The sequence below is a fragment of the Pseudochaenichthys georgianus genome, chromosome 19 (genome assembly GCF_902827115.2).
Source record: "Pseudochaenichthys georgianus chromosome 19, fPseGeo1.2, whole genome shotgun sequence".
NCBI lineage: Eukaryota > Metazoa > Chordata > Actinopteri > Perciformes > Channichthyidae > Pseudochaenichthys > Pseudochaenichthys georgianus.
In genome coordinates this window covers 532,794-604,882 of record NC_047521.1, presented here as the reverse complement: position 1 = coordinate 604,882, position 72,089 = coordinate 532,794, and the positions used below count along the sequence as shown (strand labels likewise).

Below are 72,089 nucleotides of genomic sequence, written 5' to 3'. Positions count from 1 at the left end.
CAGATTAGACTTCACTCGCGTTTATGTCCATATCGATCAGATCCAGCTAGTTCTAGCTAATGATATGACTACCTGCTTATTAAAAGACAACGACACAATAAGTGTCGCTATGCAACTGGATGAGGCCACAAAGTATAGCGCAGCATTATGCATTTGTTTACATGCCCACCGGAACCCCGAGGCATTACCAACAGATCAACGCACAATCAACCCATACAGGACATCTCTTTCTCCACATTAAGTGTTAGACATTAGAGTTGACTATTCTTGTCGGTCACATACTCTTCGTGTCTGTCACATAAGTGGCGCAACTGAAGCGGATGAGGAGGCCAACTTACAGTAGTTAACATTACAAACATTTTTAACAGGGGCCATAATAGTGTAAATAATGTTTGTTTTGGCAGTTATAACTGAATGTAATGTTTTCTACTTTTTTCTAAGTGTTTTGACCAACAACTTAAGTATTTCTTATAGCTATGCAGGGTATGCAAGCGAGCAAACACAAACAAGAACAAACAAACAAGTGAAAGGAAGAATAAAATTGAAATTGTACAATATAATATTGTGGTGGTTCATATTATAATTCAGTCTAGAGAATGCACCAGACAGCATCTAAGACCTGCAAAAATCAAAAATGTCTACGGGGACGGAGGCCCCCCAAACCCTTCGTGCGTCATTTCGTCCGCGTGCATTTTTCAGGGCAATCTCTATTGGGCTCAGGGCCATCTGTAAATTATCTTAGATGGCCCACAGGGCTAATCCTTAATGTCATGCACTTGGACTGTAGACCACTTGGAGTAAAATCCATGTGAAAATTGCTTCTCACTGTTCTCAGGTCAAATATGTATATTTGATTAAAAATGCGATTAATTTAGATTAATTAATTACAAAGCCTCTAATTAATTAGATTAATTTTTTTAATCGAGTCCCGGCTCTAATATATTTATATAAATATTAGGGCTGTCAGTCGATTAAAATATTTAATCGCGATTAATCACATGATTGTCCATAGTTAATCGCGATTAATCGCAAATTAATCGCACATTTTTGATCTGTTCTAAATGTACCTTAGAGGAATATTTTTCAAGTTTTTAATACTCTTATCAACATATGAGTGGACAACTATGCTTTATGCTAATGTTTATTATCATTTGAACAATGACAAATATGCTCATGAATATTAAACACAACAACCTCTGAACATTACAAATATTCGCCTCAATTCAACCTGGAACCTCTCTCATACAATACAAATGGTGTGTGTGTGTGTGTGTGTGTGTGTGTGTGTGTGTGTGTGTGTGTGTGTGTGTGTGTGTGTGTGTGTGTGTGTGTGTGTGTGTGTGTGTGTGTGTGTGTGTGTGTGTGTGTGTGTGTGTGTGCGCGCACGCGTGTGTGTGCGTGTTGGATCGTTGAAGCTATGTGCAACTCGAGTGAAGCTCGAACGGGAGCTGCCTGGACGCTGCAATCATGTTGCTGCAATCATGAGTGTGCTGACTTTTCGTACAATGTCCCGCTGTCTGGCTGCCTGCATCAAGTCAAGTTTTTTTTGCGTTAACGCGTTATTAACGCGTTAACTTGACAGCCCTAATAAATATATACAATTTCAGAATCAAACAGAGCATTCTCATAATAACGTAACACTATTGGGTATACCCAAATAAATGTTGCCAATCTTCAGTCAGATGTGAATGTGTAATTTAACATTTTCAGTAAGAATAACGGACAAAAGGAGTGCACATACAATTTATTGAAATGTGAACTAAAAGTTATCAAGCATGAACCATCACAATTTTTTTTAAATAAAAACGAAATAATATACGTAAGTTACACTAAATGTTAATCTGTTAATTGATTAAGTAAACACATTTTGTCAAATAAAGTGATAGGCTAGGCCTGTGCAGGTGGTAACAGTTATGCCCAGCATGGGCTAAGTTCAGGTGGGTGTAGGTGCAGCTGGTGCAGGTCCTCCTCCCTCAGGCCTGGTCCTCCTCCCTCAGGCCTGGTCCTCCTCCCTCAGGCCTGGTCCTCCTCGCAGGGAAAGACCCTCGGTCCTCTCTGGCCAAAGCAACAGACAGGACGTTCATAAAGCTGAGGTCTCCCCCAAAGTCTCTAATCATCCATCCTGTGAATATGAGAGGGGAAACAATAGTGTAATAGATGCTTTGGACAATAAGAAATATAAAGTTAACTGTTGAGTTGCTCAGTTTTTAATAATACAAACAAAAGGAGAGGCACCGTAAAATAAAGATTGGGCTTTCAATAAATTGTTTTGATTTTGTCTTTTGAATTGTTTGTCTAAAGTCAAGTAGCTAGAACTGTTACTTATAGTTTGAATGATAGTCTGGTTATAATGTTTGGAGGAGGCATCACAGGTAAGAACACCATTTGTTGTGTTCCATCCACAACAAATGCACACAGATCGATGTGTGTGTATTTATTGATCTACTATTTCTGGAATCATTACTGTCAGTCCAAAACAAGAGATTTTGTTTTAGTAACATTTTTTTTAAAACATTATCTCTTTTCCACTACACTAGCTTGAATATTTTAGTTTTTACATCACTACATTTATCTAACAGCTTTAACATTGTAAAGGTGTCACTTCGGACTCTAGGTAATTATGACAGCATGTCCTACTATTTTGAGAGTTTGAACAAACCAGACCTTCATCTATTAATGTAGAAAATAATCAGCACATTAAACCATTATGAAAGTAATCATTAGTTAGCTCATTGTTCAAAATGAGCTCCAACTACAACAGTTAAGTCAACTCTTGCATTGGTAATAACAGTAAAACAAATGATATAATATAATAGTATAACTTGTGTCTACTTTAAATACTTTAACAACACTTTCCTAATTATACTAGCATACTTTTACTAAAGTAACATTAACATGTTTAAATGCAGGGCTTTTGGAAGAGAGTATTTTGTATAGTGTAGCCAGTGGCGTTTTTATATGTACAAAAGTGGTGGGGCACAAACAACTTAGATGTCTATACGCTTCTGCAGTGAGGTTCATGGCTGGTGAGGCACTGGCACTGACTCTTCAGGTTTACAAATATTATATTTGACCTAAATCAAAATATAATATTATTTTCAAAAGCTTTTTTTGTCTGATGCTTCAATTAATTTTAAACAGACAGTTCAACAAAAGGATACCCAAAAAATGTAATTTTATCATTTAAATATTGAATTTTTCTCTCTTAGTAAGATCCCATTTTCAATAAAATTGCAGTCTTACCTTGACTTGAAGATAAAGTCCATTTGCCTATCCCTCTGGACAAAAATCTCTATTAGTTTTTTGTAAAAGTCCTCCTTATCTTCTTGTAGTTTCAAAAGTCTATCATAAATCTAATCTAATCAATAGATTTATGATTCGAAAATTATAAAAGTAGGGTAGACATGTGGATATTATCCGGCTGAACAAAACGTGCATTTATCTAACAGGTTTGTTTCCCACAGATCTTATTTGGACCTATTTTCTAAAATCATATGGAGAAATCTCATTGCTTTTTTGTCGAGGGAAGCCATGCGCAGCTTACTTCTGGGTTTTAGGACGCGTCACTGCAGCTCTCTCGTCTCCTCTTCACACACCACACTTTTCGCGCCACACGTACTTACAGCCAATCAGCTCTGACTTATGTGAGATGACGTATGGTGGGGATGGCAGCTCTATGCCCCTATGGTCATTATTTTTTGCCACACATTAAATAGGAAAATATTCTGAGCATGCGTAGTGTAGTTTTTACAGTCACCATTGACTTAGACACTGAGAGTGCAAGGCCGGACTTATCTCAGCCAATGACAGCTCTGCATGCATCCCCTGGATATTATTTTAGAAACTGCTTTCATCATGTCGTGATATTTCCAGAGAGAACAGCTGTGAGGTCTGTGCAGAAAGCAGAGCAGTGTGTAGAATGTATATCACTCAGTATAACAGGCCTACTCTCTTTATTTGCTTTAGTTTAGTAGATATCTACACACAAAGAGTCAATATTTTTCTAAAACCATTTAGTGCTTCAAATAATAAAATACACAACGGCTGTAGCCTGATTATATGCTTTAGGAGCTGTAGGTGGGTGTGGTACAGTGTGTAGGTGTGTGTGTGGTACAGTGTGTAAGTAGATGTGGCGGATAGACGGGTCTCAGTTGGTTTGGTGTCCTTACTTTTAATACTTGTAAATACAACTTTTGGCCCGTAATTTCAATTCCCCATTTTAGCGACCAGAGAGAGGGGGGGATATATCCAGTCTCTGATTGTGTTACGTTATTATGAGAGTGCTCTCATACTTTAAATTGCATATATTTATATTAGTGCTGTCAAAATTATCGCGTTAACGGCGGAAATTAATTTTTTGAATTAATTGCGTTCAAATATTTAACGCATTTAACGCATGTGCAGAATGGCCCGCCCCATACGTGCCACCAGTGGCAGCGCAAGGGTAGGCTACACCCATACCAAGAAATGGCTTAGCCCCACCATGAAAAATGATGTTAAAGTAAGCAAAATAAAGTCTGCCAACTCACGCGGAGTAAATTGCACAGACAGCAGTTAGTAAAATTGATTTCAGTAGCCACGGTTTTGAAAACTTTTGTCACGTAGTGATCGTCGTGGTGTTGTTGCAGGAAGTCCCGACGCAGAATACTTTTGCTGTAGTACAGGGCAGAGCTATATAATAGTAATAATATGCAGGGTTCGTACGGGTGCTTGAAATCCTTGAAAATGCTTGAAATTTGACGTGCTGTTTTCAAGGTTGGGAAAGTGCTTGAATTTTGGGAATGGTGCTTGAAATTGAGATAAAGTGCTTGAAAATGTAAATGCTTTACTTTTACAAAAAATTGCTGTCTGACTGAATAGTTCGCTTTTTAGATTAAAAGAAAAGAATTGCTTCGCTTCTACATAAAACAGCTCCGCTGCGGCCTTCCCGCGCTATGCGCGTGACCTGCAAGTGTTTGTGTTACTGTGACCTGGGCATTCTGATGAGAGTGATAGATGACTGTGTGCCAGGAGGTTGCCGTTTCAACGAGCGTTGGCTAGCAGAAGACAAATACAAGCCATGGCTAAGACGAGGGTCAAGCCCACGAGTAGCCTCCTGCAAAGTTTGCAACAAATAACGATGCGAGAGTCTGCGCTGACGAGCCACATGAAAGGTACGACGTAGTAGAGCATTTTAGATTAGGCTAACGTTGCATGTTACATTTGTTTAAGCTAACGTTAGCTAGCTGAATAGCGAACTCGATTGAGGGATAATAATAATTGCAATCATTTCAGAGGAGCGTACCTATGTTAATATGTGCGTTACAGTCGCCATCGTGTGGTGTTCAGAGGATGAAGCACTCACGGCATTTCGTGTTATAGTCATGAAATATAATCTATTGATTCGACACAGAGCGATTTTGAAAGCAATGTATTTCTGCTGGTAGTATGTTTCGTGCCTAAACCAAATGTGACTTGCTCTATCGAAATCAGTCACATTGACCCGAAGACACATTTTCGTTTGTATTACTGGTCTTGGGGAAGCTCGCGAGTGTGTTTGTGTATGTTTGCGTTTGTGTAACGGGGAAACACTCACGAGAAACACCGGCTGTTGTTATGCTTGCTGTGACGTTACATTAGTCCGTTCTTTGCTTGTAATTATGCCGAAGCTTCAAAGTTGTATTTATCATCTGAATTTGCCGAAACAAGTTTAATATTTTGAAAGCCAAGACTTTGTTTATTTGAAAACAGATGAAAATAAACTGTCTTTTATATAAAATGTAAGTATTATACAAGTAAAACTACATTTTGTTTTAATCCCATGTAATTGTAGAATGAACACAGTCTTCCTTTGGAGATGTATAGGTCAGGAGTCTTGAGTAGTCAGAATTACCTACAAATCATTGGACACATTTGTAAATATTATTTTCCACTTGTTACCATTGTGAGTCTATTTTTATGCAGCTCTGCGTGATTTTGTGGCTACAATTCAGGCTAATACACTACCAGAGGTGGAGAAGTACTCAGATATTGTACTTGAGTAAAAGTACAAGTACTCAGATATTGTACTTGAGTAAAAGTAGAAGTACTCAGATATTGTTTGATTAAAAGTAGAAGTACTCAGATCTTGTAGTGAAATTATAAGTACTCAGATCTTGTATTTAGTAAAAGTAGAAGTACTCAGATCTTGTACTTGAGTAAAAGTAGAAGTAATCAGATCGTGTACTTGAGTAAAAGTAGAAGTACTCAGGTTTTGTACTTGTGTAAAAGTAGAAGTACTCAGATCTTGTTCTTGAGTAAAAGTAGAAGTACTCAGATCTTGTACTTGAGTAAAAGTAGAAGTACTCAGATCTTGTACTTGAGTAAAAGTAGAAGTACTCAGATCTTGTACTTAGTAAAAGTAGAAGTACTCAGATCTTGTACTTGAGTAAAAGTAGAAGTACTCAGATCTTGTACTTAGTAAAAGTAGAAGTACCAGAGTGTATGAATACTCTGTCACAGTAAAAGTCCTGCATTCAAAATGTTCCTCAAGTGAAAATAGAAAAGTATTCTCATCAAAATATAGTGAAAGTAGCGACACTAAAAGTAGTCGTTGTGCAGATTGGTCCATTTCAGAATAATATCTATGATATGTTTTATAATGATTGATCATGAAAGTGTTCTCAAAGCTGGTGAAGGTGCAGCTAGTCTGAAGTACTTTGTAGACTGCAGGGTAGCTGGTGGAGGTGCAGCTAGTCTGAAGTACTTTGTAGACTGCAGGGTAGCTGGTGGAGGTGCAGCTAGTCTGAAGTACTTTGTAGACTGCAGGGTAGCTGGTGGAGGTGCAGCTAGTCTGAAGTACTTTGTAGACTGCAGGGTAGCTGGTGGATTCACTCCAGGTGGAACTAAAGTCTGATTTAACACTTGATTATATTTCACATCATTCATCCACATCTGTGAAGTAACTAAAGGTGTTAAATACATGTAGTGCAGTAGAAGTACACCATATGTACCTCTGAACTGTAGAGGAGGAAAAGTACACCATGTACCTCTGAACTGTAGAGGAGTAGAAGTACACCATGAACCTCTGAACTGTAGAGGAGTAGAAGTACACCATGTACCTCTGAACTGTAGTGGAGTAGAAGTACACCATGTACCTCTGAACTGTAGAGGAGTAGAAGTACACCATGTGCCTCTGAACTGTAGAGGAGTAGAAGTACACCATGTGCCTCTGAACTGTAGAGGAGTAGAAGTACACCATGTACCTCTGAACTGTAGAGAAGTAGAAGTACACCATGTACCTCTGACTTGCGTTCACTACCAACCTAAAAGTACCTCAACAATTAATCAATAATGTATTGAAAAGTTATTTGGCTGATTGTTGTATATTGGCTCAGACAGGTTATATGGGAGGCCCAGTCTACGTACAGGTCACTCATTTTGAAATATTAAACTTAGTTTTCTTTTCTTTAATTTTTCATCCTCGTGTAGAATGCTATCACGAAACACACATTTGGTTGTTTATAGCATAAAGAACATCTGATTTAATGTGAGGTAGGGAAATAATCATTTGAGTATGTGTATATAAATATGTAATTTACAACAGCTGTAAGATGCTTGAAAAGCTGGAAAATGCACCTTGAAAATGCTTGAAAAGTGCTTGAATTTGACTTTGGAAAAGGTGTAAGAACCCTGAATATGGCTCTGGTACAGGGGTGCACAAAACTGGTACGCAGGTTATGTGCGTAATCTGAAATGCGTACCGTCACTTGTGTCACAAAGCGCATTTGCGTACCGACGTACTTGTGAAGCTTTCCAGAAGGCGGTTCGATCACCGGACGACAGAGTCGGTCTCCGTGTGCACAGACAGGGCTGCTGTTAACGTCGGTCTGTACAACGGAACTGTGCCAAAACTACGCCAACCGGCTGCGGAGGGAGACTCCCCCCTTCACTGGAGAACTGCGCTAAAACAGCTGATCACAACGTTCACTCTCTGTGGTCACGAAGTACTCCACTAGCCCCCCCCCTCTGTCGACTTTCCTGAAGTACTCCCCCGTTGATAGTAATCAACCCGTTTAAGACCCCACGGTTTGATCATTGATAGGTGTGTGGGTTGTCTGCAGAAAAATGTTATAATAAACATAGATACTGTGTTAAATGGATATATCCGCCTTCTTTCATTTATCTTTCCATTCCCACAACAATATACATAAATAAATGGCATATTTTGGACATAGTTCGAATGGTGATTAATCATGATTAATTAATTTTTAAGCTGTGATTAATCTGATTAAAAATGTTAATCGTTTGACAGCCCTAATTTATATACATATACAGGGCTCTCAAGTCTCACGCATTTGGCGTGAGACACACGCATTCCACTCCATTCACACGCTCACACGCCACACCTTGTATTTCTCACGCAGAGATTTCTTTCCAGGGTACCGCCCACCAAGTTGCGCCGCAATTTTGTAAACAAACTAGTACAGAATCACTGTAGCCAGGGCCGGACTGGGACAATAAGTCAGGCCGGGAATTATACACCCAGCCAGGCCACTACCAGTTTTTTGTGCCATTTTGCTGGATTTATTTGTCAATTTTTACAGCGTTGCTGCCCAAAAATAAACATATGGACATGGGTTACTATTTAAAAAAACGTGCAAATCTATTTAGGAACCTATGTGAACATATTTTAAGTGGGGGTGGACCTCAAATCCTATAGGGGGGTCCGGGGGCATGCTCCTCCGGTAAGATTTTTTTTAAATGTTGGACTTAAATGCATCAATCTGGTGCATTTTGAGGGGGAAATAACGAGACTACACCCATATGAAACATAACTGTATACATTTAAATAATCATAAAATCATAATAACATGGCCATAACCAATAACATCCCATATCCTATATGAAAAAACATTGAAACTTGTTTATTTATTTGTTTTTGGTTCATTTATAGTTGTGAGTTTGTCTGTGCTCCTGAACCAGCCTCACCCGTCTCCCCCTGCTCCTCTTTGAGGCAGCAGCAAAGACTAGTTTTAGCTCTCAACAAGTTTTAATAGTTTATCTTTCCTTTTTTCACCTAGTTAACGTTTTTATTTTTTTATTATTCATGCATATTTTACTAATCACTCCCCCTTCAAATGGGAATATGTGTTTACATAAATGGTGACCAAACCGTTTGAGACCCACAGAGAACTTAGACTAAGTTAACTATCTAAACACTCAGAGAGTCCTTTACCTCACCTGAGCTATAGTTATCAGTCTCTCAGTCTGACAGGAGAGGACTCTCCCCCCACCTTGTTGTTGAAACAGTTCCTTATATCCGTTAGCGCAGCTAGCTAGCACCAGATGCTAACAACAACAATAAAACACGTAACCGGTGCGCCAATCGAGTATGATCTGTATGAAAGTGGCCATGTCGGCAGGCCACATCATGTAGACAGCCAGTCACCCTCTGTGAGGCAGAGTCAGACCCACATTTGCGCAGCGTTGCGTTCACAATACATACGTATAAAAAAAAAAAATCCTCAGGCCAGCAGGCCACTTAACAGGCCAGGCCATCGGGAAACCTCCCGGTCCTCCCGATGGCCAGTCCGGGCCTGACTGTAGCCACGCATCAACCAATCAAAAGAATGTAAGCTGTCGAACAGTGTAGTAACTCACAGGAGGCTTCTGGTGAGCATAGTGGAGTTTATTTATGTCTGGTAGCGCCGAGCTGCAACTCCGGTTCATCACATACTTAGCATAACAACATAGCTCCCAGTTCCTCTTTTATGCTTATGGAACGGCAACAACTTCATGGTCACAGTGCCACCTAGTGGACTGGTGAACTAACATGCAATGATATGACCTTACAACATCCCCTTCCCCTCAAGCAGGTTATATACATCTAACAGGAACATTGTAACAAATTATTTTTAAACCTAACTGGTGACTCACAACAGTAGTATCTATTCCCTTCTTAGCCCAGCTGGAAGTCTTTAAGGTAACTGGGTAACTTAGTCACTCTTTTTGACCGTCTCTTCCCTGGACTTGTATTTTCCACAGTTCCATGGACCTTCTCTGCTGCTGCAGCTTCTGTAGCTGCTGGCTCTCTGTTTGACTGTCTCTTCCCTGGACTTGTATTTTCCACAGTTCCATGGACCTTCTCTGCTGCTGCAGCTTCTGTAGATGCTGGCTCTTCCAACTCGTCCCCACTGAGCACCACATTCTCAACGTCCTGCCATGTCTCTCCTTTTTCGGCTGCCTGACTTAGCTGAGTCGAGTCAGTCTGTTGTCTTTCATGGTCTTTTTCTGGTCTTTGGTGGTGAGCATGAATCTGGTCCACATGTCTCCTGACTACTCTCCCATCACCCAGCATCACTGTATATGACACTGGCCCTGTCACTGACTCTATGATTCCTGGAATCCACTTGGGTCCAAGACTGAAGTTTCTCGTCAGCACTGAGTCTCCTGTTTTGAACCAGCGCCCCTTTGCCTTTTTGTCATGATCTCTTATTTGTCTTTCCTGTTTTTCTTTCACCTTCATGCACAGATCTGGATGAATGGAATCCAAACAGCAACGTAGCTTCCTCCCGAGAAGCAGCTCTGCTGGTGACAGACCTGTTGTAGTCTGAGGAGTCACACGATAACTAAATAACACTCTGGCTACCTTGGCTGTCAGTGTGCCTTCTGGACATTTTTTCATCATCCTTTTAAATGTCTGTACCCCTCTCTCTGCTAACCCGTTACTGGAGGCGTGATAGGGTGCCGAGGTCACATGACGGATACCATTTCTTTTCAGGAAATCTTCGAACTCTGTGCTGATGAAACAGGTGCCATTATCAGACACCAACAATTCGGAATTAGAAAATAACATGGCTGTATCCGGGTAGGATTTAGACATTCTGCCCTATACTTTATAGACAGGTAAGGGTTTCAACATTTTCCAGGATTTCAATACTTTGATTGAATACATTAATCAGTTCTTTACACATGGTGCTCTTTTTAGATTTCAGGAACTACTACCTTTCCATGGGCCGGAGGAACAGGACAAGGAGTTCCTGGAATATCAGCTGATGGATATCCCCATGCCCCAAGATCCCACCACCTTTAATGTTGAGGAGTTTTGGGGGAGTATGTCCTCAATCAAGTGCAAGGTAAGAAATATTTGGCACCACATGACATACACATCATCAATTGAAATCAAAAGCAAAGCATTTGAGTAATAGAGTCTCTTGGTTCCTTTTTTTAAAGGTGACCGGTTTGAGCCAGTTTGGGAGGCTCACTAAAATAGCTCAACTTGTTCTAGTGCTCCCTCACTCTAATGCCGACGCGGAGAGGGTTGCCACCAACACCTACAACAAAACACACACACACACACACACACACACACACACACACACACACACACACACACACACACACACACACACACACACACACACACACACACACACACACACACACACACATCCCTTCACTAAGAATGAAATAAATATGTTTTTATTTGTATGAATTTATGTGTCATTTATCAGATAAGACCACCGTCCCCACCCAAAGCCCCGCCGCTGCCAACATCTCACTCTGAACTCTGTTCAAAACTTGAGAGCCCTGCATATATTTACGTGTGTGTGTGTGTGTGTGTGTGTGTGTGTGTGTGTGTGTGTGTGTGTGTGTGTGTGTGTGTGTGTGTGTGTGTGTGTGTGTGTGTGTGTGTGTGTGTGTGTGTGTGTGTCCGCATCTGTAGCCTGGTATTGTCTCATTATACCGCACTCTCAATGAATTCAAAGTAAATGTGGGGGAACAATGTTCAGCTGATCTAACAGAGATTATAAAATATGACAAAACACTCGACAGCTGATGCAGCTGTTGCCACGTAATAATGAACGGACGTCGCTTTAATATGACCGCTCAGAGGAGAGGAGTTCTCATTTCTTTAAACGTCTGCTGCTTCCCCTCCTCTCTCCTCGGTTCCCCTCCTCGGTCCTCCGCTCACATCTCCTGTGGGCGGGACTAAGTCTCGAGGAGGGGAGTCGAGGAGGGTAAATTTAAGAATTGAGAAGCCTCTAGTGTGTTTGTTTTCCTGCCAATCTACTGTGTGCAGTCCAGTCCAGGAGGGGGAGCTAATGCACCCACTCGGTAGTTGCCAACAGCTACCTCCGAATAAACAGCAGCAGAAGAAGAAGAAGTGTCCGGACATGATTTGCGTAGAGTTTGCCTGATAGCCCAGCCGGTCAGGTAACAACAACACTGTTCCGCCAAAAGAAAATAACCCCATACATAACAGAGACACACATCCTCGTGTACTTCTGATACAGGCTGAGCCGCTGGATAACACTGTCTGGGCATGGAAAGTGGCGGCAAGTGAGGTAAGACAAGTTAAAGAGCTAACTGCTAACTAACCTAACGTTTACCTGTTACCGAATAACATCTTATCTGGATAAGTGTGGCAAAGTGCAGAATACCGTTTTGATAAGGGATACATGTGTGTAGTCTTTAATATTAAACATGATCGCTGGTTGATAGCCACAGAAGTCGTATCACAGTTTAATCTGAGCGGATCACTGTTCACCACAGCTCTCCACGCTGCGTGTAAACAACTCAGACAGACTGTATGTTTCACTAACAGACGGTATGAAAGTATAAACGGGTCTCAAATAAACTCGACATCATATTAATAATGATACATGATACAAATATAAGACTGACAACAAGAACAAGCCACAGAAGTCGTATCACAGTTTATCCTGGGCGGGTCACTCACAGCTCCTCAGCTGAAGACTTCTACATGCTGCTTTCAAACTGTGAGTAAACAACGTGTGCTTCACTTGGAGGCTGTCTGAAGGTGTACACAGGTCTCAGGTGGACTTGGTATCACATTAAGAATGATATTCAGTAATAAGTCTGGCAAAAATAAATGGTTTAAATGATTTATTCAAGCTTGCAATGTTTTGAACACACATCCCCAGTCACCTCGTGTGTCTTTTTGTAGTCCTCGCTGTACGCGTCCGCATATCGGCATCGCAACCACAACCTCACAGACTGGTACTGAATGTGCATCAAAGTGTTCCTATGGAGCCAAATATACCAAAAGATCTATGTAAACGATAGAATAAGCGATCGAAATGTGTATTTCCTGGTTATTCGACAGGCCACCCCCCTGATACATCTGCCTATACCGTTATAGAATATCACCAGTTGTTCGGCCCACATCTTATAAGGTAACAACGTCACACCTGCACAACTTGGTTAGCTAGAGGTAAGTTGTCTAGCTTAGCAAACTCCCTTGTGTTTTACTACATGTTTTTTATTACATTGATGTACAGAACCTGTATATTAGAGTGTATGGTAGCCTACATGTTACAAAAGTAACCTGTTAAATATGCAATACTTAATGTTGAGTGTTGCATGCTACTTACCGTCTCGTTAGATCAAAGTGTGTGTCATGTAACGTCAGTTGATGATTCCACTCTAACTGTGATATAATTACATTTCTGTCTGTGTGTGTGTGTGTGTGTGTGTGTGTGTGTGTGTGTGTGTGTGTGTGTGTGTGTGTGTGTGTGTGTGTGTGTGTGTGTGTGTGTGTGTGTGTGTGTGTGTGTGTGTGTGTGTGTGTGTGTGTGTGTGTGTGTGTGTGTGTGTGTGTGTGTGTGTGTGTGTGTGTGTGTGTGTGTGTGTGTGTGTGTGTGTGTGTGTGTGTGTGTGTGTGTGTGTGTGTGTGTGTGTGTGTGTGTGTGTGTGTGTGTGTGTGTGTGTGTGTGTGTGTGCTCTCAGCCCCAGTGCACTTGTCCCTGAAGCTGGATTAAACAAGTCCCAGTGTCATGCCAGTCCTGGCTATGGCACAGCCTGTGGTTGATCACCAGAAGCGCTTTCAGGCTGCTGTGGATGTCATCCATAACCTCCCTAAGAATGGTACACAGCCATCCCATTATCTCATGTGTGTCAGAAGGTTTGCTGCTGAGCACACAGTCAGTGTCCAACAGAACATCACTCAGAAACTGTTGGTCTAGAGAAGCCAAGTGTAGCAGCCAGCATGTAGTAAGACCTTAATAACTATGTATGGTTTTCTGGATATTTTGAGTTTTATCAAGCAGATCTTTGAATGAAAAGTAGTATCATCAGCATCATTCAATCTCATAATTGAAAACATCAAGTGGAATTCCAGTGTAGCTCTTTGTTAAACATTGCCCCAACATTTGTAATAGAGTTTGGGTTAATGCTGTTTTTACAAAGAAGAGTGACCAGCACATTTTATTGATACATTAACTTGTGACATGTCTGCCATACATCCTCTCCAAACTCCACTTGTGACAAAGTCATATTAACTGAATTGATTCATTTGGCCAGTTAAATCGCTTTAATGTTAAAACATGAACTCTTAGATTTCTGAACACAGCTTAAAGCTCTTTGACCTGAAAGTACATTGAAAATGAGCTTCCTATGATCCTAATAGTCCCTATGTGGGTTCCCTGTAGTCGAGGTAGAAGTCAGCAGACAGTTGAACATTCCTGATAAGGATCTTTGTTTTCTGCAGGCTCCTACCAGCCGTCCTATGAGGTGATGCTGCGTTTCTACAGTCTGTACAAGCAGGCAGTGTGTGGACCCTGTACTGTCCCCCGGCCCGGCTTCTGGGACCCAGTTGGTCGCTACAAATGGTGTGTATGTGTGTGAGTGCTTGAATGTCATTGTGATGAATCAGGTCAGTTTCAGTACCACATACAGGAGCTACTCCGCTTTTACAAGTGCTTGTATTTCCTCTAGCAAAATAAAGGCTAGCTGTTTATACTCTACTTCAGATTTCCATTAGAAAGGTTTCCAGTAAACACTAAAACACACATTTAATAAGTGTCTCTTCATGGAGTTTCTTGTGATCAGTGTACCGTACTTTTCGGACTATAAAGCGCACCTGCATATAAGCCCAGTGTGATACAAATACATTTTTCACTCGTCCAGAATGGACAAAAATTGGGGCCACTTGAATCTTCTTCTTCATCATCGTATTTTACATTTTCCCACGGTTTTTACAACACCGCTAACGTAAGTCAGTTTGTAAACTACGCCCCAAAACTGTGGAACATGTTACCCAACAATATTAGGGAAGCCAATACATTAGGCATTTTTAAAAGGCAGCTTAAAACTTCTCTTTACCAAAGCATTTTACACTATTATACTGCACTATTCTCTGTGATTGACATTGCACTATTTCTCTATGTTTTATTCCCCATGTTTTTATTTTTAATTATTTTATCCCACTTTATGCTTTGCTCTTGCTGCTTGTTTTACACTGATTTGATGTCTTATTTTTTACTGAGGTAAAGCACTTTGAACTGCAATCCCCTGGATGAAAGGTGCTATACAAATAAAGTTATTATTATTATATTTATAGCCTATAGGCCTAGCGCTTTTCTACAACTCAAAGACGCTTGCACGCTTACACATGTCCTGCAACACACATGCTGCAGCTGCTCACTGTTTGTAAAAGTAAATAAATAATGTAGCTACTTTCTATACCCTGCTTCATAAACAATACTGACATCCCTGTGCTCCTCCGAGTCTGGGGGTTGATAGAGATTTTGTTGGACAACTGGTCCGCTTTCCAAATCTCCGCGCATCCCTAACAAGCTGGTTATCATACAGGAAGGAATCCAGTTAAAAACAATAATCTATTTTAATGGTAATATAACAATGCAATACAATGAATACATTACCATACAAAGCCGAGAGAGAGAGAGAGAGAGCATTACCCATCCAAAACGGTGACATCTGGAGAGAACATTTTGAAAGTTTGTACAAAGACATACCAATAAATCTAATAAATTCAAATCAGTGTATTACAAAAGAGAAACTCCAAACATTAGAAGAAACTATTAAAGACAACCAAAACCCTCTTGATTTCCCAATGACTTGGGAAGAATTGACCACACAGACACAATCTCTCCGGCCAAGGAAAGCTTGTGGCCCAGACAACATTAAAAATGAAATGCTCCGATGCAGCACCCCAGAGATGCAGGGTACAGTGTTAAAGCTGTTCAATATCGTATTGCAGTCAGGATGTTTTCCTGACATCTGGTGCAAAGGGCTCATTTCCCCCATTCATAAGAGTGGAGACAAATCAGACCCTAATAACTACCGTGGCATCTGTGTCAGCAGCTGTCTGGGGACATTATTCTGTAGCATTCTAAATAAAAGAATACAAGATTTCCTTAACCAACAATCCATCTTGAGTCAAAATCAAATTGGCTTCCTTCCAAAACACCGCACCACCGACCATGTGTGTACCCTTCACACTTTAGTTAACAAACATGTACACCAAACACAACATGGTAAAATATTCACTTGTTTCATTGATTTCAAAAAAGCTTTGGACTCTATTTGGCACGAAGGGCTCTATTATAGACTTCTACATTGTGGTATAGGGGGCAAAATGTACGATCTGGTTAAATCAATGTATTTAGAGAATAAATGTGCTGTTAAAATTGGAGACAAACAAACTGAATTCTTCACCCAGAGAAGAGGCGTTCGTCAGGGTTGCAATTTAAGTCCCACTTTATTTAATATATATATAAATGAACTTGCTGTTCAGTTGGATCACTGTGCTGCTCCTGGCCTCTCCCTCCGAGAGAGAGAGAGAGAGAGAGAGAGATATGCTGCTCCTGGCCTCTCCCTCCTAGATAGAGAGGTGAAGTGTCTGCTTTATGCTGATGACCTTGTTCTGCTGTCTCCTACTGAACAAGGACTCCAGCAGCAGCTGGACATAGTAGACCAGTACTGTAAGGACTGGGCCCTGGCAGTCAATATGAAGAAAACTAATGTCATGGTTTTCCAAAAACGCCCCAGATGTCAGGAGAACAAATACCAGTTTACCATAAACAATCATATCATCGAACATAGTATGAGTTACACCTACCTCGGTTTAACCATAACAGCATCGGGAAGTTTCAACATGGCAGAATGCACTCAAAGAAAAAGCCAGAAGAGCTCTAAATGCAATTAAGAGAACATTTTATAATGTCCAAATTCCAGTTAAAATCTGGAGCATCTCTTTGGAACAAAACAAGTGGTCGCCATGGAAACTGTCCAGCAGGCAAAAAATAACTTCTCAGCTCTCAGAGCAGAGGGAAGAGAGATTGTATATCCTGCTAAATGCAAGAGTGTAAATGCAAAGGACAAACACAAGGAGAAGACACTGTGTGGAAACCCAGAGGTCCTCTTCACTGACTATGCCCAACAAAGAGAAGGAAGGAAGAAGAACAACCTCATATTCTTCACTGACTCCATCTACATCTGGAAAGATACTCTGTGCAGCAAGTATGCACACGTCTCCAGAGAGGGCATCGGCTCAGGAGGCAGATTAAAAATCTGTAAAGATGAACACCTTGACAAAGATGACCCTCTGCTCACCATCACATACTACACCAAAGGAAAGGTCATGGTCCAAGGGAATGAAGCCAACCTGGAGTCATTCCAAGAGGCATTCCCCCTGTTGAAAGCTGAGGTGGACACAAAGAGGATCAATGTCCCCTCTGATGTCCCCTCTGGTGTCCCCTCTGACAGCGAAGGTGATGAGAGCCCAATAGAGAATCCCAACACCTTGTCCATCTCTGCCCCTCCCACACCGGCCAGCTCCAACAATCGGCTGAAGGAGAGTGTGGCCCTGCTGGAGCTGGACTTTGCAGAATTCAAAGAGCGGACCCAGGCCAGGCAGTCTGGTCCCCCAGACAACACTCTGCAGCAGCTTAAAGAGGACCTCCAGCAGCTCAAGAGCCACAACGAGGCCTTGGCATCTGACCTCAGAGGAAGTGTAGAGGCACTCAAACAGGAGAACAGTGTGCTCCGTGTTCAGTTAGCCAAGGTGAGGGAGGATGCTGAGTGTAGAGAGAAGAGCTTCACCAGGCAGGTCCAGCACGTGAGGGAGGATGCTGAGTGTAGAGAGAAGAGCTTCACCAGGCAGGTCCAGCACCTGAGGGAGGATGCTGAGTGTAGAGAGAAGAGCTTCACCAGGCAGGTCCAGCACCTGACAGAGAAACTCTCATCAGTCCTCACAATGACGAGCAGAGAGACACAGACTCTCCCTGCCAGTGTCCTTGGCCCACCCTCTCTGCTCAGCACCCAGCCCAACAACACCCTGGCCCCTCCTGATACACCCACACAGCCAGCTGCCCACAGCCAGCTCTGCCCACCCCAGCCTCCCTCTACTCAGCCTGAAGAACAAGACCCACAAGTGGTCCTGCTGACTGACTCAAACGGGAAGTTCCTGGACCCAAGAAAGCTTTTTCCTGATAAAAAGGTGCTGTCTAAACACTGCAGCACCACAGGCCAGGCCATGAAGCTGTTGAAGAAGGAGACCCTCAGGAGCCCTCAGTACCTGGTGATCCACACGGGAACAAATGACCTGCACACCCTCCGTAGGGACACTGCTGAGGCAGTGAGGAAAATGGCGGAGCAGGCCAGTAAGGAATTCCCCGACACCCGCATTGTGGTCTCCACCCTGCTGCCTAGGACAGACACCCCTCCTCATGTCATCCATGACATTAATATGGAGATCAGAAAAGGATGTGCCACCTTACCAAATGTCCACCTGGCCCTCCACTCAACCATTGGCCCCTGGGACCTCTATGATGGACTCCACCTACACAGAGAGAGGGTGGGGATATTTGCAAAGACCCTCAAAGATGCAGCCCTGGGACGCACCCCTCCCACCCCCTCCTCTAGAGGCCCAATAGACCCTCCCAGACCGCTTCCTCCCCATCACCACCCCAGGATCACCACCCCTGCTGTGAGGAGACACAACAGCTCAGCCTGGACCTCCCACTCCCCACGCCCCCAACACACCCAGAGGAGGCTACTTTCACCCAGCTCAACACCTGCACAACATCAGCAGCAGAGATATGCAGCAACAGCTGCTCCTCGTCTCCCTCCCCGCCTACAGCAGCGGAGCTATGCTGCAGTTGTAGCCCAGCCTGCTGCCACCCTCCCTCCCCCTGCTACCTCTGAACTGGGAGACATCAGGATAATGCTGCACACCCTGTGCACCCGACTTCTGAAAATTGGAGACAAACAAACTGAATTCTTCACCCAGAGAAGAGGCGTTCGTCAGGGTTATAAATGAACTTGCTGTTCAGTTGGATCACTGTGCTGCTCCTGGCCTCTCCCTCCTAGATAGAGAGGTGAAGTGTCTGCTTTATGCTGATGACCTTGTTCTGCTGTCTCCTACTGAACAAGGACTCCAGCAGCAGCTGGACATAGTAGACCAGTACTGTAAGGACTGGGCCCTGGCAGTCAATATGAAGAAAACTAATGTCATGGTTTTCCAAAAACGCCCCAGATGTCAGGAGAACAAATACCAGTTTACCATAAACAATCATATCATCGAACATAGTATGAGTTACACCTACCTCGGTTTAACCATAACAGCATCGGGAAGTTTCAACATGGCAGTGAATGCACTCAAAGAAAAAGCCAGAAGAGCTCTAAATGCAATTAAGAGAACATTTTATAATGTCCAAATTCCAGTTAAAATCTGGCTCAAAATCTTTGATAGTGTGATCCAGCCCATTGCGCTGTACGGTAGTGAAGTATGGGGTCCACTCAGGCACCAGAGCTATGCCCGCTGGGACAAACATCCAGCAGAGTCTTTACATGCAGAATTCTGCAGATACATTTTACGTGTTCAGAGAAAAACACCAACAAATGCATGTAGAGCAGAATTAGGCAGATACCCACTGATCATCAACACTCAAGAGAGAGCACTAACATTCTTTAACCACCTTAGATCCAGCCCCCGAGACACCCTCCACTCCAAAGCCCTCCAGAGCCAAGAGCTGACCCCAGAAAAGAGTCCCCTATGGCAGCTGGTGCTGAGGCTAGCTGCCCCCTCTCAGAGCCACTCTGACCAGTCTCTCAGCAGCACTACTCTCCAAACACCAATCGCAGTCAAACGCATTATAGCACAATGTACGACAGGTGAGACCGAGACAGAGATGCACTTCCTCCTGAAGTGCCAAACATTCAACGAAGTAAGGAGCGTTTACTGGAACAAGTTGAACTCTGTAATCCCAGGTTTCAAGGAGGTTGATGACCTCTCAAGACTGAGAGTACTCCTAGGAGAAGGAGACACACACACACACACACACACACACACACAAATGTAATTATATCACTGTATATATCATCAATAATATGTAAACATTTGAAATGTAGAGAGAGAGAGAGAGAGAGAGAGAGAGAGAGAGAGAGAGAGAGAGAGAGAGAGAGAGAGAGAGAGAGAGAGAGAGAGAGAGAGAGAGAGAGGAGAGATAGAGCGAGAGAGAGCGTGATACTCACGATCTCACCTCTCGCTCTCTCTCTCGCTCTCTCTAATCTCTCTCTCTCGCTCTCTCTCTCTCTCTCTACTCTCTCGCCTCTCATTCTCTCTTATCTCTCTGTTCATCTCTCTCTCGGTCCTGTCTCTTACTCCTTTCTTCTCTACCTCCCCCCGTCGGAGTGAAAAACTAACATTTCTAAAGGAACAATGGCGGACACGTACATTTTGGCAGCTAAACATACATTTCAAATGTTTACATATTATTGATGATATATATACAGTGATATAATTACATTTCAACGTGTGTGTCATTCACTGTCCCTCAGGTTGTGGCATGTGTATACATATTGGGCAGCAAGGTGTGCCTTGTCTCCTTCTCCTAGCAGTACTCTCAGTCTTGAGAGGTCATCAACCAGCTCTTCCTGCTGGAGCCCGCCGCTTAAAGGTGGCGGGCGCGGACAGGTCATAGAGCCCGTAGTGTTAAAGGTGGTTAATTTTACCTGTAAAATCCATAGATTTAGGAGGTTCCCTAGTGGCCGTTAGGCTGTACAAACAAAATGAGAGAGAGAGTATATATAGCAAATATGATTAAACCTGCAGTATGATAATAGTGCTTCTTCTTTGAATCAATTAATACATAACATATAATAACATAGGACAAGAAGAAATGTCATCAACTATCTGGACCAGCTCTTCAAATAGATAGATTTTTCTCTTACTTACACTATATTAGCAACAGACCAACTTAACAAGGACATACTCTTTAATTGCACCCTTTTGTTTAGAAAGAATATGTTTGGTTTTTCTTTTAATGAAGATATTCTACCCTAAACACAATTTTCAAATGAGTACCATCCCAAAATATGTAGGTGTCTCTCCACCACAACCTACGTCCCTAAAGTAATGATTACTATCTGAAACGTGAGGTATAGGGACGCTATGATTGCCGGTATTTACATGTTTGTGTTGGTTATTGTGTCTTACTGCAGCACTCTGGTCCAGGAGAAGCTTCACAGTAGCAATCTAACCTTTGATGTCATAAAAGCATAGATGACACAGTTTAAATCTTTTCCATGTTTGCATATAAATACGATTTTTGAAGTAAGATTGTCCAACATTCAAATGACCGTCAACATTAAGCTTCGTGTCAAAGGGTTTGTTTTATCAGATGTGATGTAAAGGTTTTGTGTGTGTGTGTGTGTGTGTGTTCTCTCTCAGCCCCAGTGCACTTGTCCCTGAAGCTGGATTAATGCAATTCTTAATGTTGAGTGTTGCATGCTACATACCGTCTCGTTAGATCAAAGTGTGTGTGTGTGTGTGTGTGTGTGTGTGTGTGTAGGGATGTGTGGTGCCGGCTGGGGGGGATGAACACTGAGAGCGCCATGGCCGCATACGTGGACGAGATGAAGAAAGTAGCACAGGAGGTACCTTTTATAACAACCATTTCATTCACATATTTTAACTGAACATTTCTGGCGTGATAGCATTTGCAGATGAAGAAAAGGATATCCCCATTAAATATATACATATTTTTTAAATGAAGAGTAAGAGCTGAAATCCCAGTTAGACTCAGTCAACTCAGCTAACTAGCTGCTAACAATATTTATTTTTATTTAGGTCTGGTGATAAATAGTTTTTTAACTCTTGACTTGAATCAATTCACAATAAACTTGTGAATATGAAGTGAGGCATCATAATAAAATACAAATAAAAGCTGGAATTATCAGTTCAGAGATGATTAAAAGTGTCCTCTGGCTCTTCAGGTCATCGACAGCGTTTCCATGAACGAGAAGACGGCCTCGCTCTTCCACCACTTTGAGCCGCTCTACCTGGTGATGGACGACATGCCACGGCCCCCAGAGGAGCTGCTCACTCTCAGAGAAGGTCAGGCATATCTGCTGTCACGTTATCATCAGAATATTTGATTGAAATAACATCTGCTCGCGTCAGTGCACTCCTCATCTGATAAGTTGACCAATAATATTTATGGTGAACTGATTCTAACAAGTTGTGTTATGAAGGTTTTTATGCATGTAAACGGTCTGCAGAGTCAAAACCCCACAAAGTACACCCTGTAGCAAGTAAAACTCTAACACAGAAAAGACCTGTCTATGCTGCCCCAAAACGCCTTGTTCGAGATTTCTCATTTGCCATTGTTTTCTTCCTGGGTTCTCCGATGTGTCAATACCATAGACTGTATATATAAATGGACGTAGGGTCCGTGACGTCACCCATAGGAATCTGCAGAGAAGCCCTTAGTAGGCGGAGTCGGCCACTAACGGCTCGACAGTGACGTCAGAGTTCAACTCCCGCCTGTTCCAGCCTGCTCCAAATAAGGGCAAAGAGGCGGAGCCGAGGCGGGACCTGCTGCCACCGAGCTGGAAGTTCCAGAGCTAGCTGAAGCTACCAAGCTAAGCTAACATGCTCCCCATCTGCATACTGCCGTCGGATTTTACGTTTCTAAGGTAAGCGGACATAAAACTATTCAGCAAAACTATAAATAATAATCTAAGTTATTGAGTTTTTAGCATAATACTTCAGAATCTTAAAACCCCTTAATGTTTGTATGCAATTGTGCTAAATTCAACACTGGAATCAAGCAAATATTAATATGTTTGCATGACATTAGTTATTTGTATTTTGATATCACTTAACTACACGTTTAATACATTTAAGTCAAGCTAAGGTACATGTGATGGTAGCTAGTTAGTGCTCTTACCTGTGAGGCCTCCTCCAAACAGCATAATAACCAGACTGTATCATTAAAACTAAGTACCAGTTCTAGATCCTTGACTTTAGACAAACAATTCAAAAGACAACATGTATTTAAAGACCAATCTTTGTGCCTCTTAACCTGAGATATTAGTTATACAGTAATAGTATTATATAGCAACTCAACAGTCAACTTTATGTTTCTTATTGTCTAAAGCATTTATTATTTTCATTTTCCCCCTCTCATATTCAGCGTGGTGTCCAGAGAGCTGCAGAGACTTCAGGGAGAAACCTCCGTGTGATGGACATTCAGTCTGTTGGTTTGGAGAGGACTGAGGGTCTTTCCTCTGCGAGGAGGACCAGGCCTGATGGAGGAGCCCATGCTGGGCAAAGCTGATACCAACTGCACAGGCCTAGTCTGTCACTTTATTTGACTAAATGTGTTTACTTATAAATGTAATAGGTTTACACCTTCTGTCCATATGTGCTTTTTATTTAAAACATTTGATTAACTTTTGGTTCACATTTCAATAAATTGTATTTGTATTTGCATTCCTTTCGTCCATTATTCTTACTGAAAATGTTAGATTACACATTCACATCTGACTGAAGATTGGCCCCATTTATTTGTGATGTCGCTCTGCGGTACAAGGCACAAGCAATGTGAAGCTCATAAAGTGAGGCGAATAGAAATAATCAGCTGATGAAGTGTAGGTGCATTCGATCAGCTGACTGTTTTTACAATAAAAGTAGTTTCTTAGTGGTCTTAAAATCTCATAACATCAGCTTTTAATGTTCCTCTTGGATGTTCTTCTTGACCCTCAGAGAAGGAGAAAATGTCGTGTCTTTCAGGCATGTCCTTTCCTAACAAAAATGACATATTATTGCAGAACAAGTGTGTTATTTATGAAAGCAGTGTGTTTGTGTGTTTAGGGGCTGTAGATATCATTATTTTGTAATTGTAAAGTTTTTTTTTTATTTCAACAGTGAGCTACAAAGACAATCAGAGAATGAACAGTATGAAGTTCATCAACATTGAAATATATGTTATTATCAAAATAATATTGAACTTTTATCAAAACGTAGTGCAACTGTAGAAGCTTGCTCTGTTGTCTCACTGAAAGAATAACTTTTACCACGTTTTTTTACAGACAATATTGAGAGATAAATAGTAGCAGTTCTCACTATGTGTTAAATATCTTTGCCTTCAATACATTAAATTAGAAAGCTGACAAAATCATAGTGCTTGTTGACATCTAAATGTAACTTTTTGCATGGAATAAACCCTCAACTTAACTGATGTGTAGGTGATCTAGTATTTAGTATTGTTTATTGGAATGTATATCAGTGTGTATTCAAGTCAATACTTCATTCATTTAAACCAATATCTTTCTTGATTCTTTGTACAGTATGAAAAAAGAGTCTTTGTACCTGAGCTGAAGTTCACTGCTGTGAGGAGTCCAGTTCTGTCTCTCACTCTCTGGTCCAGCCTGTCTGCATCACCTGGACACCTTAAACAAACAGATATATATGTAAAGTACCATGTGTACAAACAATATAACTGATTCTCTTCTGTTGAACATGTTGGATTGTGTATTGTCCGAGTCAGGGTCCTTTTTATTTTACTGTAACTTTGGAAGTTGTGTTACCAATGCTTACTGTTTATTTGATACCCATTTGGTAATGCAATTAATAAAAACAATAAGGTTTGGGTTCGTTCTTCAGATGACTGTGACGTTAACGTGTAAGCTCGATAATGAACTCCAGCTCAATCAACCATATTGTAATATCTAAGTAATCATCTTGAAATATGACATTAATAATTGTAATATACACACATCTTATTGTGAGGTTGATTTCACATACACTACTTCAACATTAGCTTGTCTACATACTTGAGCATAGCCAATTTAAATTAACCTTAAGATGCATACAGTTCTACCTATATAATAAAATATCTCTAAGTTACAAGGATGTAACCTTATTTTATCAACCTCAAACAGAAGCCGTTTGTTCAACAGTATTATCCCACTTAACGCTTAACACTTGTCTATTTCGTTTTAACTTTTATATACAGTCTATGATTTTAACTTGGAGGCTACGATTAGCATCGTTAGCACCGATGTAGCTACCACTATCTTACATGCTAACCCAAGCCTTACCATTCATTACGTAGCTGATTAAAATCATTAACACATAAATAAAGCACTCGAATTTTACTTGCCGCATTCATGCACCGTCTGTTTTAACCGCAGAGTGAGTCACAATAGTCCGATATATAAGCATGAAGAACAAACAACCACGGCCGGCTACAAGTTGTGTTTCCTGGATGAGCTGAGCAGGCAGAGTCCCTGTAGCTAGCTTCACGGAGCAGCTAGCAGAGAGACAAGAAGCAGCGGCAGGCACTTGACAGAGCCGTCACTCAATGTGACCACGTCCTAATTTATGCACAAACGTTAAGACCTAATATAAATAAAAGGGTCGCGTTAGAAAACAATTCACTCACAGATCCATAATCATGAAGGTGGAATCTAACTATATCGATAATACAAATGTATGGAGCCAGGGGTAGAAACATGTTTTTTTCTGCTGTAAAATTGGGCATTTTAACATGGGGGTCTATGGAAATCGCTCCTTTCTGCAGCCATCGCCTATCGGCCCATATATGAACTGCAGTGTGTGGCACTTCCGTATTGGCTTCCCGGCTCTTCCCCAGAGTTTGCCGCTTGGTCAATACCCAGAGGCCACACCCTCCATGGGAGCCTGCCTGCAGACCTCCACTCTCAGGACAGTTCCGGTGCAGACCTCCACTCTCAGGACACCTCCACTGTCAGTACAGGAAGTGGCGATTCTGACGCGTTTTTTTCCCGCCCACCGAAGGACTCGTTTGATGGAAGTTTTCAAATCACAATGGAGCCTCATCACGGAGGTGATGAGTCCGACCACCGTGCACTTTGGGTCGGCCTTGGTCAAGCCCTTTTGACCCCCCAGCCTGGTTCTCGTAAAAGTTTTTCGCTCAAATGACACCATGGAGGAATGTAACGGGAGTTGACAGGGGACTCTGCCCTCCTCACGAGTGCCTATTTTCGGACACTTTTTTTCACTTTTCCCCGGTTTTATTATTTGTTTGGCTATTTCACCCGGGGACATTGCCCGGTCTCGGGTGTCCCCCCACGGCCTGTGTCCAGCCCCCACCCCCCCCCCCCCCACACGCATCCATATATTAACGGATTTTGACAATTTGTGTTGCATTTTTCTCCTCTCCTCTCACTGATCGAATGGCCAACGCGACCTACTGCCGGAGGGCCTCCGCGCCGGCCGACCAAGACGCACCGTCCAGGGGTCCCACGGGTGCAGCGGGGTGGAGGTTCCCAGCTGGAACCTCCCCAGCTCCGCCGCGGTGCACCCGGCAAACACGGTTGTTTCTCGAACCTTCCACTGTTGTCTAGCGGGTGTAACTAAAATACAAGATGTTGTAGCGCCAGGAAAAGGGAGTCGGAGGCGGTGTATTCAGAACGGAGTTCCAATCTTTATTATCCATTTAGTTATAGAGAGGTCAACACAACGTCTGCTCTGCTTAACGAGCTAGCAGGAATGAGGGCTAACTCTACAGGTGTTCCCACTAAAAGGTCCGTGTGGCAACACAATAAGAGAGGTGAATTATGTCCAATGACGTGTCACCACACAAGCCCCCCCAGAATTCACGTATAAACAAAATCCGTATGGCGGGGAGGAACAATCCGCCTGCCCCCACGAGACCTGCGCACCGGAGTCGGTACAGCGACCTCCGCCCGTGCGGCCCCTGACAGAGGAGGGACCGGAACAAAAGGTCCACACTCCCTGACAGGAATCAAAGCCGGGGGACGGCCCCGTCTCGGCGGCCGAGCCAGCACCACCGGCCGATCCACGTCCAAGTGAGCAGCCTTCACCCGGTCAACCGAGACGTGCTCAGCCTTACCGCCCATGTCGACCACCAGGTGTTTTTCACCGTGTTCCAAAACCCGGAAAGGTCCGTCGTAAGGGGGCTGCAGGGGGCCTCTGTGTGCGTCGTGACGGATGAAGACGTGCCCAGCTGAGCGTAGCTCCGCGGGAACTTGAGACCCCGACGCACCGTGCTGAGTAGTCGGGACTGGAGCGAAAGCCTCCGCCGCGTCACGCAGAAAAACTCGCTGGGCCGTGGCAGACCAGGGAGCTGACGCATTTGGGAGGAAATCCCCCGGAACTCTCAGCGGCTGACCGTAGACCATCTCCGCTGTAGAACACTGCAGATCTTCCTTAGGTGCGGTCCTCAGGCCCAGCATCACCCAGGGCAGCTTGTCGACCCAGTTACCGTCCGTAAGGCCGGCCTTGAGGGACGCCTTCATGGAGCGATGAAAGCGCTCGCAGAGGCCGTTAGCCTGAGGGTGGTAAGCGGTAGTCCTGTGCAGCTTGACCCCCAAACCGCTTGCCACAGCGTTCCAGAGCTCGGACGTGAACTGAGAGCCCCTGTCTGAGGAAATGTCTGACGGGGTGCCAAAACGACAAACCCACATTGCAATGAAGGCCCGGGCAACGTCTGCGGCTGATGTCGAAACGAGCGGAACTGCCTCCGGCCAACGGGTCGTTCTGTCCACCATGGTGAGGAGGTAGGAAAACCCCTGAGAGGAAGGCAACGAACCCACCAGGTCAATGTTGACATGATCAAACCTCCTCTCAGGCACCAGGAAACGCTCCAACGGGGCCTTCGTGTGGCGGTGCACCTTAGCGCGTTGACAAGCCACGCACTCCCTGGCCCAAGTCCTCACATCCTTTTTCAGCCCATGCCAGACAAACTTCGCGGCCACCAAGCGCACCGAAGGTTTAACGCCGGGGTGTGATAGGCCGTGCACCGCCTCGAACACAGAGTGCCTCCAGCTGGCAGGGACGACAGGCCGCGCCAGGCCCGTGGAAACGTCACACAGGAGGGTAATGCCCGCGTCGCCGAACACTACGTCCTCCAAGCGCAGCCCCGCGCCCTCCACCTTCAGAGCCTGGACGCCGGGATCTGTGACCTGGTCCGCCGCCATGCGAGTATAGTCCAGGCCCAACTGGACGGCACCGATGACGACTCTGGAGAGGCAATCAGCAACCAGGTTCGACTTGCCAGCCACGTGCTTAATGTCCGTAGTGAACTCTGATATGTAGGAAAGCTGCCGCTATCTCATTATTATGACTTTTTATCTCATAATTATGACTTTTTATCTCATTATTTCGACTTTCTTATCTCATAATTATGACTTTTTATCTCATTATTTCGACTTTTTTATCTCATAATTATGACTTTTTATCTCATTATTATGACTTTTTATCTCATAATTTCGACTTTCTTATCTCATAATTATGACTTTTTATCTCATAATTTCGACTTTTTTATCTCATAATTATGACTTTTCATGGGGATTTTATTTTTTTCAAGTGGCGGAAATGGGCTTCCATATATAGATAATAAGTGTCAGTGCTATTTAATGTTGTATTAGCGTGCATTTCCTGTTCGGAAAGTGGTGCTGTACTGAGAGTAAACAATACAAGGTGTCCCTATTTTTATATATATCTATATACTTTATGTATATAATAAATGTCAGTACGATTTTATTTTGTATTTGCGTGCATTTCCTGTTCGGAAAGTGGCGCTGCGGCTTTACTGATAGTAACTACAATACAAGGTGTCTATATATCTATATATATATATATATATACATATGTATATAATAAGTGTCACGATCCGATTTTATTTTGTATTTGCGTGCATTCCTGTTTGGAAAGTGGCACTGTACTGATAGTGGTGATTTTATTTTGGAATTCTTAACGTGCACTTCCTGTACTGACAGTGGAGGTGTCCTGAGAGTGGAGGTCTGCATCGGAACTGTCCTGAGAGTGGAGGTCTGCAGGCCCTCTCACACCCTCTGCCAGCAGAACATATATACTGTTGGAAGCTCAGGTTCAGTTCAAAACTGTATCCAGTCATGCCAACGAGGGTCTATTTCCTATATTGTGAGGGGAAATCTTCAATGCATGCCTTACCGAGGGCAGAACCACGACAAAGTCATTGGTTGAAATTTATTTGTAACACTGTTCCTTCAGATGTTCGAGCCGGTATTTTACTGTGTGCGCAGCATTTCACGGACCAAAGCTTCACAAACCTTTCAGCGATTCAGGCCGGATATGCACAGCGTAGGGCACTGAATAACGATGCTGTTCCTACTTTGTTTGGACCAGTGGGAGATTCGGGTACATAACCTGTAAGTATTCATTGTTGTTTGTGTATTTATGAGGTATCTACCACGACTGTTTAAATGGGTAAACGTTTTTCGGGCTGCTAAGCCATTGACACAGTGCTAACTGGGCTAACTAAGTTGCTAGCGTTTCCATATATCAACTCCAATGTCAGCAGATGGCCTTACATGTATCTCATAGCAGGAGAATGTCTGCATTCACACACGAAATACTCATAGGCAGTATAGTCCGGGTGATTTACCATACGGTGGTAGGGCTGTCCCGAATACCATTTTTCGGGCTCCAGATATTCGGTAGTAATCAGCAGCGAATATTCGGTGCGGAGAGATTTTTGTTTTTTTTAATAACATTTTTTTTCTCCAAAAGGTTTCATACCACGCTCCGAATCCGAGACACCTGACAACAAGCTGTTAAGCAAAAGCACAGAAAGAGCATACTATTACGATTTATATTTATTTATTGTCTCAGTACTCACATACATTAAAACTAAATGTGTCCTCTGCATTTAACCCAGCCGCAGTGGAGCGCCCGGGGACCAAATCTGGTTCCAAATTCCGTCTATAACGTTTTACAACCTGAAGATACAAAACACATATTTCTGATATAACAACAATACTTTTAATAACATAGCCGTAACAGTAGGCCTAACAGTGTAATACTTGTTACCGATACAGTAAACAGTATTTAAATAAATAAATGAACGAACTGTATGCCAATAATTGCCTTAGCCCCAGATGTTCCCACATTGCTCCTATTATTTTCACTATTCGGATAAAATTGAAAAACTAATATAAAAAAACAATTTGGTTGCTTGCTTGCAACTATTTTCCAAGCAAAGTAAGAGCACGTTTTTATCATGTGTAACGTTACTGTTTAAACGGCGGATAAAGCAGCTTCATCATGGCAATTTGACAACAGCTAAGCTAAGCTAGGCTACTACTTACAGCAGGCCTATTAAAATGGCGGGCCAGATGCGGCCCAGAACCAACTCCCGAGTGGCCCAGCCTCCCGTAGCCAAATTCCTACACTAGTACAGACCATGAATGCAACACTCCGCGTTGCATAGAAACCACTAAACCACAACGCAGCACGTTTTTTGAAAGTGTATCTAGTGGTGCTAGTAACGGTGGTCATATGATAGCAACTCTAAAACATGTCTCTCTCAACTCTGAAGCGTAAACAGAGACAAATCGGTCATTGATCTTGTGGAGCAGATGCGCGAGTCATTGCCCAAGTCAAGCTCGACCTTTTCGCGACCGACTTGAGTACGGGTCGGATGCTGCATTTTCCGACGCTCCCCAAACACATCACATCCCCGGCACAAATCACGGATGTGATGACAGATTTCATTGCAAGGTTGAAAGAGAACTTTGCCGGTTGATTGGATGGACTTGCTCTGCCCACAGAGGTGATGGGCTTTGCCAGAGACCCCTTCACTGTTGCAATAGAGGGGGACGTATCAACCTGAGCAAAGGAAGTGGTCCCATGCATTCATCCGTAACCATGGCACAAGAGCAGCGCACTAACGGGCCAGCAACGTTTTGGAGTGATGTCAAAAAACAGCAGTTCCCTAACGTTCAGAAAGTAGCGATCTGTGTGCTCAGTATGTTTGGATCAACATACAAATGTGAATCAAGCTTTTCACACATGAACTCAATAAAAAGTAGCACTCGCTGCTCCCTGACTGACAGCACTCTTCACCAATGTCTTAGGATTGCATTGACATCCTATGAGCCAAAAATCACTGCTCTTGTTAAAAAAAAAAAGTCAGCGATGACAAATCACAAATGAGGTGATAGTAAGCACCTAGTTTACTATAGTAGACGTGTAGTGTAGTATTCATTCATGTTATTTACCCTTATCCCTTGTTATGGGTTTGACAGTTATTTTTGTATTCATTTAAATGAACTTTGTAATGTGTCTGGGTCAATTGTGACCAAAACGTATGATTTTTTTTTTGTTATTACTTGAAAAGTGAAAAAATTATAGTACTACCTCTTTTTGTTACATTGGAGCTCTTTAACTGTTTGTTAATACACTTTTTGATGTGCATGTGTCATATGTATCCAATTTTATTTTGTATGTGAGGACATTTATTAAGACTGCTATTATTGTATTCAGTTAAATGCACTTTGTGATGTGCCTGGTTAAAAAAAAAAAACCTGAATATTTGACTTCTAAAGCAAACCAATGTAATGCTACAACTGTGCACTTTTTTTCAGATTCTGTTAAATTAATGCTAATTTGTTGTCGTGCCGTTTGCGTTTTTGACCGTGAGTGAACGCGATGTCAGGAGCACAGGCTGTGATTGTATATATTTCCGCATTTTAACAGTGCAATTCAAAAGTATAAATATAGTATATGAATATGGCAATTCGCCTTTATTGATATATATATATATATATGCATATATTTAGGGGGAAAAAAACGAATATCCGAATAATGAAATTGAAACCCGAATAGTTTGCCAACGAACGAATAGTCGAATATTCGGGTACAGCCCTACCATACGGTCAGTCGCAAAACTTAATTACATTATAGTTGGCGTTCCTAGCGTGTATGCTACCGAGTTTAAAAAAGAAGGCTACCAAGAGCTAGACATGAGTTTGCTCGGGAAAAGATTGTTTTTATGCCAGCTACAATGAATGACCGAACGTAGCAGACTACTCGTATAAGATTGGCTGTTGTTCATTTATTGCATTTTAACGGCTGTAATTCGTTACTTTAATAATACTGGAAATACTTTACGGCAGTTATCATTTACGGTAGTTCCGGATGTTGTCATCCCAACTCACGTTCAGCAGTAATAATATCTCGATGTCTATAATACTGGAAATACTTTTCAAAGCCTACTGACGTTAGTGTTAAAGTCAGTAGGCTTTGATGTGCAACACTCCGTGTACATTTTAACTTTACATTCACAACTCTAAGAAAAGGAATATTAGCCACATGCTAAATGCTAACCGGAGATGAAGGATTTTCAGAATAAAAGCATGTTGATTGTGTGAGAACTTCTGGTTTTTCAGAATAAAACTGCATTTAAGCTGACGGTATGTTTAAACTAAGTTATGCCATAAAACATTGATTTTAATTTCTAACAGTGTGTGTGACGTGAGTGAAAAGCAGCGCTGTCTGCTTATTTGCAATGTTGGCTAGGCCTAATGAGAATAATTTCAAGTCCAGATTCAATGTTGTTTGCATAAGTAGGCTATATTTTTCGTTTCGTTTATTTAATAAGTTAATTTCAGGACAACTTTGGGAATTTTGTTTGTTATGAGTTTTAAATAGATTTTGAAAGTAGAGAGAGAGAGAAGCAGCGCTGTCTGCTTAGTTGCAATACTGTAGTTTATGCAATTTAGGCCTATAAATTGTTTATGTAACTTATGTGCCAGTGTGTCCATGGTTTTGAGTCTGTGTGTGTGTGTTCAGCGCAGCGCCGTCTGCTTTTTGCAGTAGGCTACAGTAACTAAAGTAGGACTAAGCATACAGGTAGTTTCTGTGGACCTGTCTGCCCGTTTTGTGAGTGCACTGCGCGCGGCATTGTTTGAGATGACCTAATTAAAATAGCGTCCCCCCCAGTAAAAATATCCCCACTACACCACTGGGCGCTAGTGAGCACGCTCATGAACTGTTCGCCCGTGCCTCGCAGCAGAGTTACTGTGCGGAGCGCATAAAGCAGACCCTTCACGCGATAGCGAGGGGTAGAGCGAGGGATCGCATATGCCGTCGTGGTCGCGGACGGATTAAAAAAAATGTAACCTAAATGGCTCGCGAATTATACTTTGGCGGCCGTTAATATACTTGGGCGGCCCGCCCAAGTAAAGTCTATGTGTGGGAAACCCTGCTATCTTACCAGTTCTTATGCAACTCATAAATATCTCTTCTCTCTTTTCTATCTCTCTCTTCTCTCTTTTTTTTCTCTCTCTCTCTCTCTCTCTCAATGTTGGTGCGTAAATGCGTCTATTTTCAAATGATCCGGTGCTCCTTTTTTGGCATGCGCACCTGCGCACCAGTTATGTGCAGCCCTGCCTATAACATATCATTCATATATAGCAAACTTCCTAGGAAATTAAAAACATTGTTCGTAGACAGAGAGGGTGGGTATAATTTGAGAGGAAATCTACATTTTAAACAACTCAAGGTCAGAACAACTCTGAGAAGTATGAGTATAACAATCTGTGGAGTGATTTTATGGAATGGTTTAAACAAAGCACAAGCATAATTCAGTTTAAAAGGATGTGCAGAAACACTTTTTTGGAAAAATATGAGAATGAAGAAAGGTGATTGAAGATGAGAAATTATTGTATATGTATGTATACATGTAAATGTATGTAGGAATAACTTGCATAATGATTTAAAGGACAATCATTGATCAAGTAAGGGGTGGGAATTAATAAGCATTTGCTTCCTCCTAGGGCTGCAACAAACGACTAATTTGATAGTCGATTAATCTATCGATTAATGAAACGATTAATCGACTATTCGGACTATTACGCCTTGCACAATTTCTCAAGCGCTCTTATTTAGCCATCAACTTTTAGATTTAGCTTGAGGTTGTTTTAGGCATGTGGAAACTAACAATAAAGACAATAAAGATGAATACTTGATTAAAAAATACATATTATTAAATTAACTAAACAAATTGTTTACAAAATGAACATTGCTTTTCATTTAAATTAAATAAATAATATTTCACATCAAAAGAAACAACAGTGTTTTAGCAAATAATAAATAATGTGATGACAGAACTGTAAACAGAATAGCTGAAACTTTAACAAACTAACTAACTCAGTTTCCTCTAATCATTATGTTTGTATAATGGAGTTAACTCCGTGTGTTGCTGCTAGCATACAGAACACCTGACGTGAAAACGTTGCTCGTGGACGGGGCTACAGAGCTGCTAGAAAGACAGTGGAACCCGGTGCATTCCTCCGTCTGGATGTGGAGCACTTTTGCTAAATGTTTAGATAAATTCATCGTGTTACCGCCCTTACATGTTAAACTCTTATTGCACTTTTGGCAACGAGCATCGAGACGGGTAAAGTTTAACAACACCTTGGAGCGCGTTCTCTCCGCCACCTCCGCAGTGTGTGGCTGCATGTAGCAGCCGCGTGTGTGTAAACGGCCCCGCCCCCTCCCACACAGACCAGGGAGAGAGATCTCGTCTGATCGAAAATACATCATAGACGCATTTGTTTGTCTTTTTGCATATTAGAAACGAGCTGGCCACACTAAGACTGCGATATAATGTTTTTGTATCAATAATACATGACATATATTTTTTTAATGTCCCCAGTACCGATAACGTTGTAGTTTAACGGCGCGTAAACGCACCTGATGACGTCACCAACGAATCGACGACTGAATTAGTTGGCAACTAATTTGGTAATCGATTTTAATCGATTAAGTCGATTAGTTGTTGCACCCCTACTTCCTCCTACTCCCTTTCGGACACATATGATTTATTATTATTATTAATATGAAGACTTTTTTTTTCTTTTTTTTGTTGAATATACAAATATTACCATGAATGTGGATAAATACTGTATTATAACAATACGGTATTTTGTTTTTCACATTTGTTATTTGTTATCTTTTAATCTGTTCGAAATAAAGACTGAAAGAAAGAAAGAAACCATGATTTGATTTTTCATCAAACACAGTAGTAGTTTATTACAGGTAAGAATAACTTACTCTTCTTCCGTTCTACGCCTCAAAGGTCCATAATCAATTCTGTAAATGTTATGGAGGTTCTGCAGGGTGTATGGGTTGAGACAGTTTGGCTCTAGTCCTTGGTGGTGTACCATGCACATAATAGGTACTGGGACTTGGTTAATTCGTGTTACAACCTATAGGAAGGTAAGATATTTGTAACATAACACGTTTAGCAATTAAACCAACTATGGCGAGGTTTAAAAAAATAAACATTCAATTACTAAGGAAGAAATAAAAGGGCATATAATAGTCTATTGACTTGACAAATATGTATGGTGTATATCAGGGGTACTCAAATACAAATCTTAAAGGTCCAAAATAAATGTTTCAATAAGACAAAGGTCCGTTTATTACGGTCATTCAAACTTTTAAACAATTGCAACAAGATTCTTAACACGAGGTTTCAAAAACAAAAAAAATCTGTATGCCGCAGTTTTCATTGTTATTGTGTCTGTGCTTGACCCCTCAGAGTCGCAGTGTAAGAGCTGCACAGTTATGAATAAAGGCAGCTGCACCAGAGTCCTGCACGGGTCTGATTTTCAAGACCCGCTCCCGCCCCGCACCATCAACGTGCAATACCGAAACCGCCCCGCTACCCGCACATATTGCCAATTAGTTCCCCGAACCGACCCGTCGGCACAAGATCCGCAACCCGACCCGCATAGCCTATATATGAGCAGTGAAAACGTGCAATTATTAACACACGCAGTTGCATATTTGTCTCAAAAAGCGTGGGATGTTGGTTATTTCCTCCATCTAGGATGACACCAAAAGCCTCCCAGATGTTGGATTTCGCTCTTGAGGAAGTGTTATTGAAAATGCTGTATTCTCCCCTAGAGAGCTTCACCTCAGCCATTTCGAATGTGGCGCGCTCAGCAGCAGATTGATGCGCTGCAGAGGTTATGATTATGCAGGGTCCCGCGGGGGAGAGGTCTGAGGATTTAAACATTAAACTAAATTATTATTATTTTAATATATTTATTATGCAACACCCGCGACCCGACCTGCATCATCTTTGTTTTACCCAGAACCGAACCCGGAAAAAAGCGTTTGAAAAAATACCACCCGCGAATCACCTTTTTTGCGGGTCACCCCCGATGCAGGACTCTGAGCTGCACCCTCTTTCATTCAGCATTCCCATTATTGCTTTATAAATGTCTTGCCCCCTTGTGTCCACTGAGGTTCGTCAGGCCCAACACATATTCAACAAACTCCCCCTTTGCCTCATCATAAAAACTCACAAACACCAGCAACTGAGCATTGTCAGCGGTGTCAGTGGACTCACCCACAGCTAATGAAATGCACTGTGCATTTTTTATTCCATCACAAAGCTGATGAATCAAATCACCAGCCACTATTTATGTTCTTCTGGTTGCTGTGGAATCTGAGAGGGGGGTTTGCTTGATTTGACCTGTTATTTGCTCTTTTTGTTTGCCTTCAACATGGTCTCCATCACTTCAGTCATGCATTCTTTATACTTCAGTCATTATCCAGTGGAATGTCTGGCCTAGTTCAATCAAAGTGGTTACTTTTGTTTGGCTGGGAAGTGTAGTTTTACACACCGTCTTATTTGACTTTCTCGGGACTTAAAACTGTTTTTTGGGGGCAGACCCCCTCAAAGAAAAAAATATATTTACACACGTAAGGTCATCATCTTAATAGTTTTGCATGCTCATCCGTGAGCAGAGCATCAAGTTGACATGTCTATTACAGCTGAATGCAGCGATTACCATTTTGTTCAGCAAAACACCTCACAAACGTATTAAGATCAACAGCTTTAGTGCGTTTTGATTCAATGCTGAGTACAGCCACACTGACAGTCTCTTCTCTATCAGTGTAGACCGCAAATACCTCATTCCTTCAGTGCTTGGGTCCGAATGCTTCTCGTTTTGCACCGTCCCGTTCAAATGAAATCGCCGCCAATCATATGTCCACGCTCGCACCAGGACCGGGGGAGGGGTTACATGATGTGCATCTTGTGCTGCAGTCACTTGCACTCGGACATTAGAGACTTTCTCCCATAAATGTCCGATGAGCCACAACTTTTCTTTCAAAACAAAGCTTCCATCTGGGGTGGCAGCTGGGGTGGCAAGGCCTATAGGGTGTCAGTTACCACCCTGGTAGGTGAAACTAGGGTACTAGCTACAGTACAGATGGAACTAGATGAGCTGTTAACTCTCTCTGAATTTTTTTTTTTTTAAAACTCTCGCTCTGATTCAGACAGGTTGAAAGAGACACACATTCCGCGAAGACCCGCCCTACTGTGCCTCTGATTCGCAAATTGTTTGGGGGGAAAAAACGCTGACGGGATGCTGAATGTGATTGGACCAATGCGTTGACAAACACCTGACAAACACACACAGACAGTGGTAAAGGACATGCAGAGCTGTTTGCAGTCTATGCGGATCATTTTGACTCGTTGCGTTGTGGCGATGTCTCGCAGATAACACAGATAATGCAGATGAAAAGTATAATTTGCTCAGAGTCCAGAGACAGTTGTGGTTCGGTCTGGATCCGGCCCGGAGTCCGGACTTTGAGAATGCCTGGTGTATATCATGGGTCGGCAACAGGCGGCCCGCAGGCCATTGTTGGCCCGACAGCAATACTATTTGGCCCGTAATTTTGAGAATCATGTTTACAACATAGGACCGACAGTCGCACATCAGGGTTTCCGTTAGCCGGTAATTACCGGTTTTCATCTGGTAAAATTCATTAAAAACCGGTAAATTCTAAACCTCCTGGTCAAAATGTCTGGTAATAATTAGGGATGCTCCGATCGATCGGCCGCCAGTCATTATCGGCTGATATTCACTCTTAATAGTTTGATCGGTGCTCTCTATAAAGGCCAATCAGGAAAGCTGGATCTGATCGATATGGACATAAATGCGAGTGAAGTATAACCGGACCTGAGAGAGAGAGATCAGATCAGGTGCTGCATAATCACCTGAAGCCCCGCCCACTGTTTAGCGCGCTGCAGGAGAAACTGACGGGCTGTCAGGAGAGAGGGAGAGGGGAAAAGAGAGGATCCGTTTCTCCCGTGTTATTATCCAAAGTTAATGTACACTTTTGTATAATGTACTTCATCTACTATAAGTAGTTTGTTTGAATGTAATAATTATGTTGTTTGTGGAATCATTTATTGAAAAATTAATCTGAACTTTTCGATCTGTAACGATTATAAACTGAAGCGATATAAAAATTACTCCCAACTGACTTTTAAACATCAGCATATCCTGTCATAGTCCGGTGATTACCTGCTAACGGAAACTTTGCTACACCATTCTTATTATTATTATTGAAACATGATTTGTCCGGTAAAATTAATTCTGTCCCGACATATCCGCTTACATTCATAAGCGGCTGTGGAAGAGCAGAGTGGCGAGGGAGAGCTGTCATCTTCCCTTTACAAGCTTCAAACATGTCTTTATCGTGTGATTTTGGAAATAAAAGTTTCATATTCTGAAAGCCAAGACTTTGTTTATTTAAAATCAAACAAAACACCCGAACCCCGAAAAACTATTTTTTGACGCAAATCCACGTTTATTTTGAAATGAGCCGTTGCGACTTCCGATTGATTTCGATAGAGCGGGTCACATATGGCAAATGTGTGGTTGTGGGGAACCAGGTCAATTAAAGTACTTATTTAACTATTAAATACATTGAGTTTGAGTAAAATACTTGGTTACTGATTAATTTAGGTTATAATATATTAAATTGCAAAGCAAAACATGCTGTAATTTATTTATTTTGTCCTTTGATATTTTTTAAAGGTTTTCAACCTGAAAGAATCCTAACGTGTCCTTGAAAAGTTGAAATAAAAAAAAGGAAAAAGGATTCCAGCTGAAATGGGGCTAGAGAGGACGAGCCTCTCTTTGGGCGGGTCTAGCCAGAGCAGAGGTGGGACCAAGTCATTGTTTTGCAAGTCCGAGTCAAGTCTCAAGTCTTTGCGCTCAAGTCCAAGTCAAGTCTCAAGTCTTTGCTCTCAAGTCCAAGTCAAGTCTCAAGTCAGGATGGGCAAGTTCAAGTCAAGTCCAAGCCCTAAACTTTGACAAAACGAGTCTTAAACAAGTCATTATGTGCTTTTCACCAAATGTAATGACATCGATCAACAGAATAATACTTAATAATCAAACCGCTCTTTATTAGTCACATTAATCATTTAATAATCCATTTTCTCTCTGCTGGTAAAGTAACATGTTTTTTTTCTAATTTAAGAGGGATCAATAAGGTAAGGCTACCGTGACGGTTTGATTCAGAAGGAGTTTAATGGATAAGATCCCTGATATTGAGGTAACCAGAATGTGTATTTCCACTGTGTACAACATGTTATAAGGGACCCACAATCCATCTTTATGCCAGGAATAATGTGCAGCGAGGCGTCTCTATGGGGAAGAGAACACCTGAATCTACATCCCTCTGCAGGTGGTACTTTAAGTATATTTTGATTTACTTTTGTACTTTTACTTGTAACATTTTGAATGCAAGACTTTTTATTGTAACCGAGTATTCCTACACTCTGGTACTTTTACTACAAGATCTGAACTTCTCCCACCTGACAATAAATCAGGTGGTTACCAAAAAAAAGGTAACCAAAAAAGGTTATTTTCATTTTACAAATCCTGCACTCAGCTTTGCTTTTTCCAATATCATTGAAATGCAGCCAGATGCTGCTTCTTTTTTCCGTTTTCTCTCATTTCCTGACTTTTTCCGACGCGCTTGCATTTAAATCCGTCTCCCCCTCGCTCTGTATAGCTGGCCTATACCTGCTGTGCCCCCCACCCTTCTTTCACATAATGGTATGATCCTAGTGTGTCCTCGCATATGATTGGCCGCATGGTGGCCCAGCTAAATAAAGTCCCGCCCCTGCCTGCAAGGATTCTCAGCAAGAGTAGGAGCGGCTGAAGATTCTGCTCTCCCCGACGGGAGTCTGCTCTTCTAGCGGCAGCTCGCGATCGGCGTGTTGGAGACCTCTGAATTAAATTATCACGTCACCTCAAGTCAGAAGGCTCAAGTCCAAGTCAAGTCCCGAGTTATTGGTGTTCAAGTCCAAGTGGAGTCGCAAGTGTTTTGTGATTTTGTCAAGTCGAGTCTCAAGTCATGAAATTGGTGACTCGAGTCCAGAGATGGGGACTCGAGTCTGCGACTCGGACTCGAGTCGCACTTAAGTCGCACACACAGAGACTTGAGACTTGACTTGGACTCGTGACCAAAAGACTTCAGACTCGACTTGGACTCGTGTGTTGGGACTCGTGAACAATCATTGTGTTTTCTATTGTTGGCGTATTAAAGGTGGGGGAGGTACATTTGAGAGAAACCGGCTCGAGATCGCCAGAATTTGAAAATACACAACCGGAGATAATCTGCTAGAGGCTGCTACCTCCTTATAGAGCCCGCCTCCTCCAACACACACAAACGCGCACATGACCAATGAGGGCACGAGATAAGTTTGTGCCCAGATGGAAGGCTGACAGGCAGGTAGGCCATCCAGTTATTTTAGCCAGGCTCATTACGCAGACGTGCGCGCCTCTGTTACTACCTCGTAGTAACACAATGGCGACCGGCGGCACACCTGCGGCTGTACTGCTTGTAATTAGGTTCAACTACAAAAACTTCGAACAAAACGCCGGCGGCACCAACAAAAGGAGCGCACACTGCAAAGTCTGCAATATCAAAATCAAGGATGCTGGCGCAACAACGTCGGATTTCATCAGGCACTTGAAAACTCACCCGGAGAGGTCAGTCACATTAACGCATAGGACGGTTAGCAAACATGTTTAGCTCAGGATCAGCTATGTAATATTAACTTAGCTTGCTACTAGCTTTGTAACTGAATATTTGAAAAGATGAGTGAATGTTTGCTTGTCACACTTGTTTGAGTTGAGTGGCGTTGACATCCAACTCTTGACATGACATAAAAAAGGTCGGTAACGTTAATCATTACGTTCCGCTGCCACCATCTACTGGCTAACGTTAAACGTAGAAAAATACATAGTTACATACATAAGTCGGTTTATAGGCAGGTTACAGGTTTATTGTTGACCACGTAACGTTAATGTTACAGGTTTATCAGGTTACCATGACACTGGCTTTGAGTGAGAAGATAGAGGAATATGTTTATTAATAGTAGACTTAAAAGATGTCATTAGAGACCCAGTGTATAATAACACAGTATTCTTAACAGACTGGATAACAGCAGACAATAGAAGGCTTATTACAACCAGAAGAGACATGAGACTTTTATTTTTTTAGAGACTTGAGACTTGACTTGGACTCGTGACCAAAGACTTGAGACTTGACTTGGACTCGTGACCAAAGACTTGAGACTTGACTTGGACTTGCAAAAAAAGACTTGTGAACATCTCTGCTCGAGTCTGACTCGAGTCCAAGTCATGTGACTCGAGTCCACACCTCTGAGCCAGAGGCTCTGGATTAGGCGCCTATATCATCAGTGAACCAATCAGCGGATCTGACTGCGCATCAGAGTGTTGATGGGGAGGGTTATCAGCGATAGAGTTTTTTCTGAACAGGGGTGCTGCGCCCTCTTACTCAAAATCAATTCCTTGAATTAGGCTTTGATTATGTTCTGGCCTGCCATCTTGTGGCTCAGCAAAAAATTGGCCCAAGGCCAAACTTACTTGCCTACCCCTGGTGTATATCTTGGCATATAATGTTGTGTGCTACTGTTGGTGTTTTCAGCTAGCTGGCTACATAATGTTGTAACTTACATCTGAAATGTAAGAGCGATACTAAATAAAAACTTTCCACTGTGAAACCGTCTGCTCTAGTCTAGTTTGGGACGGTGGATCAGGTCTATCACCTTGGTCTGTCTCACTTTCAGGATCGGACTCCAGTTCAAACATATACGGCTATACCGACGCCATTGTAAAACTGATGTTCCGCTCAGAGCCGAAAAAAGCACTATGTTAGACATGGGTGGAGCCTCTCTGGTGGTTGACTAATCCGAACAGAGTGGCCGAGCTGACCAATCGGAGCACACTGGGCTCACAGGGAGGCGGGGGCAGGAGCTCCAACAAGCCGTTTAGGACAGAGAGTGCATGCCGGTGAATACACATACTTTACAGAGATGCTGTGAGAGAAACCAATGTGAGTTTGGAAAATTGCACAATATAAATCTATTTTAGTATACCTCAACAATGGAATTATGATCAGTAGAAATGGCCATGACATGGGACCTTTTAATTTATAGAATTAGTGGGACATCACATTTAAAGGTTTTTTGAATGACTCTAACCAGGACATTTTTATTGCCAAACTGTTAATGGCTTGTCTTGATTATTCACAATGATTTGCTCTTAAACTCCTAACATGTCAATGTTTATTTTGAGTTGAAGACAAAACAGAGCTTAACAGGGTGGATATTGGATCTCCCTTCATCAGGGGAGGGGACACATTTATACAGTGATAATACTTCAGTTGTAGTTACATGCATACAGCTATGATAGTACTACAGTCAAATTTAGTTTTCAGATTGTGTTTCTCAAACAGTTTGTGCAGCTGAATTGGCGCTGCAGGGCTCGACCATGGATGTATAAATAGAGAACCGCAGTGACGCGTCCTAAAACCCGGATGTAAACTCCTTCCGGTTCCTTCGTCAAAAACCAATGCAATTTCTCCATAGGATTTTGGAAAATAGCTGGAAATAAGGTCTGTGGTTGACACACATTTAAGAGACGGATCACGTTTTGTTCAGCCGGATAATCTCCACATGTCTATTCTACTTTTATAATTTTTGAATCATAAATCTAGTCGCCAGAAGCAAAATGCTAACGTTATGCTATAAACGAACTACAAAAAAGTACAGCAGCAGGGTCGCACGACTTTAGATCGTTTCAACTGACTTTCGCGCGCTTGCATATTTTAACAAAGCTTTTCATTTGAGCCACACTGAATTTCACTATAAGTCATGACTGTGTCAATTACCAGTCTGATATCGTTTTACAAAGATGACAAGAAGAGTGTAGATAGAGGAGAGAACCACTACAAGTCAGGACACGTACAGCAGTGCAGCCTAGATGAAGGTGTGCTTCCCGGTGTTGTCAGGGCTAGCATGAGGGAGAAGGTTGATAGTGTCGGTGAGTAGTGATAGCAAGAGTACCGTTAACCTAGAGTTAATTTATTCACATTAGTGACATTAATTCCCATCAACACATCCATTTTATGTGTCACATGAAATCTTTATTACAAATATTACACACCAGAAAACACAGAAATATCCATGAAATAAACATACAGTAGGCTATAAACAATTAAAGGGATACTTGGGAAGGCATTACAAATGTAAATATATTTTAAATAATAAAACAATCCCACCACCACAGGTATCTACAGGAGAAGAGGGAATTCTCTCCACAGAATGTGAATGCCCATGTGGAGAATGGAAAAGCAGTCATGCGGCTGCATTAGCCATCTTTGCCATCCACAATTTCAGCTGCACTGACACCCCCTGTCAGTGGAAGAAGCCAACGGCAGCTACACGTACGCATTCAGTGGAGGAGCTATTTCCTCCAACCAATAACTCATTTTACCCGCTGACAAGAGAGCCCACCTCCAAAGATCGTGACTGGCTGAGGGACAGACTCGGGGGCAGGTTCTCAGGAATGTCTTGGCTTCTTTCCCCCGAGTCAGAAGAGGAACACTCCAGCTTGGAAACACTTACTGTTCCTGAAATTATCAAATCTGTTGGGCATCAGGGACCTGAGGCAATTGTGGCAAGCATGGCATTGTCTGAGGAGCAACAGAGGGCAATGCAGGTGGCTACACTGGTCAGCGAACCAACCCAATCTGGCATTTGTTCAGGAAAGGAAGGTTGACTGCCAGCAGCTTTGGAGCTGTCCTGAGGTCAAAGCGTGTGACTGCTTCCCTTAATGCCAGGGTGCTAGGGCAACAACAGGCCCTTGATGGTGTTTTGTCTGTACAGTGGGGGACTATGAATGAATGTGAGGGCGTCAGGGCATTCACCACTGCAACCCAGATGCAGGTCCATGAGTCAGGTTTGTGGCTCTCCCAATCAGGAGTGTTGGGGGCATCTCCAGATGGTCTGGTAGGGTATTCCGCTGTGCTGTAGGTAAAGTGTCCCTACGGAGCCAGGGAAATCAAGGGCTTCTGTGTCAGTAAGGAAGGAGAAACATTCAGCCTGCGTGAGGAACATCCTTACTGGCACCAAGTGCAAGGTCAGCTTCACCTCACTGCAAGAGAGACTTGCTACTTTGTGTTCTGGACTACGAAAGACAGTGTCATCATTCCGATAGCCCGAGATGACAATTGGCAGCCTAATCTGTTGGCTCTTGAGGACTTTTTCAAGGCCCACATGCTTCCAAAGCTGGCACTGCCGGAATAATCACCTTTGTCACTGTTGTGGTTATTTTATGAAAAAGATAGAAAAACAAAAAGGCATATTAATTGACTTGTTCTGAGTTCAGAGAGCACTCACTGCTGTTAAAATTAAAAAAAATGTTTAGAGAAAACTCATCTTCAGGATGTTATGGTTCCCCTTTGAAGATCTTTCTTGTAGCTGCTGCGATCGTTCATATGTTCAATGAAAAAGATCATAAATCTATCATTTTCAAATATAGTAATTTTAAGAAATTGTGAATCGTTTTTAATTTACATTTACTCACCTTTGCAATGTTGTGGTTGTTAGAGTGTTAGTTTTCTGACTACAGAGAATAACATTTTTACAAAATAATATTTCTTAATAAAAAAAGGCAGTCCATGCAGAACACTATTGTGGTTTCAAAACAAAATAATACAAAATATCTAAAGATATAACCTTGCACTTTGATAAGTCTCGTGAACATTTTCACTATTTTGACATTTGTATAGATCAAAATTGAACTAAAATAAATAAATGGTAGATTAATCCATATTGAAAATAGGTGTCAGCTGCTACACTAATTATAATAGTTAGATTTCTTAATTAAGATAATATATTACTTTATTGATCCCAATTTGGGAAATGTTTGTGTTGCAGCAGCATAAAAAGAAAATATAAGTTATTATATATACAAAAGTATGTGAGGGATGGAATATTAAATTGAATATAAATGTAAAATGTACATGTGATTTTACGTCCAAGAGAAGCTATGGAGCAGAGAGTTCTCTGCCAGGCAGAGGTTATTTGTTATTAGTTCAATATGTCAAACTGATTTCCCTGACTACAATCTTTAGTTACATGGTGAAACGACAAAATGTAACATCAGCTTACCTCATGGCACGAATCCACTCTCCTTTGGAAAACATTGGCCGGGAAACGATAGAACGAGCACGTTTCATGCGAAGACCTGTGGCTGCAACCCGGAGCAAAGCAAAAAACCATTGCGTAGCTAACTAGTAGCGCTAGCTTTAGCTAACGTTAGCTAACGAAACAAACTGCCGAGTAAACTTGGAAAACACTGGTAATTAATTATTCTATAATTTGTAAAACGACGGTGTTAAAAAAAAAAAATACAGATTCTAATGGTCAGATATATAGATATACAGATACTAGAGATACTACAGATACTAGAGATAGGCAGGTACTAGCTTTCAAGCAGAACACGGGGAAATCAAACTTAGCTGGAGTGTTTACGTGTTCGGCGTAATGACGTACAACGGCCTCGACAATTTCTGTAGTCCTATTCAGCCACTCGGTAACAACCATTGTTTTTCAGACACGTAAACTCTTCAAAAATCACCAGTGGGGTCACTGCTGATGTATTTAATGTCGTAGAACAAAACGTGATTTATCTCTTAAATTTGTGTCAACCACAGACCTTATTTCGAGCTATTTTCCAAAACCCTATGGAGAAAATGCATTGCTTTTTTGACGAAGGAACCGGAAGTGCTAAAAATCCTAACTTACTTCCGGGTTTTAGGTTTAGGTTTTAGGTTTAGGTTGCGGTTCTTTATAAGAACTGGATACAGCGTGGAAGGCGGGGCCTCATTCATTCCTATGAGAGCTGCTCATTGGAGCATGAAGATAAAATGGCCCAACTTTTGAGAGAGCGAAACGTCATAGATTACCCGTCATGCCTGAGAGGTACCCGTATGTGCGCTCATAGAGCATGCGCAACTTTAACCACGCCCCCCAAAATGCTCGTTCACATTAAGCACGTCAATTTGTACACGTAACCTCACCGCGCGTCCATGGTACTGGATTGTTATATGATGGATTTTGATAGTAACGAGGCGGCCGCAGCAGCTAGCGGCTAGCTAGTAATTATGCTAATTTACACATAAATCGTTATGTACTTTTACATTACGCTGATGTAACAGGATCTAGTGATATCCAAGCAACAGAGCTTAATTTAGCATGATACTTGTGTGGGTTGTACAAGAAACCACTTGGTAATATATAAAGGAACAAAATATATATATATTTATATGTTGGTATGTATATTTATGTGTATATATATGTGTATATATTAGGGCTGTCAAGTTAACGCGTTAATAACAAATAAATTAACGCCACTAATTATTTTAACGCGATTAACGCATGTGTATTTTTTTTCCTCGGCCGCCCCGTAGTTTCAGACCGCATCGCAGACCGCATCGCACGCACACACACACACACACACACACACACACACACACACACACACACACACACACACACACACACACACACACACACACACACACACACACACACACACACACACACACACACACACACACACACACACCCCATTTGTATTGAATGAGAGAGGTTCCAGGTTGTTGTGTTTAATATTCATGAGAATGTGTCATTGTTCAAATGATAATAAACATTAGCATAAAGCATATTTGTCCACTCATATGTTGATAAGAGTATTAAAAACTTGAAAAATATTCCTCTAAGGTACATTTAGAACAGATAAAAAATGTGCGATTAATTTGCGATTAATCGCGATTAACTATGGACAATCATGCGATTAATCGCGATTAAATATTTTAATCGACTGACAGCCCTAGTATATATATATATATGTGTGTGTATATATATATATATATATATGTGTATATATTAGGGCTGTCAAGTTAACGCGTTAATAACGCGTTAACGCAAAAAAACAAAATGAACGCCACTAATTATTTTAACGCGATTAACGCATGTGTATTTTTTTTCCTCGGCCGCCCCGTAGTTTCAGAGCGCATCGAGTTTAAAATACCATCTGCTGACAGCCCCGCTCCTGCCGCCCGCTTGTGGCAGACTATAGGCCTACAGCTTTCATGTGCGGAGGTGATTCACAATCAGCTCAGCGGTAGAGAAGACCCTCTCAGCTGGAACGGAGGTTGCGGGTATAGCAAGGTATAGTATGTATATATAAATGTAACTCTTCTTAGAGTGTAAATAATTACCGGACTATGACTGGTAAAATATGTTGAATACAGGAAAAAATAAATCTCTCCAGTCAAAATGTCTAGTACTTTGCCGCTACACACGGTTGCCATGCAGCGCTTATTGTTGTTTAGGCTGGCCATGTGTCGCGAGTGTTGACAGGGGGCGGGGGAGCATGCTCATGAACTGTTAGCGCTGGAACCTCGCAACGGCTGCGGAGCGCATTTGCGCCACATTTGGGCATAAGATGAGGTTTGAGTCTGCGTGATCTGCGTGTAGGGAGGGGCAGCAGCCATATCATTGACTAGAACTAACTAAATCTGATGGATTTGGACATAAACACGAGTGAAGTCCCCAGTGAGATGATAGTGAACTATTCATGAAAAGTTCATGAAATATCAGTGAACCATATTCATGAACAGCTCATAACAAAGTTGATGAACTGTTCATGAAAGTGTCATGAACATTAAATGGCACTAGGGCAGTTCATGAACTACTCATGAAACTCCTGTGCTGGAATGGTTCATGAACAATTCATGGAATATGGTTTTAGGCAGGTTCATGAACAATTCATGAAATGGAGTTTTCAGTGAGTCTGTAGGGATATTCAGTTTTCAACCAAGAACATTTCAAGAATTGTTCATGAACATATCAAGAACTGTTCATAACAACTTCATGAACCATTCATGAACAGTTCATACCCAGTCACTGAATATAATTCAATGGCTGGCTATGAACTGTTCATGTACATGAACTGTTCATGAACCATTGACTGTGGGTCAATTGGCAACCATAGAAAACAACAATTATGTCAATCACAATGGAACTTTACTCAAATTAACAAACAAACAAACATACATGTGGAGCACTACAATTAATCCTATCACTATTTGAAGCAGTTCTTGACACTCAGCTGCGCAAAAAATGTTGTTACGGGTCCCAAAAGCTTGGGTACCACAGCAACAATAAATGATTTCTGTAGAAAACAGAAAAGTGCAGCAGCAATAATTATACACAGGATCCGGTTGATCGTCTGGAATGCTTCTTATTCAAAATTCAAAGTACACAGTTACATTCAAATAGCTGAACTTTACAAACATCACATTTCTCTATTTAAGTTATCTGTCTGTCACAGTCAATTACTGTATCTCAAGGAGAAATTCAACATAGTCAATATAAATTATTACATTACATTGCATTTAGCTGACGCTTTTATCCAAAGCGACTTACAATACGACCAACAAAATACAAACTTGAAGAAAACAGAATCATATAAGTACATCAGGTTTCATAGAGCAAAAACATTTCAAGTGCTGCTCAACTGGCTTTAGGTAAGCCAGTCCATAAGTGCTTTGTTAATAGTTCTATTGCTCGAAGTGGAGTCGAAAGAGATGAGTTTTCAGTCTGCGCCGGAAGGTGTGTAAGCTTTCTGCTGTCCTGATGTCAATGGGAGCTCATTCCACCATCTTGGAGCCAGGATAGCAAACCCACGTGTTTTTGCTGATGGGAACTTGGGTCCCCTTCGCAGCGAGGGTGCAGCGAGCCGTTTGGTTGATGCAGAGCGGAGTGCACGTGCTGGGGTGTACGGTTTAACCATGTCCTGGATGTAGGAAGGGCCAGATCCATTCGCAGCATGGTACGCAAGTACCATTGTCTTGAAGTGGATTCTAGCAGTTACCGGAAGCCAGTGAAGGGAGCGGAGGAGCGGCGTGGTGTGGGAGAATTTAGGAAGGTTGAAGACCAGACGAGCCGCTGCATTCTGGATGAGCTGCAGAGGTCGGATGGCACATGCAGGTAGACCAGCCAGGAGGGAGTTGCAGTAGTTTAGGCGTGAGATGATGAGAGCCTGGACCAGAACCTGCGTCGCTTTCTGGGTCAGCTGGGGACGCATCCTCCTGATGTTGTAAAGCGTGTATCTGCAGCAGCGGGTTGTAGCAGCGATGTTTGCAGTGAAGGACAGGTTGTTATCTATAAACACATAACGCTATCAAATAATACTTTCTATCAATATATCTATCTTTACCAAATATAACATATTATGGAGATCACGAAAATACACTGTCAATGTTAATAAACAAAAAACAAGGCAATGTGCCTGCAAGACTGCACTCAGGTAAACAAAACATATTACCCGTGCGCAGCAGCTAACCTGCCTGCGAGCCTTCGCTCAGGTCACATTTACCCAGGCGCGGCTGAAGCCCGCGAAAATGGCATCTATTGTTGCCGACAGTTTAGTATTTTTAAAATACCGTTACTATGTCAAACATGCTCAAAACCTTCTGACACACTCTCCTAAACATCTCCAACATCATATCTAATTCACACAAGTTAACATCGATCATTTTCATTATGTACTGACCTGTAGAAAACAGAAAAGTGGAGCAGCAATAATTATACACAGGATCCGGTTGATCGTCTGGATTGCTTCTGAGGAGGGGGCGGAAGTGTCCCCCCTAAAATAACCCAGATGTCACCGCTCACCTGCCAAAGGTTCCACCTTGGCGCTACTTACTCGTACTGCTTCTCAAACAGTACAGATAAACCATAAAATGATATGAATGTCACCAAAATAAATACAGATAATGTTCAGTTTCAAATTCACTATTGTTTTGTTTTAAGATTAAAAGTTTTAAAAAAGAAAGAAATGTTCAAATAGTAGATGAATAGTGGTCCACAGAGGTCTTTAAAAACATCACACTGATCATCAAAAGTTCATAAAATGCTCATGAATATTCCAAAATATTCTGAACTTGCCACAATCATCCAAAATTCATGAAATGCTCATAGTCATGAAAAGTTCATGAAATACTCATGCAAACTTTTTGGGGTTTTAATTATAATGTTGTGATTGGCTGGATCATGAAAAGTTCATAAATTGCTCATAAAAGTCTGTCATGAGCAAAACAGGAACTTTATATGAATGAACAATGTTCATACAAATTTCATGAACTGCTCTTTAAAATGGTTCATGAGCATTTTAAGAATTTTGGTTCATGAACATGACAAGTGAACATATAATGAGTTGTTCATGAATGTTTCATGAGTGCTCATGAACAGCTCATAAAGTCATGAACTCCATCTCGCAGGGGTATAACCGGACGTGAGAGAGAGAGATCAGCACCTGCAGCTCTGCCCCGCTGTGAGGGACCGGTGAGCGGAGCAAAACACACCTTTAGACGTCACCTAACACATTTAGCTATGGCACTGTCGTATACATTGAATTATTCAATTTGATAATCAACTTAGGCATCACTCTTGACCTGACTTTATGCAGGTAGCCAGACACTGGGACATTGTACGAAAAGTCAGCACACAACATGATTGCAGCGTCCAGGCAGCTCCCGTTCGAGCCTTGAGTTGCACATAGCTCCAACGATCCATCACACACACACACACACACACACACACACACACACACACACACACACACACACACACACACACACACACACACACACACACACACACACACACACACACACACACACACACACCATTTGTATTGTATTATTGTATGAGAGAGGTTCCAGGTTGAATTGAGGTGAATATTTGTAATGTTCAGAGGTTGTTGTGTTTAATATTCATGAGAATATTTGTCATTGTTCAAATGATAATAAACATTAGCATAAAGCATATGTGTCCACTCATATGTTGATAAGAGTATTAAAAACTTGAAAAATATTCCTCAAAGGTACATTTAGAACAGATCAAAAATGTGCGATTAATTTGCGATTAATCGCGATTAACTATGGACAATCATGCGATTAAATATTTTAATCGACTGACAGCCCTAGTATATATGTGTATATATATATATATGTATATATATATGTATATGTATATACAGTGGGGCAAAAAAGTATTTAGTCAGCCACCAATTGTGCAAGTTCTCCCACTTAAAAAGATGAGCGAGGCCTGTAATTTTCATCCTAGGTACACTTCAACTATGAGAGACAGAATGAGAAAAGAAAATCCAGAAAATCACATTGTCTGATTTTTAAAGAATTTATTTGCAAATTATGGTGGAAAATAAGTCAATAACAAAAGTTCATCTCAATACTTTCCATACTCTTTGTTGGCAATGACAGAGGTCAAACGTTTTCCGTAAATCTTCACAAGGTTTTCACACACTGTTGCTGGTATTTTGGCCCATTCCTCCATGCAGATCTCCTCTAGAGCAGTGATGTATTGGGGCTGTCGCTGGGCAACACAGACTTTCAACTCCCTCCAAAGATTTTCTATGGGGTTGAGATCTGGAGACTGGCTAGGCCACTCCAGGACCTTGAAATGCTTCTTACGAAGCCACTCATTCGTTGCCCGGGCGGTGTGTTTGGGATCATTGTCATTCTGAAAGACCCAGCCACGTTTCATCTTCAATGCCCTTGCTGATGGAAGGAGGTTGTCACTCAAAATCTCACGATACATGGCCCCATTCATTCTTTCCTTTACACGGATCAGTCGTCCTGGTCCCTTTGCAGAAACACAGCCCCAAAGCATGATGTTTCCACCCCCAGGTATGGTGTTCTTTGGATGCAACTCAGCATTCTTTCTCCTCCAAACACGTCTAGTTGAGTTTTTACCAAAAAGTTCTATTGTGGTTTCATCTGACCATATGACATTCTCCCAATCCTCTTCTGGATCATCTAAATGGTCTCTAGAAAACTTCAGACGGGCCTGGACCAGGGTTTCCGTTAGCCGGTAATTACCGTTTTTTAGCTGGTAAAATTTATAAAAAACCGGTAAATTCAAAACCTGACGGTCAAAATGTCTGGTAATAATTAGGGAGGCTCCGATCGATCGGCCGCCGGTCATTATCGGCCGATATTCACTCTTAATAGTTTGATCGGTGCTCTCTATAAAGGCCATCAGGAGAGCTGGATCTGATCGATATGGACATAAACGCGAGTGAAGTGTAACCGGACGCGAGAGAGAGCTCAGATCAGCTGCTGAGTCTGACCGAGACACGCAGCTCTGCAGGATCACCTGAAGCCCCGCCCTCTGTTTAGCGAGCTGCAGGAGCTGCATGAGAAACTGACGTGCTGTCAGGAGAGAGAGGGAGGGAGAGGGGAAAAGAGAGGCTCCGTTTCTCCCGTGTTATTATTCAAAGTTGATGTAAACTTCTGAATAATGTACGTTATCTACTACAAGTAGTTTGTTTGAATGTAATAATTATGTTGTTTGTTGTTTGTGGAATCATTTATTGAAAAATGAATCTGAATTTTTCGATCTGTTACGATTATAAACTGAAGCAATATAAAAATGAGCCCTGTGAACTGAGTTTTAAACTGAAGCATATCTGCTCATAGTCCGGTAATTACCTGCTAACGGAAACTCTGCTACACAACTATTATTATTATTATTGAAATATGACCGGTAAGTTTCAAATTAGTCCGGTAAAATAAATTCTGCCCGGACATTTGACCGGCGAGAAAAAATCCTAGCGGAAACCCTGGCCTGGACATGTACTGGCTTAAGCAGGGGGACACGTCTGGCACTGCAGGATTTGAGTCCCTGGCGGCGTAGTGTGTTACTGATGGTAGCCTTTGTTACTTTGGTCCCAGCTCTCTGCAGGTCATTGACTCGGTCCCCCCGTGTAGTTCTGGGATTTTTGCACACCGTTCTTGTGATCATGATATGTATATGCATGTATATATATTAGGGCTGTCAAGTTAACGCGTTAATAACGCGTTAACGCAAAAAGAAATTAACGCCACTAATTATTTTAACTCGATTAACGCATGTGTATTTTTTTTCCTCGGCCGCCCCGTAGTTTCAGAGCGCATCGAGTTTAAAATACCACCTACAAGCTGATGCTGACAGCCCCACTCCTGCTGTCCGCTTGTGGCAGACCACACTTCCACGCTCACCGGCAGGCACCGACTGGCCATCGGGAGGACCGGGAGGGTGTGTGTTTGTGTGGCGCGAGTGAGCAAGAGAGAGACCGTACGTGCATTGTTGTTGTTAGCATCGGGTGCTAGCTAGCTGCGCTAACGGATATAAGGAGCTGTTTAAATGAAAACAGAGGAGCGCTCTATCCACACAACTGCACCGAGCACTTGACTTTATGCAGGAAGTCAGACAGTGGGACATTGTAGGAGAAGTCAGCACACTCATGATTGCAACAACATGATCGCAGCGTCCAGGCAGCTCCCGTTCGAGCATATGCCTTGAGTTGCACATAGCTCCAACGATCCAACACACACACGCGCACGCGCACACACCATTTGTATTGTATGAGAGAGGTTCCAGGTTGAATTGAGGCGAATATTTGTAATGTTCAGAGGTTGTTGTGTTTAATATTCATGAGAATATTTGTCATTGTTCAAATGATAATAAACATTAGCATAAAGCATATTTGTCCACTCATATGTTGATAAGAGTATTAAAAACTTGAAAAATATTCCTCTAAGGTACATTTAGAACAGATAAAAAATGTGCGATTAATCGCGATTAACTATGGACAATCATGCGATTAATCGCGATTAAATATTTTAATCGACTGACAGCCCTAATATATATGTATATATATGTATGTATATATATATATATGTGTGTGTATATATATGTATATATATATATGTATATATTAGTGCTGTCAAAACTATCGCGTTAACGGCGGTAATTAATTTTTTGAATTAATTGCGTTAAAATATTTAACGCATTTAACGCATGTGCAGAATGGCCCGCCCCATACGTGCCACCAGTGGCAGCGCCAGGGTATGGCTGGGGTAGGCTACACCCATACCAAGAAATGGCTTAGCCCCACCATGAAAAATAATGTTAAAGTAAGCAAAATAAAGTCTGCCAACTCGCGCGGAGTAAATTGCACAGACAGCAGTTAGTAAGATTGATTTCAGTAGCCACGGTTTTGAACACTTTTGTCACGTAGTGATCGTCTTCTCAATAGAACATCTTTGATAACGGCGTGGTGTTGTTGCAGGAAGTACCGACGGAGAATACTCTTGCTGTAGTACAGGGCAGAGCCATATACAAGTAATAATATGGCTCTGGTACAGGGGTGCACATAACTGGTACGCAGGTTATGTGCGTAATCTGAAATGCGTACCGTCACTTGTGTCACAAAGCGCATTTGCGTACCGACGTACTTGTGAAGCTTTTCCAGAAGGCGGTTAGATCACCGGACGACAGAGTCGGTCTCCGTGTGCACAGACAGGGCTGCTGTTAACGTCGGTCTGTACAACGGAACTGTGCCAAAACTACGCCAACCGGCTGCGGAGGGAGACTCCCCCCATCACGCTAAAACAGCTGATCACAACGTTCACGCTCTGTGGTCACGAAGTACTGCACTAGCCCCCCCCCCCCTCTGTCGACTTTCCTGAAGTACTCCCCCGTTGATAGAAATCAACACGTAATGAATTAAGACCCCACGGTTTGATAATTGATAGGTGTGTGGGTTGTCTTTCATTTTGACATGCAGAACATTTTTATAATAAACATACATACACGCCTGCTTTCATTTATCTTTCCATTCCCACAACAATATACATAAATAAATGGCATATTTTGGACATAGTTCGAATGGTGATTAATCATGATTAATTCATTTTTAAACTGTTATTAATCTGATTAAAAATTTTAATCGTTTGACAGCCCTAGTATATATATAAGTATGTATACATATGTATACGTACATTTATTTGTTTAAGCTTTAACTGACATTTTTACAAATAAAAAATATACATGCAATACAAATGATTTGCACAATAGCTGTGCTTTATTTTAACTGAGCTATGCCTGTGGCAAGCTATTAACAGTGCCATGTCTTTTTATTTTTTAGTGTAGTGGAGCATCACTTTAGAGAGTTTACTGCGATCCATCTTTGGTGTTATGAAGTGACTGAGCTCGTGAACTGTCTACGGGAGGGCGGGGGGAGCCTCACTGCGGGGAAACTGTGGACCTTTGTCGCCGCAATTTACATGATGCCGTTTAAACAAATTAAGGGCGGTGTCAGCTGTCAACGGCCCGCTGACGACCGGCCGTTCTGTGATTCTCCAGAACACACAGATGGCCAGTCCTCCCTTACCCTGGCTGTATTCTACCGGGTCACCGTGGCGCAGACGGACCCGCGGCACAGACGGACCCGCGGTGCAGATGGACCCGGTGGAATACAGGGTCTACCGCGTTTAGAACCATTAAGCAGAACCGAAATTGTGTATTTTGTATAGGTACCCGGTACCCGGCATTTTCTTATCGGTTCTCATCTGGAACCGAATTTCGGTTCCCAACCCTACCCTTGATGGCTTCTCTGTTGAGTTTGTCGATACATACAAATATCTGGGCTTTTGGTTGGATAGAAATCTAAACTTTAAACATCACATTGAAGTTCTAACTAAGAAATTGAAATTCACTCTTGGCTTCCTTTACAGACTTAAATGTTGTTTTTCAACGTCTTCCCGTAAAAGGTTGGTCTCTGGCTTATTCCTGTCCCAGCTTGACTACGGGGGTACAATTTATAAATGTTCCTGTCCCACTGTTTTGGCCAAACTTGACCCACTCTACCATGCTGCACAGCGATATATATCAAATGCACCCTATAGGACTGCAAACTGTATAGCCGAACTGGATGGTCCTCACTTAGTATGCGTAGGATGCAGCATTGTTTTTTATTAATGTATAAAGCCATTTTAGGTAAGCTTCCACTGTATATGTGTGCCAGATTTGCTCCAGTTTGTGACTCTTACAACCTCAGAACCAGTGCCTGGACACGGTTCCAGGTCCTGCTGACTGAGGCTGGAAAAATTAGGCTTTTTTTATTATGGTCCGTGGTCTTGGAATGACTCAAACTGATGGCACTTGTCCCAATAGCCTGTTTTAAATTGAAGTTGTCTGAGGCCCTTACCACCAGCTGCTTTTGCAGTAATAAGTAGTGCACCTTTCTTACTGTCCCAAATGTGCACAATGTAGTGACTGCTTTTCGTCTTTTGTTTACTTGGTTGTGTTCTCTGTATTTGATATGTCCGTGTTATGTGTAGAATGTGTAACGTTGCTGCCTTCTTGGCCAGGTCAGCATTGCCCACTGTTAGGATTTATACACTCCAGGGACCACTTTAGAAAGGGAAATAACCCTTTGTAATCCAAACAGAGGGCTGAAACAGAGCCATTTTCAAACTGTTCTTTCTTACTGTGGACATACTTAGATAACGTACAGGTTTAGTTGAATAATTGAAGTCCAGCTCTGTAAGGCGGTGGTGGCAAAGTCCATAGGGACTTGGCAACTGGAAGGTCACCAGTTCAAGTCCCGGAAGGACTCAAGGCACTGCTCCCTGGGCGCCGTACATAATGGCAGCCCACTGCTCCTAACACTAGGATGGGTCAAATGCAGAGACCTTGTCCGGCAGTGGCTCAGTCAGTAGGGGCTCCAGTTCACTCTGGAGTGAGCTGTAGGGTCTCCGGTTCAAGTCCCCGACCAGACTTAAGGTATGGAGTGTGGACTGCTTCTTGGAGAGGTCCCAGTTCACCTCCTGGGCTCTGCCGTGGTGCCCTTGAGCAAGGCACCGGACAATCGCTGAAACTCCAGTGAACATTTCTCAGAACAACAGCAGCGGTGGACTATGTTGGAGCTGTGCTCATGTTGCTATTCCACCCTTATACTTTTCTCCAGAGTAACGTGGCTATAAGGATGCCTCTGTAAATCAGAGCAGTTTAATTGACATTGTTTGGCGACATACTGCCGTAGATAAAGGATTGTATATTATGAGGTTTCTCTTGTCTTACATGGAAAATGTTAGCCTAGCCCTAAAGCCAGTCTGACTAATCAATAACAAGATTTAGAGCCAACAAAATAAATAATAGATGAATTGTTTATGGCGTGTTTAATGGAAGAACGCATTACATGTTATATAAAACTCCACTTTGCAGAACATTAATCAGGCATACTTATGGCATATTCCTTATTCACCAAAAGCTTTGAATGAGATACTTGTTGCTCCCACAATGATAGAAAATAGGTTGTAATCACAAGTATGTTCAATAATAAATTATAGTTCACACGTTGATATATTATTTGCAGTTCAGCCTCCGACGTTGTGCCGATGCCGCTACAGTAAAACATGAAAAGCCTCAGTGGAAAAGGGAGATATAGAATAGTAACTGCTCCACCTTTATTCACTGTGCTGCTCGTGCCCCTCTTGTTTCAGATGTGTTCTCCTCATTGTTTTCCTGCAGACTCTGGAGTGTGTGAGGGCGTGGTGTGTGAGGGTGTGGTGTTGACCAGCGACTCAGAGAGCGAGATCTTCTGTGACTCAGTTGACTCTGTGGAGCAGCTCAGCAACATCAAGGTATGAAGCAGCTGAGGCAGTGAACAGAGCAAACTCATAGTGTTGCAGAGTGATTCAAAGTTTCACTATCTGTAAATATAAAAATAAGAACATATACAATATTTCACATTTTGTGTTTACAGTTGACCGTTGTGAAGACCAATGGTTTTCCCAATGGCCACGTGTCCTCTGAGTCGTGTCCTGTTCAGAGCCTTCAGCTGGAAGGCCGTCTGGAGGTGAGGCAGGTGGGGGCGGGGCAGGGTGGAGAGGGGGCGGAGGACGGGAAGGGCCCCCAGCGGAGGAGCAGAGACACAGGAAGGGAAGCTCCACACCACAGCTGGAGAGAACGTAAGCAAACAACAGGGTTTACAGCATATTTAAAGGGGACCTATCATGCACAATGCACTCTTGTAGGTCTTTTATACATGAATACGTGTCCCCGGTGTGTCATTTTACTCAATGAACTACTGGCTACATTTCTCTGTGTTGGCATTCTCTGTTGAATGGAATGGAATGGCTGCCATACATGTAGATTGAGATTTAAGAAACATGTGGAGTGGTCGTCTCTTAATGTTTTCTGAGCTGTATAAAATGGTTGTAACTGTGCATGTCTGGCAAATAGGCACTAGACTTATCACTGGTGTGGATATCAGATCATTGTGGAAGTTGTTAGAACAGAGAATCCTCTTTGATTATGAGTGTGAAAGTAGTATTTCTGAAGTATTTATTTAAAGTCTTTTAATTTAGTCAATATCTCTGCATCACTAGAAACTTATTTTTCTCCCCCCCCCACCTTCCTCTCTGTGTTATTTTACTGATGGATGAGCTTCATATATTCTGTTCTGCTGTGTAGGTGGTGTTCCCCAGGGCAGTCCCAGGAGGGGGGTGGAAGGGGGGGGAGGAGGTGCCGGCCGCGGCGGCGCCAGCCGAGGCGGCGGGGACGGCTCTGAGGGGGGGGTGGAGAGGCTGCACGAGGCCCAGCTGCAGCAGCAGATCGTGCTGGCGCTGCGCCGGCTGAGGGAGGACATGAGGAGCGTGATGGAGCGGCTGGAGGCGGTGGAGCGGCTCGCTGCCACACATGTAAGATCGGTGTCATGGTGCAGAGCCCATCTCTGCCCTGCGCTACTTGTGCAGGTCTGACCCCCGCCAGTTCACACCATCATGTGTGAACTGACGGGGCTCCTATAGAGATAACCACGCTGCTGCTTTGATCATGTTGCAAGTTCCAGATACTCTGGGAAACACACAGCTCTGTGTCTGGGTTCATAACCCACATCATTCTCTGAGACACACACCAAGCTCTCTGTCTCTTGTCTGTCTGGTTTACTACAGTGGAATGACCAAAAATAGGCATAATTAGTCATTAATATGTTTGCAATAAACGCTTCAAAAGAATGGCGAAATAACTAAATAATGATACCTATTAGTAGGAACCCTGAATTAATGATTTGTTTTCGAATGGAGAATGATCATCTTGTCATTTTAAAAAGCTTTGCTGATCTGAGCTGATAAATAGATTTCTAAGTTAAGCTTTGACTAATAATAAACCTAGCACAATATCTCATATCAGTATTTAGACTGGAGCAGCTGGAGGTCCTTCTGCCCGTGGTCATGCTGTCCTCTGGAGAAGGACATGGTTGGACATTCTGGCAGAAATTCAAGCACAGATTATTTCCAATGTTGTGTTTGAATGAATGTGAATGTGTTCCCTGAGGCTCACGGCTGTGTGTGTTGCAGGCTCAGGGGTCAGAGTGGAGAACGTGCGCACAGTGTGCCGCCGCAGCTGCAAAACGGCAGGTAAGAGAGAAGCAGCATATTCAAAACAAGATAAATGATATACTGTATATGCCATTTTATTTTTGTCAATACCCCTTTACGAAAGAGTTTAAAATACAGTTGTCAAAATACAATTAATCAAATTAATAACAGAATAGAAAATAAGCCTTTATTGTCATTTATTGTACAATGAAAGACAAGAGCTTCTTCTTTTTAAGGTGCCATCAACAATCTAGACTTGGGGCAGCGTGGCTCCATCGGCCTACAGACACCATCAATTAGTTTCACTGAATCTATGTAGAAATATATGCAACTCCTTTAAGAGCACCTCAAGTATGTTCAGTTTCTTAGACATTTCAGGTGAACGTATTACTTCAAAGTCTCAGAGAATACATTGATGTTGTTTTTTCATAAATGAACCAGTCGAACCTCAGAGTTCAGAGGTGTTTTGCTTATGAATCTAATCTCCTTTTCCTCAGACTATTGTTTTTAGGGTTAGGGTGGGAGAGGAACTGGGAACACAGGGATTTTAGCCTTGCTAAATTGACATGCACAACACCTCTAGAATACACTACAGGAGAGAGAGAACCAGAAAAAGCAGAACACATAAGGTTTAATACCCTTTGGTACCCACTGTCCCCCCAGGAGGAGCGGTGGGGGCTGTTTGACGTGTCGGGGCAGACCGTGCTCCTCTTCCTGCTGTGGCCCTTCGTGGCTCAGGGGCTGGTCTACCTGCTGAGGAGGGCCCAGAGGAGGGGCCGCATATCTTCATGAAGGATGCTGAGGAACACTCTGAACCACTCACCTGTAGTTACCATCAGTGGGGAGGCTTCCTTTGTACAGCAAGATGGAATCCATGAGGGCAGGAGGGTGTGGCCTCTCTCCGATGGAGAGAGATTAACGTGGTTGTGTCGTTCACCTCAGGATCAAAGTCCTCTCACTCACTGCAGCACATACATCTTTATTTAAATGATTCAGGAGGAATCAGCTGGCTGTTGTTGGGCAGCAGGGGGCGGAAACACAGGATACTAATCATGAGACAGAATAAAGACTTGATTTATTTTGTTAAATTAGTCAGACATGATGTACCGTCACCTTTTGCTACCTTAGATCAATGTTTTCAAGAATTAACAGAATATAAAAAAACAGCCAAAGTATCTGATGATTATCAGGACATCTGTAGATCGACTGCTTCCATTTAAAGGCAGTCACACAGGATTCATAATGTCAATATCTCTGATGATTGGTGGGGAGCACGCAGATTTATTCTGTCAGATCTGACTTTCAGACACTCAGAAATATCCTCTTCCATTCTCCTCTCTCCCATGTGCTTACTGTACCTTCATTCCATGTAGAATACAAGTGTTATCGCCGCCACACTTATTGTGTATCTAATTCAGTAATTCCAACATCATTGTTAACATTATCAGATTAATGTGTAACCTCTGAAATGATAAAACACAGAAATGACTAATGTAGCTGAAACCATTGTCACCAAATGATGGAAGAACTGTTTTTAAAACCTCCCTGTAATGAATGTCCATGTCAAAATGTATAATACTTATGCATGAGTTGACATTAAAATATATATTGATTAAAATGTTATGTTGTGTGGAGTCATTATCTAAGGAGTCATTACACATTTTACATTTAATCACAAAGTGAAATGGCAGTAAGCTGCTGGTTAGATGGAGTAGATACAACCAACATGGTTCTATCGTTTTATTCATTTAAAGGTGGGGTAGGTAATTTTGGATAAACCAGTTCGAGTGCACTAGAATTTGAAAATACACAACTGGAAAAAATCGGCCACTTTCTTACATACCTCATTCACACCAACGCAACTCCTGTTCAAGCTCTGTGCTAGAGCTTCTCAGGTTCAGAACCGGTTCTTCGGTTTAGCTCCGGCTCTTTTCACACCGCCCAGAGTCCGACTGGTGCTGCGTCATTGCATCATCGTTTGCGCCATGACGTAACCGTTTGCATGCCTGCTTCATAAAGCCAAACTGCGCGGAAACCCCTCACAGCTGACACCGACAACAACAACAATGGCCGATTGTGCTCCAGCTTCCTCTGTACCTCTTCAGAAGACCAGGTTCCCAGCAGGTAGCTGGTCTCTTCAGTGGACCACTGCTGCGTGTTAAGTCTCTCCATCGTTGTGTACAAACTGGATAAGACGCAGGCTTTTTGTTGTTGTTCAGGAGTTGATATATACATACATATACATATCAGTGGCGAACCGTGACTTTTATACCTAGGCCCTCTGACCCCCCTTCCCTCGAAAAAAAAGAAGAGTTACCACAGCGTATACTTCAGCAGAATATCAAAACAGCGACCCGGGGTGCAAAACGCATCAATGACAGCGACCCTCTACCACACAGAACAACACCATTTATATAAACACCTATCATGACAGGGCACCCACAGCCAAGTAACAATTACAAATGAATGAAGTCGGCACGGCGGCCCACATTGAAAATGACTTAGGCCTACCTTTGATGATAAATCACTGAAACACAAAGTCCATCCTCCTGTCCTTTTGGATGAAGCACTTGATGGCGGGGTCATGCAGCTGATCCTTTGCCACTCCAGTTAATCATTGGAACTCAATCTTGAAAATGACTCGGTTAATAATTTAGCAACGATGTCATCACTGAAGTGAGCCATCATGAACGAACTTATGCTAATCATAAATCTATCCATTATAAATCTATCCATTAGATTTATGATTCGAAAATAATAAAAGTAGGGTCGACATGTGTATATTATCTGGCTGAACAAAACGTGCATTTATCTAACAGGTTCGTTTTCCACAGACCTTATTTCCAGCTATTTTCCAAAATCCTATGGAGAAATCCCATTGCTTTCTGTCGAGGGATCCCGAGCGCGGCTTACTTCCGGGTTTTAGGACGCGTCACTGCACCACTTGCATTTCGCACAGCAGGCGGAACTTGTCATAAAGTCCGCGAAAATAAAGCCCACCTATAGAGAACCGCAGTGACGCGTCCTAAAACCCGGATGTAAACTTCTTCCGGTTCCTTCGTCAAAAACGCAAAGCAATTTCTCCATAGGATTTTGGAAAATAGCTCGAAATAAGGTCTGTGGTTGACACACATTTAAGAGAAGGATCACGTTTTGTTCAGCCGGATAATCTCCACATGTCTCTCCTACTTTTATAATTTTTGAATCATAAATCTAGTCGCCAAAAGCGAAATGCTAACGTTATGCTATAAACGAACTACAAGCCAGTACAGCAGCAGGGTCGCACGACTTCAACGTCACGCCAACTTAAGATCGTTTCAACTGACTTGCACTGAAACTGCACTTTGAACACTTTAAATATATTAACATTTTAAACTGTATACCCCGTTTATCTAGGCCCTTTTTGTTTTGTGTTATGTATACCACGTTTATCTAGGCCCTTTTTGTTTTGTTTTATGTATACATGTCACAATGTGGGAAACGATATTTCTGGATGTATAACACATGTAGAATTTGTTTACAATAAAGCTGACTTTGACTTCCGCGTGCTTGCATATTTTAACAAAGCTTTTCATTTTAGCCACACTGAATTTAACTAGAAGTCATGGCTGTGTCAATTACCAGTCTGATATCGTTTTACAAAGATGACAAGAAGAATGGAGATAGAGGAGAGAACCACTACAAGTCAGGACACGTACAACAGTGCAGCCTAGATGAAGGTGTGCTTACCGGTGTTGTCAGGGCTAGCATGAGGGAGAAGGTTTATAGAGTGTCGGTGAGTAGTTATAGCAAGAGTACCGTTAACCTAGAGTTAATTTATTCACATTAATTCCCATCAACAAATCCATTTTATGTGTCACATGAAATCTTTATTAGGCAAGGCAAGTTTATTTATATAGCACTTTTCAACACATGGCAATTCAAAGTGCTTTACAAAAAATGAAAGACATTAAGAAATGGCATTTAAAATCAGTCATTAAAAAGAAAAGCTAATAAAATAAACATTAAAAGAAAAAATACATGGATAAAAGTTACAGTGCAGTCTAAGATGTGAATAGTTCAATTAAAAGCAGCGGCAAAAAGAAAAGTCTTCTTGCTGGATTTAAAAGTAGTCAGAGTTGCAGCGGACCTGCAGGTTTCTGGGAGTTTGTTCCAGATGTTTGGAGCATAATAACTGAACGCTGTTTCTCCATGTTTAGTTCTGACTCTGGGGACAGAAAGCTGACCCGTCCCTGAAGACCTGAGAGATCGGGATGGTTCATCATTTAGCAGGAGGTCAGAAATGTATTTTGGGCCTAAACCATTCAGTGCTTTATAAACCAGCAGCAGTATTTTGAAATCTATTCTTTGACACACAGGAAGCCAGTGTAAAGACTTCAGAACAGGAGTGATGTGATCCACTTTCTTAGTGTTAGTGAGACCTGTGAAGACACCATTGCAGTAGACCAGTCTACTGAAGATAACGGGACAAGGTTTTCCAAATCCTGCTGTGACATTAGTCTTTTAATCCTAGATATATTCTTTAGGTGATAGTAGGCTGATTTAGTAACTGTTTTAATGTGACTGTTGAAACTCAGGTCAGAGTCCATGACTACACCTAGATTTCTGGCTTTATCTGTTGGTTTGAACATTGCAGACTGAAGCTCAGCGCTAACTTTTATACGTTCTGCCTTGGCTCCAAAAACCATTACCTCAGTTTTATCTTTGTTTAATTGGAGAAAGTTCTGACACATCCAGTCATTGATGTGTTCAATGCACTTACTCAGTGTTTGAAATGGAGCATAGTCTCCTGGTGAAATGGTTAGGTAAATGTGTGTGTCATCTGCATAGCTATGGTAACTTATTTTGTTGTTCTTCATTATCTGAGCCAGTGGTAGCATGTAGACGTTAAAGAGAAGAGGCCCCAAGATTACAAATTTTACACACCAGAAAACACAGAAATATCCATGAAATAAACATACAGTAGGCTATAATTGGGAAGGCATTACAAATGTAAATATATTTTAAATAATAAAACAATCCCACCACCACAGGTATCTACAGGAGAAGAGGGAATTCTCTCCACAGAATGTGAATGCCCAGGTGGAGAATGGAAATGCAGTCATGCGGCTGCATTAGCCATCTTTGCCATCCACACTTTCAGCTGCACTGACGTGACACCCCCTGTCAGTGGAAGAAGCCAAAGGCAGCTAAACGTACGCATTCAGTGGAGGAGCTATTTCCTCCAACCAATAACTCATTCAACCCGCTGACAAGAGAGCCCACCTCCGAAGATCGTGACTGGCTGAGAGACAGACTCGGGGGCAGGTTCTCAGGAATGTCTTGGCTTCTCTCCCCCGAGCCAGAAGAGGAACACTACAGCTTGGAAACACTTACTGTTCCTGAAATTCTCAAATCTGTTGGGCATCAGGGGCCTGAGGCAATTGTGGCAAGCATGGCATTGTCTGAGGAGCAACAGAGGGCAATTCAGGTGGCTACACTGGTCAGCGAACCAACCCAAACTGGCATTTGTTCAGGAAAGGAAGGTTGACTGCCAGCAACTTTGGAGCTGTCCTGAGGTCAAAGCGTGTGACTGCTTCCCTTATTGCCAGGGTGCTAGGGCAACAACAGACCCTTGGTGGTGTTTTGTCTGTACAGTGGGGGACTATGAATGAATGTGAGGGCGTCAGGGCATTCACCACTGCAACCCAGATGCAGGTCCATGAGTCAGGTTTGTGGCTCTCCCAATCAGGAGTGTTGGGGGCATCTCCAGATGGTCTGGTAGGGTCTCCCTCTGTGCTGGAGGTAAAGTGTCCCTACGGAGCCAGGGAAATGACAATTAGTGAAGCATTGCAAGTCAAGGGCTTCTGTGTCAGTAAGGAGGGAGAAACATTCAGCCTGCGTGAGGAGCATCCTTACTGGCACCAAGTGCAAGGTCAGCTTCACCTCACTGCAAGAAAGAAGAAGAAATTAAGAAATTGTGAATCGTTTTTAATTTACATTTACTCGCCTTTGCAATGTTGTGGTTGTTAGAGTGTTACCCCCTAAACGCACCAGGAGCGTCTGCGCCGCGTTACGTTGCGGCTGCGCCACGCTGCGACCTAACACACCAGGCGCGTTTCAAAACGTTGCGGAAGCGGAGCGTCGTGTGTGCAGCCTCGCAGTTCTTAATTAACTTTAAAACATTAATATGTAGTTGTTACCTTCCACTCCACAAACTGCAGCGACTAAAAACCAGGCCTTGTCCTTTCTGATGTTGTCCTTGTAAAAAGCATTGGTTACATCGTATACAATGGTGTGTTTCTCCACTTCCATTATGAACACCTCGTCGTCCATTGTGCGTATCGTAGTGGAGGTGTTGTGATGAAGGAGGGGGGTCTGCTAAATTAGTATATACGTGGGATGGGCCTGGCCCGGATGCTCACCTTTCCACTTCCTGCGAGGGGGGGGCTGCCTGTCCGACCTTACCTTACGGCTGCGCCGCGGCAAAAATAGGATTCATCCTAATTTTAGAGAAGCGCTGCGCCGAGCCGCTTCTGGGACGCGTCTGAGCCGTAACGCGGCGCGTGTGGTGGAATAGCACCCATTGACTAGAGTGGCCGCGATCCTTACGACCGCCGCGGCGCAGCCGCAACGCGGCGCAGACGCAACGCGGCGCAGACGCAACGCGGCGCAGACGCAACGCGGCGCAGACGCTCCTGGTGCGTTTAGGGGGTTAGGCTTCCTGTCAGCTCGTCTGTTGGGAAGATATAAAATATTAGTTTCATGGAAGTCACATCGTCACAAATAAGAGCATTAAGACATACAGTACATAGGCTAAAACAAAACATCTAAAGATATAACCTTGCACTTTGTCTCGTGAACATTTTCACTATTTTGACATTTTTATAGATCAAAATTGAACTAAAGAAATAAAGGTAGATTAATCCATATTGAAAATAGGTGTCAGCTGCTACACTAATTATAATAGTTATATTTCTTAATTAATTAAGATATTACTGTATTGATCCCAATTGGGGAAATGTTTGTGTTGCAGCAGCATAACAAGAAAAACAAAATATAAGTTATTATATATACAAAAGTATGTTAGGGATGGAATATTAAATTGAATATAAATGTAAAATGTACATGTGATGTTACGTCCAAGAGAAGCTATGGAGCAGAGAGTTCTCTGCCAGCCAGAGGTGATTTGTTATTAGTTCAATATGTCCAACTGATTTCCCTGACTACAATCTTTAGTTACATGGTGAAACGTTATGCTACTTGTACTAATTAGACTTATCATATAAGCCACACAGGTTTTAATAGGATGTATTCATTATCTTTACTTATTTTGCGGTCTTTTCAGCAGTGCCATCTCTAAAACGGCGATACACTACCCATCATTTACATTTCACCGTGACATGGACAACAATGTAACGTCAGCTTACCTCATGGCACGAATCCAGACTCTCCTTTGGAAAACATTGGCCAGGAAACGATAGAACGAGCACGTTTCATGCGAAGACCTGTGGCTGCAACCCGGAGCAAAGCAACAAACCATTGCGTAGCTAACTAGTAGCGCTAGCTTTAGCTAACGTTAGCCAACGAAACGAACTGCCGAGTAAAATTGGAAAACACTGGTAATTAATTGTTCTATAATTTATAAAACTACGGTGTTAAAAATGACCATTTCAAAAATAGAGATTCTAATGGTAAGATATAGATATACAGATACTAAAGAGACTACAGATAGGCTACTAAAGATAGGCAGGTACTTGCTTTCAAGCAGAACACAGGGGAAAACAAACTTAGCGGGAGTGTTTACGTGTGTAGGCGTAATGACGTACAACGGACTCGACCATTTCTGTAGTCCTATTCAGCCACTCGGTAACAACCATCGTTTTTCAGACACGTAAACTCTTCACAAATCACCAGTGGGGTCACTGCTGATGTATCTACTGTCGTAGAACAAAACGTGATTTATCTCTTAAATTTGTGTCAACCACAGACCTTATTTCGAGCTATTTTCCAAAACCCTATGGAGAAAATACATTGCTTTTTTGACGAAGGAACCGGAAGTGCTAAAAATGCTAACTTACTTCCGGGTTTTAGGACACGTCACTGCGGTTCTCTATTGCTCTTAAAACTTGTTTCCCTGCTTCTCGTGGTTTACTTGCGTCTCTCCATGCTTCCCTGGTGGGAGGGAATAAACGCAGGGAAACGATGCAAGTGAGGGACGCAAGGATTCCATTTAATCGACCTGAGATGCAGCCTATACATACAATAAGTGAGGACATATGTAAACATTTCATAACATTAAGACAACATATTCAAGGTGGTTTTCAATAACATATCCGTACATATTTATTTCTCCAAGTTAGGTTTTTGTGTGCACTGAGGAGTCTCAAACAGGCGTTTGTTTAACCATTTTGAGATTGGCTCTAATCAATGTTTGCAAATGAATTCTTCATATATGATACATGAGAGGTAACATTTTATTTATGGTATTATTTTCGCATATTTCTCTCCATTCTTCCTTCTGCCAACGGTAACCCGTTGTGTCGGTTGCTCACTCCCCTAGGTGTTCTTACTGGTTGGATTCACTTCTGGTCGGGCCCAATACAGCGAATCAGAGTTCTGGGACAAAGTATTTTACTTCTGAACAGAGCGTGAGAGCTTCGGAAGTAAACAAGGACAGAGTCCATCTTTATCTTGCACCTGAATTCACTCCTTTACTTTCCCAAGGAATATTTCACACAAACTATTCTTTCCCAGACAATCAAACATTGTACACAGATATATTGGTGCCTTAGATTATATTGGCCCCAGAAATAACCTTGAAAAGAATATGTGTGTGTGCTGGTATCTGGGTCAGTGAGTGTGAGTGAGAAGGTTATATATATATTACTTGAAAAAAGTCCCAAATAATACATTTTCACTTCAATACAGTTTAAAATAATACATGTTCACTTCAATACAGTTTAAAATAATACATGTTTACTTTAATACAGTTTAGAACAATATCTGTTTACTTTAGTAGGCATGGGTCAGAGTTTGCGTTTATAAATCGCAAACATTGCTTAGAAACTGGCGTACGCTATCTTTTGAGCGTACGCATGTTTATAAATGAGGCCCCTGTATGGAGCCAGAATTGGGTCAATATTCTAGCGTGCAAAACAACTTGCTTGGTGCGCATCCTTAAAATGAAAAAAACCGGACCTTTTGAGGGGTAGGTACTTGACTTTATGAACGGGGGGAGGTGTGTATGGGCATAGATATGTCTCATAATTATTTGTGTGAACATACAAATAATTGGTGTGTAAATATGTGATTTGTAAATGTAAAACAACATCCACAAATGCATTTAAAAGATTTGCAAACTCACAAATACATTTGCAAGTGTAAAACGGATCTGCAAATACGCTAAATATTTTCACAAATAAAAAAAAGATCTGTGAATATCTCTTTAACATTTACAACTTTCGATCAGGCATTTCTGAATCCATTTTGTATTTGTGGACCAACAATGCGCTCGCGGATCTCAACTCTCTGTTCACGGATCTCAACTCTCTGTTCGCGGATCGTCTTTTTACACACGGAATTTTGAGACATATTTTCCGCCGGTCCGCCGGTAAGAATAATTCCAGTCCTGTATCCTACATAATAAAATATGACAATCATGAATGTCTTTCTTTTTATGAAATCAGGATCCCACATTTGTTTTAAACACTTGCAAATGATATATGCTAGAAACCAATGTATTGATATAATATTTACAATGTAAAGTCCTGTACTCTGCAGGTGCTGGTAAAGAGCAATACAATGACAAAACCTTTCCAACCAAAACAACTAGTTGGTAGGTAGGTACGTAGGTAGGTAGGCAGACAGATAGACAGACAGACAGACAGATAGACAGACAGACAGATATAGATAGATGGATATCATATATAGATAGATACTTCATTTATCCCAAATTGTGAAATGTGTGGAAACAAGTATAAACACAATAACATTAAATACAAATGAAAGCAATAGACAGGAATATATCAGTAGAAAGGACACGATGAATATTATAACATGTAATGTAGCCTTACTATGAAGGCTGACCTAAATACGGTGCTTTTCTACAGATTACTTTATTACTGCACTGGTAAGGTAAAATTAGGCCGATTGATAAGATGTGAAGTGCTTTGTAACTTCAACCCGCTTGACTGAATACACAACAAACAATGAAGAAAGAGTTTTATCTGGGCTGCTTCGCTGCCAGCTGCTCCCCGGGACCCGGAAGTGGCGTAGGCTATAGCCTGCACTTCAACATCAACGAAAGTGCTCGAGATATGCTATATTGAACCAATAACACAAACTAACTGTATCACTATAACATGATGATGAGGGTGATGGTGATGAAGAATGCATCTAACGTTCCGCTGTTCATTATAATACAAAAACAGAGCATTAAACAAACCATCATGCTCTTACTTTGAAATCATGCGGAAATGTAGTCATCAGCAGGCCATCACGTGGTTTCCGAAAATAACCGAGTGACACGAGTAGATTTTAGCCGAGACCGGCGGAAAATATGTCTCAAAATTCCGTGTGTGTAAAAAGACGATCCGTGAACAGAGAGTTGAGATCCGCGAGCGCATTTTTGGTCCACAAATACAAAATGGATTCAGAAATGCCTGATCGAAAGTTGTAAATGTTAAAGAGATATTCACAGATCTTTTTTTTATATGTGAAAATATTTAGCGTATTTGCAGATCCGTTTTACACTTGCAAATGTATTTGTGAGTTTGCAAATCTTTTAAATGCATTTGTGGATGTTGTTTTACATTTACAAATCACATATTTACACACCAATTATTTTTATGTTCACACAAATAATTATGAGACATATCTATGCCCATACATGTGTGTAACCCTGCCGCGTGCTCACTACAGCAGGGTTACTGTGCGGAGCACATAAAGCAGACCCTTCACGCGATAGCGAGGGGTAGAGCGAGGGATCGCAGATGCCGTCGTGCTCGTGGACGGATTAAAACAATTAAACATAAATAGCTCCTCTCTCTCTCTTCTCTCTCTCTCTCTGTCTCTGAGCGCAAATGCGCCTTTTTTTCAAATGATCCGGTGCTCTTTTTTGGCAGAGGGTGCGCATGCGCACCTGCGCACCAGTTATGTGCAGCCCTCTCTCTCTCTCTCTCTCTCTCTCTCTCTCTCTCTCTCTCTCCCCCTCTCTCTCTCTCGCTCTCTCTCGCTCTCTCTCTCTTTTTCCAGTTATTTTACATAACGTTCAGTTATTATGCTCCAAATATCTGGAACAAACTCCCAGAAACCTGCAGGTCCGCTGCAACTCTGACTACTTTTAAATCCAGACTAAAGACTTTTCTTTTTGCCGCAGCTTTTAATTGAACTATTCACATCTTGAACTGCACTGTAACTTTTATCCATGTATTTTTTCTTTTAATGTTTATTTTATTATCTTTTCTTTTTAATGACTGATTTTAAATGCCATGTTCTTAATGTCTTTCGTTTTTTGTAAAGCACTTTGAATTGCCTTGTGTTGAAAGGTGCTATATAAATAAACTTGCCTTGCCTTGCCTTGCCTTACAGTATAAAATCACAGACACAAATATAAATAGATCTATATCAGGGTTTCCTCTAGGATTTTTTCTTGCCGGTCAAATGTCAGGACAAAAATTAATTTTACAGGACAAATTTGAAACTTACCGGTCATGTTTCAATAATAATAATAATAATAATAATTGTGTAGCAGTTAGCAAGTAATTACCGGACTATGACCGGATATGCTGATGTTTTAAACTCAGTTAAACAAACTACTTATAGTAGATGAAGTACATTATACAAAAGTTTACATTAACTTTGGTTAATAACACGGGAGAAATGGATCCTCTCTTTTCTCCTCTCCCTCCCTCTCTCCTGCCAGCCCATCAGTTTCTCATGCAGCTCGCTAAACAGTGGGCGGGGCTTCAGGTGATCATGCAGAGCTCCGTCATTTTGAATTGACCGGTTTTTAATACATTTTACCAGCTAAAAACCGGTAATTACCAGCTAACGGAAACCCTGATCTATATGTGTATATGTGTGGGACGAATACAAGTTGATGTTATTCATCTACACATGTTACCTCACTTTTACACACAGCAATAACTTTTACACAGAGTAAACGTTTACTAACGGAGTGTCTATTTTGTCACAAGAGAAAGTTCATGTCTTCTCTTTTTGATGGATCACTCGGAGATTGTCAGGCCTTTGATAACAGCTGCTTTATTCCATCTCCAATTCTATGGCAGAGGATAAACAAATAAAAAGGATACTGTTATGTTGTGCACCATGTTCCATTAGCGATCCTCAACGCATTAATAATTACCTAAAATCCACTGCCATTTCTTAATAATGCAGGCACACATTTACCACACTAGATGGCGTAGTTCTCCCATTTAGCAGGATTTTACTACAACCTATGTTGTTACACCCACACAATGCAAGTACACTATTACTGTAATACACTTCAGACAGCATTCCCTCTCGCCTTCTCAGAGATGTTTTAGAATCAGTTGGAGCAAGTGTTTTATTACTAATAAACACCTCTCTTAGCTCAGGATGTGTCCCAGCTGCCTTCGAACATGCCGTGGTTCAGCCACTACTTAAAAAGAAAAATCTCGACCCCTCCATTCTCGCACATTTTAGGCCCATCTCCCAGCTATATTTTTTATCCAAAGCCCTGGAGCGAGTAGCCTATGTCCAGCTACAGTCGTTCTTAACCACGCATGGCATCCACGAAAAGTTTCAGTCTGGCTTCAAACCCATGCATAGTACTGAAACAGCTCTTTTA

The 72,089-nt window shown here is 42.1% G+C and overlaps 1 protein-coding gene across 2 annotated transcripts; it reads left to right on the top strand.

Moving 5' to 3' along the window:
• Window positions 1–11,933: 11,933 nt before the first annotated feature.
• On the top strand, window positions 11,934–60,896 carry acbd4 (acyl-CoA binding domain containing 4). Of its 2 annotated transcripts, XM_034107653.2 has the most exons (10): window positions 11,937–12,308; window positions 13,714–13,851; window positions 14,474–14,594; window positions 21,582–21,666; window positions 22,006–22,126; window positions 57,426–57,538; window positions 57,661–57,865; window positions 58,371–58,597; window positions 59,255–59,314; window positions 59,939–60,896. In XM_034107653.2, the coding sequence occupies exons 2-10, from the start codon at window positions 13,761–13,763 to the stop codon at window positions 60,065–60,067; spliced, it is 1,152 nt and encodes a 383-aa protein (XP_033963544.1). In that variant the 5' UTR covers window positions 11,937–12,308; window positions 13,714–13,760; the 3' UTR covers window positions 60,068–60,896. The 2 variants fall into 2 exon arrangements, with proteins under 2 accessions (XP_033963545.1, XP_033963544.1); XM_034107654.2 differs by lacking the exon at window positions 13,714–13,851 and having other exon boundaries at window positions 11,934–12,308.
• The last annotated feature ends 11,193 nt before the right edge of the window (window positions 60,897–72,089 follow it).

Coding starts and splice junctions, on each gene's coding strand:
- acbd4 (XM_034107653.2), top strand. CDS start 13,761: ATGCCAGTCCTGGCTATGGCACAGCCTGTGGTTGATCACCAGAAGCGC. Junction 57,539..57,660: donor AGCAGCTCAGCAACATCAAG/GTATGAAGCAGC, acceptor TTGTGTTTACAG/TTGACCGTTGTGAAGACCAA. Junction 59,315..59,938: donor CCGCAGCTGCAAAACGGCAG/GTAAGAGAGAAG, acceptor CTGTCCCCCCAG/GAGGAGCGGTGGGGGCTGTT.